The 72,089-nt window shown below is 26.4% G+C and overlaps 3 protein-coding genes across 3 annotated transcripts; all 3 read left to right on the top strand.

The window, feature by feature from the left end:
• Positions 1-26,532: 26,532 nt before the first annotated feature.
• Positions 26,533-27,683, top strand: LOC145845160 (torsin-1A-interacting protein 2-like). Its single transcript, XM_082952585.1, has one exon. It carries the CDS (start codon positions 26,568-26,570, stop codon positions 27,558-27,560), a length of 993 nt encoding a protein of 330 aa, XP_082808711.1. The 5' UTR covers positions 26,533-26,567; the 3' UTR covers positions 27,561-27,683.
• A 1,265-nt stretch (positions 27,684-28,948) lies between these two features.
• LOC145835543 (coiled-coil domain-containing protein 89-like) lies at positions 28,949-30,588 on the top strand. Its single transcript, XM_082943193.1, has 2 exons — positions 28,949-29,241; positions 29,820-30,588. Exons 1-2 carry the CDS (start codon positions 28,976-28,978, stop codon positions 30,586-30,588), a joined length of 1,035 nt encoding a protein of 344 aa, XP_082799319.1. The 5' UTR covers positions 28,949-28,975.
• Positions 30,589-31,138: 550 nt separating this feature from the next.
• Positions 31,139-47,672, top strand: LOC145832320 (nuclear pore complex protein Nup160-like). The gene is made up of 28 exons (XM_082939641.1): positions 31,139-31,245; positions 31,660-31,756; positions 31,990-32,185; positions 32,566-32,761; positions 33,074-33,264; positions 33,462-33,516; positions 33,836-33,939; positions 34,618-34,747; positions 34,994-35,118; positions 35,629-35,805; positions 36,140-36,298; positions 37,312-37,399; positions 38,113-38,266; positions 38,704-38,816; positions 39,262-39,407; positions 39,667-39,977; positions 40,427-40,598; positions 41,065-41,193; positions 41,477-41,572; positions 41,749-41,850; positions 42,279-42,480; positions 43,086-43,255; positions 44,341-44,457; positions 44,652-44,791; positions 45,676-45,907; positions 46,405-46,530; positions 47,151-47,258; positions 47,487-47,672. The coding sequence occupies exons 1-28, from the start codon at positions 31,146-31,148 to the stop codon at positions 47,559-47,561; spliced, it is 4,011 nt and encodes a 1,336-aa protein (XP_082795767.1). The 5' UTR covers positions 31,139-31,145; the 3' UTR covers positions 47,562-47,672.
• Positions 47,673-72,089: the final 24,417 nt, after the last annotated feature.

Below are 72,089 nucleotides of genomic sequence, written 5' to 3'. Positions count from 1 at the left end.
GGCCGTTTGGTAACCACGAGATACATCGCCACTGCGTCTAGCATCTGAAAGTTGAAAAATTAGAACGAAACCAAACACAGATATTCGAATACTATACAAGTGTTGTTATGTGATACTTTTACTTTAATACGTTTATGCTAGAATGCTAAATAAATGTTTGTTCTACTCTAAAAGTAGATTTATACTGTTTTACGATGTTTTACTTTTGTTTTGGAAACTTATCGTTCACCTTGATTAGCTGTCAGTAAACAAAAGTACTTGCTTGGTTTAAAAGTAGTTTAAAAAAAACTTAAACATTATAACTGTAAAATAGTTATCAATTCTAACATTATTTATAAATTAAAAACAGAAGCTTTGAAATTTTTCAAATTTCTTAAAAAACATATGTAACAAAATTGAAGGAAACAAACCTTTCATGAATTTATTATAAACAGTTTTTAGAGTTTCAGTACAAAAATTACCATTAAATAATATGATAATTGGCATAAAAATAATTGCTTTTAATTATTTTTCAAAAAAAACTTTTATAAAAGCAGTCAAAAGAAAAGTAAAGTAAATAAACCTTGCGCTGTGTGCTTGAAGATAACATCGTGCCGAACAGTTCCGTTCTGCTTGAATTCTTTCGACGCAATATCTGAGCTCTTCTTATCTGTTAAATATTTTAGTTTAATACTTTGCAGTATTTTATGTTATTTTCAATATTTAAAATGTTAAAATATAATTATCATGAAACTTTTTGCTTAAATAAAACGTTTGAAAATATATAAACGCTCTTATATAATAAGCTGTTTACAAACCTTGTAAACCGTTTCCAAAGTTCTCATTGGCTCTTTCAGCTGCATGGTGTTGAGAAACGCTTTCAATCTCTATAAAAAGTTTTTATAGCTGATTTTTTTGTTCTCAACGCAAAAGGTTGTTTATAAAAGTTTTTGAAAGCTGTAATATATTATTTATAAACACAAAACAAACCTATCAAGTGGCTAGCTGAGCTGTTTGCATGAACCGATCCGTTGCTGGAACTTTCAGTGGCTACTTTAAAAATAAATTAATAATGTAGTAATATAAAATTTAAACAAAACTTTTTCAGTTTCTTAACTCATTGTGTTATTTATGATTTATAATGAAAACTTTCAACTCAACATAAATAAAAAAACAAAAATTTAAAGACTGATGTTAGAAATAATTTAATTAGTCGTTTGGCAATTTTTTTTTGATCAGTGTTGTATTTTAATTATTACTTACTAGCAGTTGAAGTAGTTGAAGACATTATTTTTATCTCAAGTTTCAACTTAAGAAAGTCTATAGAAAAAATATTAGTTAGTAAAAATAACTTAATACATTATGAAATAAAATGTTTTTCATAAGTTATAATTTAATTTCAGGCATTTTTCAATTTATCCTAAAACTTAAGAACTTATAAAGTAACCTTTTTGAACTCAAAAAAAAAAAGTTACCTCACTGTTATGAGTTATCGTATCGTGTATTTGCTAAAAGTTAAGATTAAACACATTCACTTTCTCTTTCGTTATCTGTGCAAGCTCTCTGGTTTGCAGCTTGCTCAAGCAGTAATTTTTTCTCACTAATTTTTAACTTTGAGGGCTGTGTACATCTAAGCAAAAATAAAACACGTCAAACTCAAAATCCGACAATGCCAGTTACACTTATGAATAGCTACGACACTTTGCTTTCAATTTTTACTTTTTTAACCAGCTCGCTGACTGCGTTTTTTTATTTAAAGTTATTTTGTATCTGCTAATAGTTTTTAAAATATTTTTGTATTTTAGCTTTAAAAAATTACTTTATTATAATTAAAAAATATTTACACTTTCTTAGAAATTGGATCCTGTCGAAAAATTTTTTGAAACAAAAATGAAAAAAATTGAAAAAAAAAATTGTCATTTCTGAAAAGCGTCTTATCAAGAATGTAAAAAACTTAACTTATTCTACTTGTAATTCATTTTCGCTCGGTAAGCTACATAGTATCTTGATTTTTCTATACTGCAATCTATCCGAGCATAAATTAGCTGTTTGCTCCTATTTTCTCACCTCGCGCTTTATACCATCGACTTGAGTATCAGATCGCCGACTCTTGTACATCATGACTTTTTCTCAAGCTCTCTCAAAAGATTATCCCCCTCACGCTAATCCTCTCCAAAAAAAGAAAGTTGAAAAAAAACATCGAAACCGGTCAAAGCATCAAATTAAATTTCTTTCTCATTTCTGAAAAAAAATATCATAAAAAAAATCTCTATGCTACATCGAAAAAAACTTTTCTTTTACCTACCAATTTATATTTTACATACCAACAGTATATTACAATAAACAATATTTCAGTTCCAACTTATTGAAAAAACACAATGATAAAACAAATAAGAGTCTTTTACTTAAAATCTCATGCTATATAATTATGTAAAATCAATTTTTTAGCATGATAAAACAATTTTTTTTTAGGTAAATTTAAGCTAACGAATTACTTACTCTTTTACAATTTCTTGCAAATACTAACTAAATTTAAACATTTTAATTTTTAGACTTACTGCAATGTAAAAAAAAATCGTGGTTACGTCAGCTGAAATCAGTTTAAAAATTTTTAACTAATGTACAAATTTGAAAGAATGTATACGAAATGTTTTGTTTATTTTTATTTTTATTTAAACATCTTACAATTATAAAGTTGTGATAACTTGTTGAAATTTGATTAAGTATCTCGAAAACTCTTAACTCTAATGTAACATTAAAAAAGAACATTTGTCAGTTTAAGTTTTATGTGTGAAAAAAACTATTTGATATAAGTTTTACTATTGTTGAGTCTAAATTAAACTTTATACTTTGTAAAGTGCTTTTAAACTACAACTATAAATTATCTTACAAAAAATATTCGGAATGAAGCAGTTTAGTTTATGAAGCACTGTGAGTAAAAACGCCAATGAAACTTTGCATAAAGAGAGTTAGCTATTAAATTTTTCAAACAAAGTTTGAAAGCACAACTTTATGCCTGACACATCAACTTATTCTGTGTGCTTAACAACACAAAAACTTGTCTCCCTATTCAAGGAACACAAAGACTGTTTATGAATTTGAAACAACAAATACTTAACTTTTAGCTGCACTGACATATTTGATAAGCTTGATAATAACACTTAACTTAGGGTCCTTAATTACTTTAAGTAACTAAAAACTAATTAAGTAAAATAAAGCTCATTATAACCAAAGGTTTAATAAAAGGTAATATACAAAAAGAACGCAGCAATATAAAACTATAGAAAATTACATAAAAGCTTTATTAAATAAAGTTTTACAATAGAAAAAAACAACACTCTTAGTCAAACAAAAATTATTATCTTTGAAGAAAAAGATTAAATGCACACAAAACATTTAGCTTAGTATAAAACAGAAGTTAATGCACTTTTAAACATTTAACTTACAGAACAAACGCATGTACTTTATTTAATGCTCACAACTTTATAAAAGAAGGTGTGTTTAGTAGCTGCAATTTGTTTTTTTTTGTGTTAAAGGACACTATATTCTCATTTATTAAGTTTCGGCTTTTAGAAAGTTTTTCTAACCAAGAAACTATATTTAGTATTTGATTATTAGAATGATATTCGCTATAAAAAATTGCTTTATTTTTATCACAAATAGTTTTATCATTTTTGTAAGGTTTTATGAACACAGTTGTACACATTATCACTACAAAATATGAACAAACTTATAACTTGAAATTGTTTTAGACAAAAAATGTGTAAACCTTCCGAACAAGTAAAAAACTTTTTATCTTTAAAATTTATAAGATCGTCAAAACTCTTAAACATTAAGAAAGAATTTCATTAATAAATTCGTTTTTTTTTTAACTAATAATAAGTATAACTATTTTTATTAAGTAAAAATATTTAATTTATGTTATTCTTTAATATTTCATCTCTGTTTAGGCAATTCATGTATATTCGTATTTTAATTAATAACAATTTTGAAGTTTTTATAAGTTTTAGACATTAAGCTATGAGTATTGCTAATACAGATAAAGTTGTTCACTCAAATTACTTATTTATTACAGTATAATTCAAGCACTAAACTTTGATTTAGTTTTGTAGTAAAACACAGTTTAGGCATTTTAAAAATACGAAAACAGGCAGAATTGCACAAAATGTGCAAGTTTTGGTTGTTTAGCTGCTGTTTTATCTAGCATATTTTACGACTTTTTACTTGTTGTTAATAATACCATAAACTATCTAGTTCGCTTGTAATTAAAATTTAAAACACACCTTTAAAAAACACTGTATATATACTTTATCAAAACCATTCTAATTAAAAACGCTGGAAACCAAATATATAAAAATGTTTATCGAAATATTCGGCTTACAAATACAAAGAAAAAGTTTCGTTTAAATAATAAAAACTTTATAGATTTCAAATAGCTTAAAGTTTTTTTAAAAAACTAGCAAAAAGTGCGAGCCCAGCAAACTTTTTGTGCTGATTATTTTTTTGTTTTTTTTTTTTATTTATAGTTTATATGATTTAATTTTTATAAATACTTCATCTTTTAATATTTATTTTGAAGTAAAATAAATCTAAATTTAAAAAAATTTAGAACTCTAAAAACTAAACTTCTAGTGTTTAAATATGGTTTAAAATAGTAGATTACTATATATGTTAAAAAAATAAAATGTATAATTAAAATAAGTTTGATACACTTGCTACTTTTCGTACGATTTGAATACATATACATAAGTGTGTGATCAAATATCATACTTGTGTTAAAATAATTCTAAATATTTTTAAACGATATTGTTGTTTTAACTTTAAGACTACGGTAAAAAAAATTTTACAAAATCTGAAATAAACACATATTTTCCGACAAATATAAAAGTACAGGTTTTATTTACTTAAATCAGAACTTATTACAATTAAAACACATATAAACTAACTCTGAATAATAAATATTTGTGTTCTTAAGCTTAGTAGAACTTGTAAAACTATGCTTAAAAATTTAATTCGCCATTGGTTTAAGATTTAAACAATTAAGTACAGATCAAACTTTTGTGTTTCAAGATAATAATATTTGCATTGAAACCAGAAATGTTTCTTAGGTTCTTGCAGTATAACTTTGCTTTAATTAATTGAAATAATCATATGATTCCTATTTTAACTTAATTATTTTATACTCAGCGCTTTGATAATTGTTAAGTTAAAGAATTGATATATGAATGTTTTTAGTAAGAACAAAAAAGATTATATCTAAAAATATTAAACTTTTATGTACAAAGTTTATTAGATGATAAATAGTTGTATATTTTTTGCGAGAAAGTTACATATGTCAATTTAAAAAAAGAGCAAGAAAAAAAAACATGTATAAAACTTTGAATGAAAGTGAAATTGCTAATAGATTTACAGAAATTAAAACTTAGATCTTACATTTAATAATATTTTGAAAAGTAGAAAACAGTTTTAAAAACAATCATTGTATCTCAGACAACACTTAAAAACTTTGTAGAAACTGAAATATCATACGGGTCGTTTCCTTGTGATTCTGATTCAACTTCGTCATCTTTTGACGCTATGACGTTTTCGTAGAATTGAATTGCTTCAGGAGTCAATACGCAGACAACTTCTCTTTTGTTAAGTGAAACATTTAAACTTCTACTTGGTCTTCTAAAACTATCAGCAAGAATTTTTCTGAGCAACAATGCCCAAACTACAGCAGCAGTTATAATTATAAACGAAATTCCTACTATAACAAGCAAGCTGTTACCATTAAAATAAAGAACAATAACCACTGATGGCCAACTCACAACAAGTGAAAATATTAAAATAACAGATAAGTAACTGAATACAGCTTCCAAGAATCCCTTTTTGCACTTCAGAATTAATACTAGTTTGTCAAAGTAGCTCAGTCCTGTAATACTTCTTTCTTCTCTTTCTGACATTTTTACACTTTAATTGTAACAAAATTTTTGTTAATTAATAATTTAAATTTGACAACACCTAATGCTTTTATAAGTTAATGATAAAATCCAAATGTTCCAGGCGTTTATATACTGGAAATTGTTTTTGTGTTTCATATTTCGATTTACGCAAAAAGAATCATTTTAAAAACAAATTGTTTTTACCGTAAACAAAAACAATGTTTTTTGTGTAATTTTGTGACGCAACTAAGTTAAAAGTTTTAAGAAAACAACTTTAACTCGTTTATACTTCCTTGTTATACTAGAAATTGTAACTTTCGTTTCTTTTATTACAAGGTTAAAGAATTTATGTAGCAATTATTGCATTAAAACGTAATTAGTTTTGCTTAACATAAATTTACATAATAATAGTAAACATATAGAAAAACTAATATAATTTAGTTGGTAAACTTTTTATAAATCTTTAAAGTTTAGTAAAAAATTACATCTGTGTTAATTTCATCATTTTTATTGAATAATTTATGTTCAATTTTTACAGCTATAAACTAAGCAATTTTTAAAAGTTAATTAAAATTTCTAGCTGAACAGGTATTATTTGCAAATTGATTTTTTTAAAGTGTAATGTGTTTTAATAGTAAACTTAAATTATGATTCATTTTTAAACGTTTCTTGTAACTACTCAAGTTTTAATCAAATTAGTCCTTAATAACTTATTATTGGTGTTGTACAATTTTCAATGTTTTTTTAAACAACATTTTTTAGTATATTATTAGTTAAGCTTCTATGTAGTTTCGTTTTCTTAAATCATTTATTCTTTATAACATGTTCTTTATGTAACATTAAAAGTAAACACATCTAGTTTCCGAAGACTTTTGAAAAAGTACATGTCAAGTAACCAAATCAAATACTAAAACTAAGTAAAATGGATGCAAAACGGTTCACGTTAATATAAAAAACTTAAATTAAAACTTCATAAACAAGTAAGCTTTATATAAGTTAATAATGATATAGTTATGTTTCAATAGTTTTTAATTACGTCTAATAACTGCAGTACAAAAACTTTTACTTTTCTATAACGTTTTTTAAAATAATTTACTAAAATAAGTTTGTTCAGTTTTAAAACAAGTACATTAACTTTATGATCGAGCAAAAATTATTTCTTGAGTACGTGATTTAAAAATGTATTTAATTTAAACCTTAAAAAAAGTAATAGTGAAGACAAAAATTATAAACTAGAGTTAATTATCAGATTAAAGTACAATTAAAGTACATTTTCGATTTACTTGGCTAACTAATCGTGTTTAACACTCAAGATAGAAACTAACACGTCAACATTGAATACTCTACGATTAAAATTAATATACTAAAATTAAAAGCCCTAATTGAATTAGTGAGCGTTTAATACAAAATTTTGTGAAAAAATACTTAAGCATATTCTCACTTAAAAACAAGCACCAGTAGACTTTTTCTGGAGTGTGCGTTTTCCGAGTACGCATTGTTATTTTAAAGTTAACTAATTGAATTGTTTTGGTAAAAAAGCAATTATTAAGTTTTTAAAAAGCAATAATGAATCAAAAGCATATACTAGAATAATTTATCTAGTTGATCATATCAAACACCCAAGATAGAATAATAACACGTTTACATTGAATACCATATGATTAATCTAAAGATACTAAAAAATAAAAGCCATACTAGAAATTAGTTCAATTCGGAGCACAAAAGATGTTCAACAAACTACTTACTTACTAATTTCATATTTTAAACAAGTTTATTCTAATCTCAAAAGTAATTAGTTTATAAATTTTAAAAGTTACTTTTAATTTTTATAAAACCACTCTGAGATTTTGCTAAGCATCTTTACTTTATTACAAAACATATTAACTTTCTATAGTATATAAACACATAGTGTTTTAATTACTTAATAGTTTGAGTTACATTTCATCATTATCATTTTCTTTATCTTCTTGTTTCTTTTCCATATCTGAAAGATGCTTTAAGTTGAAATAATTATGGAAGAAACTATTTACTCCAATGAAGGTTGATTCATTCTCAAGACTTTTTATTTTCTTTATTCTAAATTCCTCATTATTTGATTCACTGCTTTTTCTTTTGCATGCAGCTGATACTTGCATGCATTGAGGTCTGTTTGCTTGCTTGTTGTTTTTATTACACTCCGTTGAAGTGAGTTTCGACATTTGATCAGTTTTGATTATTATCGGTTGGTGAAAAATTATGCTGTTCTTTGTTTTCTCACAAATATAGTACGGAGTTTTGCACCTCCGTTTTTCTTTCGCATTTTTTTCTGCTCCGAAAAGAGGTTTCGACAAATAATCAGACTGGCGTTTTGTTCCTCTCTTTTCGCTTGCTTCTTTCAAAATGTTCTTACTGTTATTTCCATCTTGACTTTTCAGAATATAATTTGAAAGAAGCTGAGCAGTTTTAGATGAGTTTATGTCGAGCAAAGACACATCTGAGCTTTCGCTTTCTTTTGAACACTTGTCATTTTCTTTTAGACTGTTCATGATTTTAGTCAAGCTGCTGACAATGTTCCTGGTGACATCAAGTTTTTTTGCATTTGCTTTTATCTTTCTGTTCAAAACTTTATCAAGTTGGTCGGCTCGCTTTGATCTTTTTAAACTTTCTTCTAAAAATTCTTGGAACAAGTTTTTTTTGGGATCGATCGGCATGTATCCGTCAATTTTCTGTAGGAAAAAGTTTCTCGAAAACTTTTCACACTTTTTAGTATCTATATTATTACGACTTTTATCATTAGTAGCATTTACGTTTTCGTTACTCTGCGTTTCTGTTTTACTTTTAACTGTATTTGTTGTAGGTTTTGGTTTTAACCAAACACTGTGTACGACTAAGTCAGATGGTGCATTATTTTTCTGTTTTGAACTTATTGCCTTCAGTTCGTTCAAGTCTGCTTTCAAGTCAGTGAACCATGAGCCCAAATCACTTAGAATACTGCTTTTTTGTGCTGTTTTCATTGCTGTTTCTTGTTTTATTTGAGCGTTTGATTGAGGAGGTGATTTTAAACTGTCAACATTATTTTTTTGAGGTTTTGTGGAGTTATCAATATTTAAAAGTCCACTATTTTCCGATTTAGAACTTGCTTTTGAACTATTCGATCTTCGGTATTAAGTGATAATGCTTTCGTTAATAGTCGTTTTTGAATTTTTTTTAGACTTATCTTCTGCATCACTCTGTAAGACCTGCTCTTTGTTTAAATTATTACTTACATAAGCTTCTTCTTTAAGAGTTTTACTGCATGTTAACTCAGAATTTTCACTGCTTCTTACTTCTAATACACACTTTGATTTCTTCAAAAAGTTCTCAGTAGCTAAATCAGCTGAATTTTTCCTAAAAACTTCTGTAGTTTCTTGGTTGCTAAAAACAGCTTCTGTAATATTTCCTGTTGCATTTTCAGTACTTTGTTCACTTGTAGTATTTTCAGATACAAGCTCTTCTTTATCTTCAGTATCTACTTCAGCAGTATCTGTTTTATAATCCACAAGCCCTTTGATCATTTTATCATCATTTTGGTCAGACTGGAAGTTTTTTTGAGAAACGCTCACAAGGTTTTCGTACAGCTGTCCAACTTCTGTTTCTGTCACTTCTATCTTCGAGTTTTCATCAAAATCATTGCCTTCAACGCTCTTTAAAGACAGGTCTGGTTTGTTATTTTCATAGGGCATAAGAGTTTCCGAAACATCATTTTGTTCTGTATTTGCTTCAAAATCGGCTTTCACATTGTTTGAGCTTTTATTGCAAACGTCACCTTTGTTTTTAACCGATTAACTCGAAACTAAAGGAGTTAACATTTTCAGTGTTATTTCAACTGACTTATGTTTTTCTAATTTATCTAGAGCTTTCATGTCTTTGATGGCTGTCTTTGATGCTCTTCCACTGTAAGCTGTTGAATTTAATTTGATGTTAACAGTTTCATCTTTGTCTTCTTTAGAACTTATTTGTTTTATGTTAATGTCAACATCTTGTTCGTCAGTTATACTGTTATCATTACTTATGCTTATTTCAGACTCAAAAATTTTTTCAATGCAAGAATTATTGTTAAACTTGTTAGAGAGAAGAAAAGTTGTTTTAATTTCTCTCAATTTAATATGCTGATGATCATCCATATATTTTGTTTCATTTACAAACATATTAGAGTTTTGAGAGCTTGCTGGAATAGATTCTGACTTTTTAAGCGTCTTCAAAAGGACTTTATTTGCCTTCTTTGCCATAATAATTTCACTTCTTCCACAAAATGAAACACTTTCACTGTTGTAATCAACAAGTGAACAATTTGATGATCCAACTTGAACTGATTCGTTCGAGCTTTTTACGTATGATTCGTTTAGTAGACAGTTTTTATTTTCTTCTGAAATGTTTTTGTTTTCTCCTGCAAACTTAACATCCTTATTAGTTTTATTTTTATCTAGAAGATCACATATTTCTACGTTTTCTTTGCTAATTGTTTCAACGGCTTCGTAGAACGCAGAGAACCTTTTTTGCTCTGAAGGACTTCTGCATATTACAGTATACTACCGCTTAAGTACGCACTTTTTTTGGTACGCATCACGCCTTAAGTACGCACTTATCCAGAAAGACAAAGTAAACGATATTATACTAGAACTTCAAGAAATTCCAGTTTTTTTGCCTAAATTTTCAATCATCAAGTTTTTCCATATTATTTTATGTTTCCAGGTGGAATGGGAAACCTGCTGAGTTAGCCTGATACTTTCACAACTTTTAAACTAGGGTGAGTAATCCTGAGTGGGCCAAGTGGCCTGAGATTGTGACAGTCCTGTTATTAAATGTTAACAAACTAAATACTTATGTAGTGGTTGCAGAAAAGTGAAAACAATAATGATAAATGAGCTGTTATGCTATAAAATAAACAAATATAGATGACAAAGTTAAAAAAACCTACATATACAAAATAGTTAAGTCATAACTTAAATGTACATATATTTATGTTTTAAAAATGTTTGGTAAACACAAGGTAGTTTGGTACTTTCCCTCTAACAAAACAAAATGTAGCTTAATATTTTTTTAAAATCATTGACTGACATTGACTTTCTATATTAAATGTATGTATTAATTATGTAGAAGCTTTTTATAGAAAAAAAAATCATTTTAAAATCTATTAAAAAAATTTGCAAATTAGAATTATGTTTTAAATGTTATTTGAAATAAATGACTTGTTTATTTGGCTTAATTATTTTGTGGCTTGTTGTAAGAAAGAAAACAAACAACTAAATTTCATATTATACTATATCGTCAAAAAGTACGCACTACCCGTGCTAAGTACGCTTTTTTTGGTCGGGTTCAATTTGCGTACTTAAGCGGTAGTGTACTGTATATTTTCATTCAAATTTTCTTGTTCTACTTCCATTTCTGAGCACTTTAAAGAAAGGACAGAGCCAACTTCACAATTATCAGTCATTGAATTCGTTTCAAGCAGCTGTCTTTGCTCATTTGAATTTTCAACTTCTTCTTCAATGTCAACTTCAATGTTGTTAAACATGCAGCAATTGCCATGATTTACTTCAACATCATTTTGAATTGCTTCTATTTCGTTTTGTCTTTTTGCCTTGTAACTTTGCAATTCACGATAGCTAGGTACGTCATACATTTTGGTCGGAAAAGCAGTAAAACTTCGAGATTCTTTCAAGCTCCTTCGAAAGCAACCCGATTGATAAGAACTAAACCTCAAATGAGAACTTCTGCCAGCTTTTTTAGTCATGAGGTTAGAATCAGTGCTTATCTCGATATCTTCTCTAAAGTAGTCCGATACTTTAGAGCATGTTTTGCTAATCTGACTGTTTTGTTCAGATACAATTTCATTTGCAATGATTTCTTCATCTTTATTATCATGTCTTCCTAGCATGTATGTCACAAATGACGGTAAAAAGCGCTTCATAATTTCACTCAAACTATTAATGCTACTTACTTTTTTTAATTAAATAAAATAATTAAAAGTGATTAACTCACGTGCTGTTTCTTTTTCACGGACAAATTTTTAATATCATTAAAAATTAAGTAAACTTTGCTTATAATTTTTTAATCACTATGGAAACTAAAATGACTAAACAATCGTATAAAATTTTTATGAAAAAAAATTATTGACATACATTGCAAAATATCTTCAACGTTTTGAGCAAGTGTAAGCCATGATTACTTTGAAAAAAAAAGAATTAGTTAACTTGAACAATATTATTTTATATTTTTTCAAAATTTGTTTTAAAAAACAATTGGACTAGGCTTTTTTTAGAAACTGTTTCAAAAAATTATTTGCAAAATATTTGAAATTATATTAAAGATTAAGAACATAAAATTCTTTTTTTTTTCAAACAATAAAACGCCCAGTTAGAGAAATAAAGTTTAAATTTTTAATAACATTAGCGTAGTTTGTAACTAATTTACATATTATAAGAGACATTTTCACAATTTTATGCTTTTAAGCACTAATAATGCAGTTTCATAGCATAGTAATTTTTCGATAAATCATTATTCTCCATCATATTTTAAGTAATTAAAAGCATGAATACGATATAACAAATTTCAAAATTATAAAACTTACTAGGCTCTATGTTACATAATGATGTAAACAGGAGGTTTTGTAGAAAAAATAATAAGCTTTCAACTGTAAATATTTAAGCATAGTTTTCATTTAAGGTAGTAATTAACAGCTTGTAGATTAATTCAATATGTATTAGTCGGTGCTATGAAGTACAACGCCAAAAATTGATTGATTAAAAAATGTTAATTATTTAAACGTTTTTAGGCAAAAACAATTGGAATATTTCCTAAAAAAAAGTCAATGTTTTTCTTTAAAAAGTTTCTTTGCATACAAATTTTAATTAATTTATAATAAAAACAAAGGTGTTTACAATTATTCCAAAACTAATATCTAAAACATGCTATATGGTTATAAAGTACATGTTTAGTTATAATTATATATACGACTTTTTGAAAGAAGAATAATTAACTCAAAGAAAAGTTTCAAATTTTCATCTAGTTGTAAACTATTAATAGATTTATTATTATGAAGTTTAGAATAATCAAATTAACTCTAGTTTTAATTGGACCAAGATTCATAAAAAATAAGATGAAAAGAAGGGAAACATATGCAACTTAATTTTCCAGTAGCAATATGATTCCTAATAGGACTGATCTACTCTTTAATTCAGCAAATGTTTCAGTTGGTAAGTAAAGGACCATTTAGTAACTTTTGGTAGAAAAAATTGTAAAACAAATAAAGTGCTTAGTGCTTGTTTATACATTCAATTTTTATAGTATTTAAATATAATTAAGTATTTATAAAATTAGAACTAAACGGTTGATAATATTTTTCAGTAAAAATATCAAAAAAGTGAAAGCTTTTAGAAATGTTAATGGCGTTTGCTTTTCATTTAGTTTTAAGTTTTCATTTTTATAGTTCGTTAAAAATTAATCATGTCATTTTAATTTTTACATGGTTACCACTCTTTGTAGCTTAAAACTTAGACTTAATTAAAGCAAATCAGGGTTGTATTAATTTAGAAATCTTAAATATAGAGTATTCATAACACAAGAACTAAATAAAAGGTTTGCTTGTTTTAATTCGAATTTGTCATGCTCAAGTAACTTTGTGCCGATATACTCGAAGCTAATATGACAACTACACACTTAATTAATTATAATTACCTGAGTTTATGATAAAACGAAAAAGATTATATCAAGAGCACACTATAATTTATATAATAATAGTGATGTAACATTTAGAAATAAAACTAACTATACTAAATTTTCATTAAAAATAACTAGTATTTTAGCTATTCTGTTTATTTTATTTAGGTTTTGGCTAATTCCGAATGTATTTGTCTTAAAGCTGCTTTAAAAAGTATTTTTAAATAATTGTAAGAAAAAAAACAACTTTTTATTGTTAGAAGTTTTTGCATTTCACTATTATTATATCAAATTTATAGAAACTGTTATGAAGTCTTTCTATTAAAAGTAATTTAAATATATATTTCCAAACGGTCTATGTCTGTTCATTAACTAGTTTTTATAAACGGGTGCATTTTTAAATATGTAAAACGCATTATAATTTGAGTATCTTGATTTTTTTTTTCAAAAATAAATTTAGCTAACTTTGAAAAAAATTGATAAATTAGAAATAATACTATTTCCGTTCCATTTTTAATATTAAAAATGCACCGAGAAATAAATAATTCAAGAAGATAAACAAAAATCAATTAAGATAATCATAAAATATGGAAAATATAAAGCGTTTTTTTTTTTGTAAAAAAACATCTTAAGACTCCTTTTTTTGTTTTATTATTAAATCGAAAAATAGAAATTTTAGTTCAAAGAATAAACTTCGAGGCAATAAATATATAAATTTAACGCAAAATCTTATGAGCAGTGACAGTTAAAAATTAAACAAACAAGTAAATTTACAATTTCAATTTGACAATAAATCTATAAGCTAAGGTGCCTGTAAGTTTTGATAGCAAAAAAGTTAAGTCATCTCAAAAAAAAAAGACTCGAACTTTTAAACTTATAACTTAAATATTATGTGAAATTGTAAAAAAAAATATTTATTAACTATCCTGTATCAGTGGGAACAAATCTGACCTTGACAAGTTTAATAAAACAATAAATAAATAAAAACAGTAGAATCATAATTAAAATAAAACAGTTATACTAGTGTAATCGCGTTTAATTGTTTTTGTTTAGTTTTATTTTCAGTTGTTTATTACCTACTGAGAAAAAATCATTTAAATTTTATAAAACGTTAATTAAAAATTATAATAATAAATTTAAAAAACTTATTGTACTTCCTAGAAAATAAAACTCTTATACTGGTTTATTGTTGCTGTAAAATAACTTAAACTTTAATACAAAACAATAATTTTAATATTTGTAACTAATATCAAGAAATTTAAGCTTAAAATGTATTAAACCTAAAGTAGCTTTAAAACTTTAACATTATTAAAATGTATTTGCTTAAGCTACACATGTAGAGGAAATGCTTAGGCAGAGTTTAGTTCAGTATCCAATAGTCTTAATGTAGTAAAGCAATATCTTTGAAAACTTATCATTAAGATTATTTTTAAAGGTATTTTTGCCACTTGATAAAAATTTTATTTTTGATGTTCTGAGTAATTTTATATAATTTTAGAATGAAGTGAAAAGACTTACTGATAAACTTGTGAACATTTACTTATAAAGTTCTAACTAAAAAAAAATTGACTGCTATATTTTTGACTCAATTTTTGTATTAAAATAGCCTCCCAAATATAGTATGTTCAAAAAACTAATGTTTAATTGTAAAGTTCTAATGATTAAATAATCAAACCTTATCAAAAATTTTTAAAAACGAGCAAAAAACCTAAATCTTTCTTTACTTTTCAGCATATACACCATGAAAAATTTCAGCAAAAAACACTAATGTTAATTGGTTAAATTTTCTGTTGAAAATCGCTGCTGCACATTTGCAATCGACAAAATGAAACGATAAAAATGAATCAGCCGTGGAATTTCGAGTAATGTTTTGTTTTTCACTTACAACAGTCAAAAATATACTTTTTACAACTACTACCAGTTGTTATCAAACGCGAACCTGATAGAAAAAGGTGCGTATCAACCAGAGAAACCAAGTTTGCAGGTTTATGAACTCGTGAGCTCGTGAAGAGTAGCAGAAGGGAGAAAGATGAAATCTAAGAAACCACTCTCGATTACAAGTGATTTGCAGCACTACTGGAAACACACAGTGTCTCTACACAACCGAAAACGAAAGAAAGAGAAAGAAAAAAGGTATGCTTTGAAGAAATTTCGCAAACTCAATAAGTTTGTTGGAAGCGGCGTATCCGACAAGCCTTAAACTAGAGGCGTACGAAGCACTTTCGCTCTGAAGTTACAACGACAAGCTGATTAAATGCAAATAAGCTTATAAAAAGTTCAGGCAACGATTGACGGAAAATTCAAAATCTTACCGCATATCACGATCTAAACCGATTTTGAAAAATCTGATGAAATTTTTTTTATAGTAAATACCAAACTAGCCTTTGCTTACAATCGGTTAGCCTTAGTATTTTGTCTGTTTCTAAATACTAGCATTTATTAAAACTAGTTTGTAATATTACAACAGTTTTTATAAGTAAACTTTAACTTCTATGTATGTGAGTTGTAGTTTGAGTAATAATTAAGCTTCTTGCTTTATTCTTTGATTATACTTTATAAAAAACTTTACAAAAACAAATTTTTTGGTCACTTTTATTATTTTTAATATATATGTTAATCATAAAACTTGTAGTATACTTCTTTATTCTGCAAATGAAGGTATTTTTTTGAACAAGTTACTTCTTAAGCGTTTACTTAAACTAAATTTTCATTTTACTTAAACAAACATACATAATTCAGATTTTAGAATTATTTAAAAATTAAATGAACCTGCTGGTTAAAATTTACCTCCAAGCAGAAGTCTCTAATTCCATTGCAAATTACTTTAAAAAAATAAGCTTGTGTTTCAAACCAACATTATTTTAATAATAAGATGTAACGTTATAAGGCGTTAAATCCTGGAGATCCTGATAAGCTAAGCTTATCGGAATGTATATCACAGATGTTCTTGTGCTAAAACTTTATTTCAACTAACGGCGTTTCACTGCTCTCAAATAAATTTAAGAACAGATCTACGGAGTCTCAAGACTACAAATTCTTAGAGCTTTTTGAGACTCCGTAGATCTGTTCTTAAATTTATTTGAGAGCAGTGAAACGCCGTTAGTTGAAATAAATTTTTAGCACAAGAACATCTGTGATATTATTTTAATAATATATTTTTTTTTAATTTTTAAGACTTCTTTTTATGTATTTTTAGTTGTGTAATCTCAAGATTCTTATTAAACAATTTTAATGATAGAAACCTTTAAAGTATTCGTTTTGTTTGTAAATTGTTAAACTTACAGTTGTATAAACCATCAGCTGTTGAAGTTTTTAAAAGCTTTACTGTTTTTGTTGTATAAAATATTTAAATATGAACACTTTTGTGCACATGGCATGTAATGTACGTTTACAATTGAACTATATAAGTATTTTAATAAAATTTAATTAAATTCTAAAATTAAGCATTGCTCAACAAAGCAACAAACCTTAAAAATTTTTTTTACATTTTAAAAACTAGTTTCGTTTCAACTCTGTATAAGAAATTCAACTCTATCAACTAAAATAAGATGTTTTTTTTGCGACGTATGATTTAAAACAAATTGATAAGAATAGATTTGGAAATAAACAAAACTTATACATTTAAAAAACTTTTTTTTTACTCATTCTTAAAGAAATTTATGTGATAAAATGTTTTTAAAACGAATTTTTTTTACTGATATCAATAAAAAAAATAACTAAAAACTGATTAGCAAAACTAATAAACAGAGGTCTAGCTAGGTCCTAGGATCTTGCTAATACTTTCTTTAAGTTCAGTTTTATTTGAGATTTAGTTAATGGAAAAGGCATTAAATGTATCTGTGGGTTCAACTCGATAACCGTTTGGTTCTTCGTGTACCAGGTCCTAGAAGAAAATGTTTGTCGTTTTTTTATCGTTTATAAGCAAAAGTTATTAATAAAGATATAACCTAAAACTAAAATGTTTCATAATTCAAGACTATTTAAAGTGTTTTACGTGCCAAACCACTAAAATTTAAATTTGTGTCACATGAATTTACAAATGAATTATTATCCTCAAGCTAAACCAAGTATCTTGGCAGCAGATTGAAAATCTAAATATTAATATTTGTTATTATTTTATTTTTATATTGGTTAAGTAGAATCTCTTAGCTCTGGGACATAAAGAATATTTATGAAAAGTACAATATACATTATAGTAAGATATAAAAAGTTTAGTAAGCCTAAAATTATGGTTAAGTAAGACATTGAATGTATTATATTTTCAGTTCGATATTGGTGCTCACCTAAAGTTAACCATAACCAAAGTGTTTCTTGTATTCTTGTATTCTTGTATGTCTTCATGTTAAGTGTGTTTGTTTTATTACAGAAGCTATTTAATTTTTTTGTTAAGCCAAATTTTCTAATTAAATTTAAAAATAGTGACTTAAGCTTAATACTTATAAAATAGCAAACTTTGAAACGTTTTCATTTAAGTTACATCATAACTAATGTGTTATAATAAAAAAAATATTTGTTGGTGTGATGCAGAGGTATTAATTACTGCTTTGAAAACTTTTTTAGTTGTATTGAAAATTAATTTAAGAATTAAAAAATTTCTTAGTTGATCAGAAAATCAAAACCAATTGGTCAACACATACAAAAAAACAATAATTCACTCTGTTGTGTAGTATTAAATTGTAATTTTTTTGTTCAAAAATATCAAAAAACATGTTTACAGTTAACATTAAACTTATCAATGTCTTGATCAAACTTTTTTTACAACAATCAATTAAAAATCTTTTATTAAAATTTTTGTATCAAACTTAAAACTTTTATTTTAAAATATAGTTATTATCTTGAAAAAATACCAAAAACTGGTTAATATAAATTAATTAATTTAAGTTTTATATATTTAACTTTTCAAGTAAACACATATTAAAATTGTATAAGTATAATAACAAAATTTTATGATACTTAAAACTTAAACTAAAAAATAATATATTAACAACATTTTAGAACTAAACTAGTTTTTGACTTCATTAGTCTGAATCATAGGGTGGTTACATTATGTGCAGGAATATAACGACTAATAGAGTTGAAAACTTATAAATTTCTGAAACAAGTTGCATATCTAATTAAAAAGTTTTGTTGTATTTGTTTTCTAGGGCTCTTATTTTATTCAGTTATTTTTTCAGTTTAGTTTTACCCAAAAACTAGAGTTTTGAATTTTAGTTAATACTTGTCTAATGCATAGTTTCTTTAGCAGCAAGTGAAATAACACATCTATCGACAGTATTTTATCACTTTAAAATAGTTTTTTAGTTATTTTACACAAAATGTATTTTCTTTTGTGAAATGCTTTAATTTAATTCAATCATTTAAGGGTATGGGGGTCCAATATTTTTTTTACCAAAAAATAATATTGGCTCTCATATGTAATGCTTCAAGTACAAACTACAAGTTGGTTTTTATTGAATTGAGAATTCTTATTTAACTTATTAGATAATTTGTTTATGGTAAAGCAATTCCAATATAAAAATATGGACAGCAAATATTTCAGGGTCTATTTTCTAAGAAATTTTAAAAATCTTTAAAAATTTATATTATCCTTCATTTTTTGAGCTAGAGACCTCAATCTTTCAGGAAATGTTCCTTTTATAGTTTAAAAGACTTTTAATGTTGAGTTTTAAAAAATATTGAAAAACAAAAATTTTGATTAAAAAAATAATGGTTTTAAAATTAAATTTATATTTTCTGACATTTAATTAAATTTCTGCATCTAATCTATTTAAAATTTAAAGATAGACTTTCTGTGAAAGTTTGAAGAAGATTAATTTAAAAGTGAAGATGAAGATAGATTTTAATGAAATTTTTTTTTTTTGCGTTTTTGGTTTGCACCTACTGTAAGGAATTGCTGAGAACACCAACTTTGATACCTCAAGTAATACTTTGAATTTTGTAGCAGTTAAAAATATCTGATAGCTCATAAAAAATTCTACAAAATAAAACTTAAATATCTTGTGTAAAATTAAGTAGGACTCCTATGCCCTTAATTTAACCTGGAACTTGAAAATTTAGGCTAGTACTAACCTTGAATCTGGTAATTTTTTGAAAAAAGCTTGAGTTTTAAACATAAATCTTGAAAGCTGTCAAAATTTGAACTATGTTTTGAAAAATTTGATTGAAAATACCAAAGTATTTGACTCAATTAACTTGACATGCCGAGTAATTAAAGAAATATGGGGTGGTACCAAATTTTCTTCACAAAAGTTAAAATTGACCTTAGTTTGAAAGCAAAAGATATGTTTTATAAATTTTTTTTATAGAGAACAAAAGTATTCAATTAATATAAGGTTGTCAAAAAGTCTGGAATACTTGAAAAACCTAGAACTTTAGAAATAAAAAAAAAAGCTGAAATTTTGAACAAAAATTACTGGAAAAACTCAAAAAACCTGGAATTTTAAATTATTATTACATTGAAGCAACAAAATTTCAATTAGATACAAAGGCTGTATAAAAAAGATAATAATTTTTTGTATCAATAGTTTGTTTTTCATTAATATATGCATTTAAAGTAGCTTTACAGTGTCTTTTCAATTTTGTTATACTATTTTAGACAGTTTTTTAACTTTGTTAAATTTTGTAATAAAGATGGACCAAAAAACTTTTTTTTAAAAACCTTGAAAAAAAACAGAAAACTTGGAAGAAATTTACGAAAAACATTTGGTGACCCTATAACTTTAACATGAGAGTTATAAATTATTCTGTTAAAAGTCTATGATATAAATGTATAGACAAAACATTTTCATGGCCTTTCTTATAGGTTAAAAATGTTGCAAAAATTCTGTCTCATCTCACATATGAAAAAAAGTTGTATCAAAATTAAAAAAAAATTAATACCACAACTTACAAAACGTGGATAAAAGAAAGTCTAATTTATGACCAAATAAAAAAGTTATAAAAAGTTATGATTGTTTCCTACACATTTCCTTAATTTTTTTAAAGTTAGATTTGAATAATTAAAAACTATTACTCATAAACTTTAGGAGATTGGTAATTAGTCTTTTGTTGAGTTGTAGTCTTTCACATTGAAACTTACAAAGCCTCTAACGTTGATCACTTATATCTCAAAATTTATAAGAATTAAAAAAATAGCCATAGTATATATACTGCTAGCTTAGTTCTTTATGCAACAAGCAATAATATTTACAAAAAGTGATTTAGCTCCACATGTCATTAACTATTGAAGTCAGAATTTTAAATTTTAAGTTCAATGAGCTAAAAATTAGTTTATTCATATTTTTTGGATAATCAATAAGTTTTTACTTATATATAACAGAATAACTTTTGAACTCAGCTGTTATTGATCATTCAGATTAATTCTTTTTGTTATGAATTTATTGAATATTTAAGCCATGTCAAAATACTAACAAAACAAATATTTTTATATATCAACAATTTACTTAAAAATAATCATATGGTTACTATTTTTGAATATTATAAAAAACATATTATGTAAACTATATATTCTTAGATAAATTCATATTTTAATATTAGTGTAGCTTGATAGATTATTACTTTATAAGATAAATAAATACAAAAATAGAAATAAATACTTTTCATAAAATTTCTTAAAATGAATTAAGTGTTCAAAACAATTTGAATAAAGTGAGTTAATTTCAAGTTAATAATGACTTACTAATATAAGAAAAAATAGAAAACAAAATAATAAAGCTCACTCATACACAAAATTAAAAAAAAGTTAAAACAATTAATAGAAAATTAAGACACAAATAAAATCCTGAATATGGCCTGAATAGCATTAAAATAGAAGACTTGTGGTAAAAAATAGTTGAAAATTGATAAACTCTGTAGTCTCAGTATAAAAATTGACTATAATAAGTATCAAAATCTAAATAATAACAACTAAATAAATATGTTAATTAATATCTATGATAACTACGCTTTTTGATCTAAAACTTTACTTTATAATATTTTTAATATTTTGAATTGAAAGTCTTAAACTTTATAAATAATATTTCCTAAAAATTTGACAACACTAACTCAAAAATTCATGAAGAAATAGACTTTTAGTGAATTTGAAAATATTGTGAATAGTGAATCAAATTGCAGCTTATAATGGAAACTTTTAACAAAAATGTCTACATCCAAAAGTTAATTAATTTTTTTCATAATCTATAAAGCTAACTTATAGTTAATACTTGAAGCTTTCATACAATAACCAATGTTAAGATTTGTAAGTAAAATATTCTTACCTTCCTTACCATTAATGCATCTTTATTATAAAAACTTACACAAGTATTTTAAAAATCTTAATTTTCAAGTTAACTGAACATAATTAATTAAACTTCAATTAACTATTATAAAACTTAATTATTTTGATTAAATTTTATTTTGATCACCTTATATATACTTTATAACAGATTTTTTTTTGTTGCTTTAAAACAAGTAGTATAAAGTGAGCATTAGGACTAATTTACCATCAACATCACCCTTATAAACTTTTTGAAAAATTTAGGCTTTTTTGATTATTTTGCAAGCTCAGGCTAGTAACTAGAATTTTAAATCCTTAAGTTTTTTTGTATCTTTAGATATTCAACTTGAAGTTTGAAGCATTTACTGAAGTCACTATACTATAGTCCAGTAAAAAGTCTTAATCAAGGTTGCCACTCGGTCAGGAAAAGTCAGGAAAATTTTTAAAAAATGACAAAAGTCAGGAAAAGTCAGGTAAAAATGGGGGGTTTTGAAAAAAAATCAGGAAAAGTCAGGAAAATTTATAAATTAAAAGAAATTTAGGTTTTGTCAGTTTAAATTTACAAAATTCCTTGTTTTCCAAATCCTTCAAATAGAAAAAAAATGATTAAAAGTCCTTTAAAGTCAGAAAAAAATCCAAAATTTTCCTGGAAATTTACAAAAATATTTAATTTAATTTCTAATGCCTTCACCTGGTATAAATTAGTTAAATATCCGTAATAAAACTGCAAAAATTTCTATTAACATATTGAACAAGTACCCTACTTGAACAAGCAGATTTTGTAAGCTTTTTAGTATTGATGGTCTGTAGCAAGGACACTTCCATAGTGAAACTGTAATATATACACAAAAATTGTAAAAGTTCCTTATATGTCATTTGTTTATATAGATACATTTATGCAAAGAAATGCTAAAAATTTGTGTCTTTTTTCAGACAAGCTGTGTTTATAGGGTGATAATAAAAGTATTTTGCTGATAGAGCTGTTTATTACAAACATGAATCATACACAGATGCTTTAAGTAATGTACTGGAAGTTTGATAGAATTCAACAAAAAACTGTAGTTTTTAACCTTTATTAAAATTAGATTGAAAGCTTTATATAGTTTCAAGTGTTAGATTATGTATTTTACAATAAGTTAAATTTAAGAGTATGATTTAGAAAAGTCAGGAAAATTTTGGTAAAAAGTCAGGAAAAAGTCAAGAAAAGTCAGGAAATTTTTCTCAGCTTGATCAGTGGCAACCATGCTTAAGTATACTTGACTACTGTACAGTGGTACATATTACTTTAAGTTGAGTGTTTAGTTCTATACCGTAACATTTTGAACTTAATCTGAAATTTTTATTCTTCTAAAACGGGTGGCAACCAGAGTTGGTAAAATGCTAATAGTTGCTATGGTAATTCAGCACTGAAGCATATAAATTTGATTTGTTTTAAGTTGGTAATTACAAGTTCGAGTAAATAAGCAGTGTCTTTTATCATGTTAGGTGAAAACTGTTTTTTAAATTTTAATTTTTTTTATTGGGAATAGTAATCAGGGTTGCCACAAAACCTGGAATTTGACAATTTAAGCTAAAAAACCTGGAATTTGAGAAATTAAAAAAAAAAAAACTGAAAAAACCAGGAATTGAAAACTTTTTTTACATGTTTAGTAGTAAAATTCAGGTCTAATACAAAAATTCTATCATAAAGATAAAATTTTATGTTGTAATCAGATTTTTTTTAATTAAAAACACATTTAAAATAGCTTTACATTATATTTTTAATGTTAATATACTATTTTTACCCCATTCAATACCCAATTGTATACCATTGTTCAATTGTATTTGTTTATGAACTATAGTTTAATAGTTTTTAAATTAAAGGTTGTTTAGCATCAATATAATTCTTAATTTATATTATTTTTTTATTTTGTGAAAAAACTTAATTCAAACCAATTTTTTATTATTTGTCATTTTTACCATTATTATTTTACTACAGATTTACAATTTGAAAATCCGCTCTGTGGTGAAACTTAGCAATTGTTTTTCTCTAAAGTAATAAATTATTAATATACTCTTTATCACATTTTTTACCTTAAACTTAATTTTAAAGTAAATATAGACCCAAAAGCGTGTAATTTTAAAAACCTAGAGAAAATTTGCCAAAAACAATTGGCTATTGTGTTAGTAATTTTTTAATGGGAAAATGTTTGTGAAAAAAGCCTTTAACTTTATAGGGGGGTCCACCTTGATTTTTACAAGTTGATCTTAACTTATTCAATTTTATCCAAGCTATCAGACATTTTTAAGCACCTAATAACAAATTGAAGTAATTTTTGAGATGTAAACTATCAAAGTCAGGTACCTCAATAGGTTCCTAATAAAAGGCAAAAACCAAAAATACAAAAAAGGACTATTTATATAAAAAATCTATGTTCTCCTTTATTTTTTAGCCAATCTTCTTCAAAATTTCTTAGAAAGTCCATTATTAAATTTAATAAAGATTTATTGCTGGATTTTTTTTTTTTTAATATAATTTTTATTAAATAAAAACTGCCTATTTTTTTTTTTAATCAAAGATTTTTATTTTCAAAATTGCAGCATTCAAAATCTTTTAAACTATAAAAGGACTATTTGTGAAAGTTTGAGGTCTCTAGCTCAAAAAACAAAAGAGAAGATAGATTTTTAGTGATTTTTAAAATTTTCAAGAAAATTGACCCCAAACGATTTTTAATCCACACGTTTGTATAGGAAACTTTTTACAAAAGTAAGTATATCTTAAAAATTAAGTAAGTATATGAAATTTTTTAATGTTACAAAAACTGGCATGTATTTTTTATTTTAAGCTTTCATATAAGAGCCAGTGTTATTTTCAGTAAAAAAAGTATTGGACCCCCCTATGCCCTTAACAATCTTGAAAACTTCGGGTCATTTTAGAAAAGTTCTTAATTCTTGTAGTTTCTCAAGTTTTTAAGTTGATAAAAAAACAATTGTAAAATGTTTAATAATTTTTAAAGTTATTCATTTTTTTAAAATTTTTCTATATTTCTTTAACAGTAAACTACATAAATAACAGCTACCTATAAGCCAAATAAGTACTCCAATTCAATTTATTTTAATTGATAATTTTTTAGTGTCTTAGAGAACTTGGTTTAAAAATAAAGCTTGATTTAATGGCATATGGAGAGGTTTATTAGTTTTTTACATGTTAGTCTTATTTTATAGAGCATTTTCTTAGGTTTTTTTAATTTAAAAATGCTTGATGAAATAACTTCTGAGGTACAAGTAGTAAAGTCAAAGAATTCTTTAGGTTCCCCATGGAATGCAGATATTAAGAAAGAAAAAAAAAAACTTATTTACTAGAAATATATTTTCTCCCTTATTATGGTTTAATGACAATTCAAATTTGGACAACTCAAATTATGACAGTTCAAATTCTTAAATAAATATCTAAAAGACTATATCTCAATAAGTAATATAAATTTGAAAAAAATAAAAATACATATGTAGATCTTGATAATATCTACAAGCCATTTTTTTCTTTTTTTTCAAAATCTAAAATACTTTTTAAGAAATTTCTAATTACTAAAAATAACTATTTTTTTTACTTTATTTAAGCCATATCATAAAAATATTTAATGTCTTGTTAAAAGAAAAAAATGGCTTGTAGGTATCAATATGACCAACGTATGTTTTTTTTATATTTGACAAATATACATTACTTTTTTGTTTGTGACTGTTTCAATTTTTAAAGAGAATTTGAATAGTCCGAGTTTAAATAGTCGTGCACCCTATATTTATAAAACTTCATAGATTATATATTTATATTAAAATATGTTCAGTTCTTATTTTTTCTATTTTTCTTTCATAGATTTTTTAGACTTTTATTTTTCAATGCTCTTGAAATTATTATACTAGCCATAATTTTAGTCATTTTAAGAATGTTTTTCAAAAATTTGAGGTATTTAGCTCAAAAAAAAAAAAAAACTTTTTAGCACTTGAGAAAATTTACCATGAATATTCTGGTTTATACATTTGTAACAAAAATTTTTAGCAAGACTAACTTTAAATCAAAAGCTTATATAAAGTTTATATTATATAATTATTGCCTTTTAATTTGTTAGTTTTTGTAAAAAAAATAATTCTTACCTTCATAAAATTATTTTCTTTTAAACATTGCTGTATATAGTGTTTTAACTTTAAATAATTAGAGAGTATAACATGTATCTTTAAAACTAATTTTAACAATAAGTAGTAAATAAGTTTCATTAAAAAAAGTGGTTGTTACCAACAAAATATAGTTTTTGTGTTACTTTGTTTAGTCAGTTGTTCATTATATTTTTATATATTATAATTGTTTTTGTATAAAACTATTTTGAATCCTATGTTGGTTTTACATGAAATGGATAATCTAGTTTAATTGTGTGCTTACAAATATTTTGAAATGAAAATTATAAAAAAAAAAACACTAAAAAGTCTCAGTCTAAATGTTATTTGTTTTCACTAGATTGGCATTGTGTTTGTAAATTTTTTACATTTTATTTTTGAAAAAGCTTAAAAATAGTCCTAAGGTTTTTTAGAATATCTTAAGTTAGATAAATTTATTTTATGAAAACTATTTTTGATAGAAATACTAAACCTGCTTTGGTTTTTTACAGTTAAGGTGGTTAAAAGAATTATTAAATTCATTTACTACTTTTTATAGACTTTCTTTTGTAAATGGCAAAGTCCGTTCTGATTTACAGCGCAAACACATGTCTAAAAAGAAATTCACAGATAACAGCACTAAAAGTTTTTCAATTAAAAATAGTGCACCAGGAAACAAAAACAAAAGAATTGACACTGAAAGTGCGATAAACATAACACTGAAAAACTACAACTCTGACTCTGATTCTGATTATTTACCTGATTTAGATGAAGATAGTGATTTAAGTTACACTTCAAGTGAAGATACAAGTGATGAAGAGTTAGATGAAGAAGAGGTAGATGAAGAAGAAATTAAAAATGTGAAATTCAAACCAAAAGATAACAGTTGTACAAATAAAACTGTCTTGTTTGTTTTTATTACCATTGCTATTTCCTTTCTGTTGAAGAGTTACATCATGCGTGCAGAAAATATTTCTCCTCCATCAAGAAAAGTTTCTTATGAAAGTGTTTTACAAATTAAACAAAACTTCTCAAGCCAGAACTCTCGCTTGTGGAAAGTGATAAATGGTCCGTTTTTAGAACACCTAACTCAAACTGATAACAAAAAACCTGCTGTTATTTTTCTTGGCCACAAAAATCAAAAAGAGACTGTTGACTGTTTTTCTGCTAAACTTTCCAAGCTGTATGCCTCCAAATGTAGAAATAATTTTGTTGAAATTGATGGCTTTCAATTAATGAAACCAGGTGGTAGTTTAAGGGAAACTATAGAAAATGCAACAGATAACGGAGCGTGCACGATTTTGATAAAAGATTTTGACGAGATTCATCCGAGTTCTTTGATGGCATTCCACCATTTCGCAGACAGTGAGTTGTTTACCAATGTGGCTTTTATTCTTACTGCAAATTTTGAAAGCAGTTTCAATGACGACGATGTTTTAGACCATTATAAATGGCAGCAAAATATAAGCAATTATTTGACCAACTTATGGAAAACAGTAGATCCTAAAGTTATGACTATTGATAGGATAAAGGCGCTGCTATCAAGAGTAACTGATTTAGTAGCAATAATTGCAAAAGAAAACGACTTAAGTCATTGCTAAAATAGTTTGATAAATTAAATTTTTTTTTAGTCTTTATACAATTATAAAGACGTTTTATGATATCACCTTATAAGTATTGTGTGTCATAATCTTAGATAATATTTTTTTTTAGTTCAATTAATAATTGAATTAAGTATTCTTCATGTTGCTATAAATTGAGTTTAGCTAAGTTGCCAAGATGCAGACATTACTTATTTTTCTTCAATAGAAATATGTAGATACCTTTTTTTAAACAACATTCTTGCTTCTTTTATTTTGAACTGCCATATTACTTTAATGAGTATTGAAATATGGCCAGGGTTTTTTTATGAAAGTTATGTTATATTTTTATGTATGATGTAGTTTTAAAAATATAGATACCACTAAAAAATAAAAATTTTTTGATATATGTATTATTTTTAGTTTTTATTATTTAAAGTTTTACAGTATAAGATATTTTCGTTAATTCTTTGTTATTTTAATTTTCAAAATAACTACTTTTTAGTTAATTTGAAAATGATAATAATTATTTTTAATGCTAGTTAGCATGTATGCTAGCCTAAAGGTTTATGATTATGTTTTATTATGTACAAAACTTTGGTATTTTAAGACTTAACGTTTATATACTCTTTATCTTAACATTAATTAAAAAACATTATTTACAATGCCTCAATGTATGTAAAAATTATAAATGTTTTCTGAATTTTTTTTTTTAATTTTTGTTTACTAGCTATAATTAATATTAGTATTCCTAAAAGAATACAAGACTAAGGTTTGTAATATATAATGGTTCTTTTCTTATAAATATTCATTTTTTTGATACTTATTGCTTGTAAAATTTCATTACTTGCTGTAGAATTTAGATGGGATTTTGAAAAAAATAGTATTGCTTTTTGACAAAAACATTTATATTAAGTTTATAACAAATATGTTTAGAAAATTAGTATACTGCTGTAAAATTTTATATTGTGTGTTTTTATTATGTTTATATTAATTACTGAAATTTTTATATAAATTTTAATAAACTAATATAACTTAAACTTATCTTGTAATGATCATTGTCAACAATTTACTTTGATTTAGTTTAGTTTTGTTTAACTTGAGTGGTTTTTAAAAAAAAGTTCAGTTGTAAAATAGTAACATTATAAAGTTAAAAAAAATGACAATCTAGTTTTATTTTAAGTTAAACTTTCAAAAAAAGTACTTAATTTTTTTAAATGTTTAAATAATGCAGAATCTCTTAAAATTATGTACTACAATTTACAAAAAAGTAAAACTGATCAATATATATTTTCTCTTGTAAAAGCTTGTTTGTTATTACTAAGCTTCATCCTAGTGTTTATTCTGAAAAAAAACAGTTGTTAATTTTTAGAACAACTAAAAATAAAAAATTTTCACAGCTTGTAAATATTAAAACCATAAAACAAATGTAAAAGATGAGCAACGAACCCAGCAACAAAGATCATCAGGACATCGAAACCGAAGTATTCGGAGACCAGATGGCTTCGGGTGAGCTCGACCTCCTCAAGTCTCGCGTTGAGGAGCAGGGCAAGCTGATCTGCTTCCTCAAGCGCAGAACCGACGACCAGTTGAGAGACAACCAGGGTCTCAGCGCCCAGTTCGAAGACCTCAGGCTGCTGAAGGAGGAGACGGACGAGGACTTGGAGAACCTGAGAACTCACTGCGCCATGCTGGAAAACAGGTCAGATCAAAATTTGAATTAATTAAATAAAACAAAGTGATATAAATAGTTGAGCGAGTTTTTCCAGTACTTGCTTATATCCATTTGATAATAAAAATGTTTAAAGTCATCTAATCTAAACTTAATTGTCTTATTGAACTCATTCGAAAGGTTTTTTTTGCTAAATATTTTTAACAAACGAATTACCATCAGTTGATTTGCATCATTTAAAACACTTCAAAATGTTAACGTTCCAACTTGTGACTGATTCAATCTAATTAACTTTTATATATAACAATATTAATTAACATGTTAATATTTAAAGTTAACAATCTTAATTTTAAATAATCAATCAATTGGCAACTACTAATATACTTAAAAAAGTTAGTACTTAAAGTTGTTGTGAATAAACATAGGTTTGACAAATATAGTTGTTATTGTTATACTAATTATATAATTATTCAGTTATTTTTTGTTTCAATATCCAATTAACCCTATAACAGGTTAACAAATTGGTAGATAACTTAAATTAAACTAGTTGAAATATTTATATATTTTAAGTTCTTATTATTTTAGACACTCAATAATTTCTGCAACAGGTTCGACGAACTGGCGGAGAACCACGACGAGATGATCAAGATAAAGGACGAGTACAAGAGCCGGTGCAAGGATCTGCAGGCGCAGAACAAGCGGTTGGCGCAGGAGAACAAGGAGCTCTTCTCCGCCGAGATATGCAGGAAGGAGAACGAGCTGGTCGACGTCAAGAAGCAGCTTGACCTCGAAAAGGAAAAAGTGGCCAAGCTGACTTCTAATCAAATGACTAAAATAAGCGAGTACCAAACGTTGAACGGGTCATTGAAAGTTTCCAACACTCAGCTGTTGAAGGAATTGAGCGAGCTGCAAGTGGACCTGAGAAACACCAAAGAGAAACTGAACAGCATGTCCAACACTCAGCTCAACAAGCTGTCCAGCGAAACCAAAAAGTACTCGGTTCTGCTGAAAGAAAAGGAGGAGCTGGTCAGGGAGGTGATGAGCAGGGGTCACTTGGTGCAGGAGAAGCAGTCGTGCATCGAGAAGCTGCAGACGAGCTTGTCGGAGCAGCACGCCGAGATGGCCAAGCTGAGGGCGAGCATCTCGCAGAAGGAGCACAACCTGAGCGTCAACAAGAAGATATCGGCGCTGACCAGGGAGAAGGAGCAGGTTGCGGCGGACCTGAAGTCGCTGCAGGCGACGTTCAAGGCGCTGCAGGACCACAGCAGCAGCTTGCTGCAGAGGGAGAGGAGTCTGAACAAGCTGCTGAGCTGCGGGGCGACGTCGAAGAAGAAGCTGGCGCAGTCGGATGAACCCGTTGCAAAAGCAGATGACTGAATTAACAACAATTATTTTCAATGTTTTATTTTGATACCTAATACAGTAATTCTTTTTTTTTATAATATACTAACAATTTTTTAGTGCTCTGTCATAATCTTAATTGACTAACTACTTTTTATTAATCTATTTTAGTATATTACCATAAGCTAAAATTACTAACTATTTTTTATTTTTTATTAATTTTTGTATGATACATTTGATATGTGCATTATTGTGTTTTAAGCATCAAAGCTGTGAAAAAATTGATAATATACTGTGTGTGTTAGACTGCTAATAACTGTGAAAAATGATTTTCATTGTGAATGTTTTACTTCTACCTTATTTTTTTCATATAACTCTGTTTAGTTTTCCTGCTGTACTCCTAATGTATTTGTTTGATTTTCCTGTTTAACCCAAAAGTATAACTACTTTCATAAACATTTTCTTGTTAAAAACATTTTTAAGTAGATTTTCCCTGAAGTTTGTAGAACGACATGTATGCATTTTTGTCTTCAAATATATTTAAATTAGCATATTTAACTTTTAACTACCTTTTTTCATAGAATATTTTAAACATGAATGATAATCCAAACAAAAATTTACTCTTCCGTGGAACGTCAGTTTATTCAAATTTTTCCACTTCTGTCAGTCCAAAAGATATTGTAGTGAACTTGGGTTAGTTTATTAATGTAAAAATATTTCTATTAAAATATTGTATTATTATTTCTGTGTTGTTTTTATTATTTTGGTAAAAAATATTCCTTACTTAAATTAATTTGTTTCATAAAACTTATAATTTAAGATTTTTTAAACTTCAGTTTAGTTTTCTTTTAGAACGTTACTATATAGAACGAAGAACATAATTTTGTAATTACTATTATATATATGTATGTTGATTAATATATATTAAAGATTGATATAACATATATTTTTACAAGTTTTATTCTAACTCCTTACTTATATTAAAATTTAAAATTGATTGTTCTGTTTTAAAATAAATCTCTTGCTATTCTCACTTAAGCTCTTAATTATAGTTTTTTAGAGTTTCTAGTTATTGAATATTTTCTAATGAATAATATTATTACAAAGGTGACGCAACATTCATCAACAGCGATGATTTCAGTTATCCGGATAATGGAGGTGGTATCACCTTCTTTGTAGAAAACAATGAAAAAAGCCTCATCTGGTCAGTTGTGTGTTATCTACTTGCATATTTTGCTACAAGTTTTATAAAACTATTGTTTTTTTAAAAAATCCACCAATGAATTACTGTTAGCATTTGCTTTAAAAAATATCAATTTTCAACTTAAATTTCCGTCTATGATTGTTTTTTCTTTAATTTGAAAAAACAAAACTAATTTGCAGAAAACTATACGCATAAGCAAAACAACAATTATTTAACTCTATTATATTTTGCAGGCGCACCCGCGGCAACGTGCTGGAGTTGGAAGAACGCTCTCTCAGCTCACCAAACCTTCCGGTGTACAGGATAACTTTCAGGGGATCCAAGGTGCTTCCCCACGTTCACATCAGTCACACCAACAACGAATACTTGCAGATACTTTGCGGCACCCTGCACGGATTGCACAGAATCATCATCACCCTCAATGCAAAAGTAAGCGTGGGTGTTGTATGTGTTAGATATAACAGTGGTTATATAAGTAGATTTTGAAATTGTTATTTTTACAATTATTGAAAGTTTAAAAAAGAACAAATTTAATATTTGTTTTTATTACAGGTAAACTTAAATTTTTATACAGTAAGGTTTTGCACTGAAAACTTAGTAAAAGTGAGTATTAATATCACTAAAAAGATACTTGCTATGCAAAAACAGTAATTTTTGATACAAAATGAAAATTAAACTTACATGTTTTAATCGTTTTTATATTAACTACATTTAAAATGATGAGTTCAAAAAATTTTAATGAAATTTTAATATTTAAACATTCAGTTAATTGTAATATTAATAAGCCTCTTAACAAACAAACAAAACAGAAAACATCGGTACTGAGCGAGTTGACAGCGAGGAGCTTCAAAGACACGTCAAACAACATGATGTTCACTCAGAACCACAATATCGCCACCATGAACGCAACAGTGCTCGATCCCAGCTCTGGCGTGGAGGCCACTTCCATGTTTGCGTTGATTTCAAACAGTGGAAAATTGTCTGTTTACACCATGATGTCCAACGGTTTGATTTGTTATTACATTATATATATCAAACACAGCTTTTACTGTGTAATAAATTAACCTTTTTTTATTTAAAGAGTGATTAAATAGTATATTAAAATATGTACTCAAAAGTTTTAAAAACAATATGAATTAAAAAATTCAAGGGCAATCAGCTTTGTAACATTTTCGAAAATTAATGCTTATTTTATTGAAACTGAAATTAAGTATTTTTTAAAAAACTTGAAACTTACTTTTTACTGAGTGGTACAGCTATATAGTTATGAAAATATTTATTAAGTTTGAATATTACCCATGTCAATTTTCCGCTCAGGAGTGTGCAGCCCAGCCAACTTGGAACCGTCGTCTGGTGTTGGCAGAATTCTTTCGAGCATCAACCCGTGGCACCAGGACTCGCCTCACATTCAAAACGTGGCGTTCGCTTGCGTCGGTTGCGCCGAACCGGTGATTGTTGCAGTCACCTCGCAGAACAAACTGTACGTGTGGTCGTGCAGGGATCACAGGGTAAATGTTGTATTTTGATTTTTTAGTTGAAGTTTGTTTTACCGAAAATTTAAGAAACTGTGATTGTATTGTTTATTAACTTAAAGTTGAGTTTTTTAATGGGTTATCTGAGGATATGTTATCTAATTAGTTTGGTAGTATTACAAATAAGTTTGGTTTTTACATTCACAATTTTAACCTAAAACACTTTTACGTAGGTTTTGGTTGACAAGTCATTGAATGATTACACTGGAAACCAACAAGTTAAACCAGGTAACTTACTTTTAAATTGTTTGCTTGTTTATCAATATTCTAGTTTACTAGTTAGGATTTAAGTATGACTGTTATCTTTTAACTATGAAAAGTTTATAAGTAGCCAAAATTTATAAAAAAGTGTTTGAAGTGATATCGTTCAGAAACTGCATTATAATTAAGTTGTAAGTTTTACAAAAGCAATTTGTTTAAGTAGCTTTATAGCCGTAATTATGATTTTAATTTATAAATATCTCTTTTATACTCCTACAAACTAAATTGCATTTAATATTCAAAAATCTTTATCTTGCAAGCATTAACTACCATGTATATTTCGCAGGCAGCAAACACAGGATAGTAGCAAGTCAAGATGATGAGAACGACAAGGATCTCATTTGTGTTTTCCTCGATCTTGAAAACAGCTCCATATTTGTTGTGTTTGACGTAAGTTGCGTTGTTTTAGTTCGTTGAAAAGACAATAGTTGTCCGAGCTGAAACAAGTTAAATTGTTTTATTAAAAATATGGTTTGTTAAAATAATTTTTTTAGTTTACAGTCGTTAAATCAAAATAAATATGTAGTTTTATAGTTTGATGAGTGTATTAAAACTACACTATCAAAAACTCATATTACTTTTTAAGTTTACTAAAAACAAATGAGACATTTTGTGCTTGTGTTTTTTCCAGGCTGATTTAGTTTTACTGGCATTACAAAATTGTGAGGACAAAACAACTAAATTTTATAAATAAAATACATTTAATTAATACAGATAATGGAAGTCGTTTACTAATTTAAAAAAAAATCTGATTTTCTACTATGGTTAAAAAATTAGAAATATTAAAAAAATATTTTTTTTGCTTAGCTATAAGCAAAATATTTTATGCTTAAATTGTGTTTTAAACTTAATAAATAAAGTGTTAATCAGTTATTTCAAGAACCCAAAAAACTCTGTTTTTATTAAGAACAGATAACGGAAGGCAAGTTAAAACTTGTTACTTGTATTTTTTAAACTCATTATTTTTTCATAACTTGAAAGAAGAATTTTCCGCTTTATAATTCATAATAGCTAAATTTTAGTAATAAAACACGTCAAGATTATTCAACATCATTATTTTGTTATCAGATAATGGAAGACAAGTTGAACGAACTGACGCACGCGTCCACTATCCACCTTCCCAGCAGCTCGATAACCACCACCGAAGACGGCGTGCAAATATGCAAGCAGCTGGTCGATTACAAGGTGCAGACTTCAGGTGAGTACAAGTATCTGCAACAATTGCAGATTTATGTTAATAGTTAAACTCATTATGTTTCATTCAAGATTTGAGCATTATTGCAGTTTGTTCATCAAGTTAACCCAAAAAGATATTTTTATTAAGATCATTTGCTTAGCTACAATTGTAGTTTTATGCTAACATTTAAATTTATTACGTTTCGTTTCATTTCGGGTTTGGTAGTTCCTGTAATTTGAGTTAACGAAAAGTTATATTTATCCACAGGCGACAAGGACTCGTTGTGGTTGCTGATGCGTGGCGTTGAAGACGAGACGTTGCTTTCTGTTTGTGATGTTGAGGTTAAAGACAGCTGGCACGATGTTGTGGTCGATGCCGCAATAAACCAGAAGGTAGTTTCTGGTTTTATAAATTATACTGTCATTTTGTTTAAGTTTAGCTTTGCTGCAACCAAATCATCTTATACCTGCCCAAATAATATTTTGTTAAATATAGAAAAATAAACGAAAAAAGTTTACACGTTAGTGAGTAATTTTTATTTTTATTTTAATTATAGTCACTGCAACAAAATAGAAGGTAGTTTGCTTTTAATTTTATTGTGATTCTTATATTTCAACTTAATCATGTTGTAACTATCCAAATAGTAATTTGTTTGGTGTTATTTAAAGAAAAACATAGTATAAAAATCAAATATAGTTTTTAGTTAATGTTTTTTAAGCACTAGTATGAATAAAAATGAATCTGATATAGTAAACTGTTATCATTTCTACATGCTTAAGTGCGAAATAACAGTAAAACGGTAACATAAACTCTAGTCAAAAGAAAATAGTTACAGCAGTTAGTTTTAAGCCTCATTAACAAGTTAACTAAAGTGAATATTTGCATTAATACAATATTTGCAGCTTGAAGCTGATCAGAACGGAAGTTTGGAAGACTCGTTCGCGAAAGAAGTGTTTCTATCGGGAAACTTCAGCAAGAAAGCGATCGGGAAAGCCTTGTCGATTGCCACCCGTTCCAACGTGTTCATTGACAACATCAACGATTTGAGAGATGAATTTTATTCGTACGCCAAGTCACAGGTTTTAATTTTTTTAAATTAAATTGGTATGATAGTATTGTTACTTGTTAGTTTTTTAGCATAAATTTCTTTTGGCAAACTATTTTAAGATAATTGTTTTATGCACGATTATCAGAAAAAAAGATGCTTGTTTGTATTACAAAGTTTTAAAATTGTTTTCAGTTTTACATTTTTTTTTATTTATTTTGTTTATATTTTTATGTTATATTTCGAAAAAAATTATATAATATCAATGGATACCTCACAATCAATTGTTTGAATTCAAAATGCACTTATTTGATATAGTTTAATATTTCGCTTTATGAACAAATATACCACTTATCATTAAAAATTAGGTGGAAGCAGCGTTGGAAACAAGCGAGTTGGATGAAAACGAAGCTCTTGTTGAAATTTACACTTCGTTTTACGACAATTGCGTTCAGTACCAGCAGCACGTCTCGCTGCCATTAGCACTGACAATACCGTACAACAACCCGCCCCATCTCGTGAAAAATGTTCGTTCTATTTTGTATTAAAGTAGTTTAAAGGTCGAATCAATTGTAATGAGGATATACAAAAAAATAATTAGTTGATGTGTAATGTGGCTAATATTTTATTTAAATAAGCATGTACATAAATTTGTCCTATCTTATTTATTCACCTATTTAGTCATTGTTTATAAAATTGAAAATGATTTATTTAACTGAAATATTTGATTGTACTTTTAAATGTGTTACTTATTTTGGCTTTATCTATTTAAATAAATAAAATTGCGAATTTAAGTAACAAAACAAAAGAAAAAAACTTAAGCATATATGAGTTATATATAGTTATATTAATTTTTTAAGAAATATATTCATTTTTTCACTATAGAAAGCTTATGTAGAGTTTTAAAGTTAATCATTTGCAGTCTATTATGAACTAGTTTTTGGTTGAAAATAGTTGTGTAGCATTGTTTTATTTACTAGTTTTTAATTTTTAGAATTTGTTTGAGTTACTGTTAGTTTGAAATTAAAACTATTATAATCAAAAGTTATTATTAACAAAAATTTATTTTTTTACCTTTTAAGTTTTCAAAACTGTAAAGTGTTTAAATTCTTTTTCTGTGAACACATTTGCTAAACAAGTTGAACATCATCTAAGCAAACAAGTTTCTGTCTGGCCTGCTTTTTAAGTGTTTTTTATATACTAAAGTTTGGTTTTAAAAGAAAATTTTTACTAACTCCTAATTGCTATTTTGAAAATTTTTAAAAATGAAGATTTTTTTAGCCACTTATGTTGTTCATGCTTGTTACTTGTATGAATAAATTTATTTATATTCAATATAAATATTTTATATTTAAGATGTTTAAAGTAAACTCGGAATAACATAACCTAATAGCTTTATTTTAAATAAATTAAACGTATTGTCATCTGAGATATTGTCTAATGTTTTATAACTTGAAAATAAGTAGACGTGCAATAACAAGTATTTCCAACACTGAAATTTATGTTTTCAATTGTAATTTACATGTGTTCATTCGTACAGGAACACACAACTTACTTGGTCAGCTGCGACAACTTGGAAAGTCTGTTTTATGGAGCTGCTCCCGAGGAACTATCTACCCTACTTGGAAGTTAGTTTCTATAGTTTTAGTTTTTATATGAAGAAAGGTAATTTAAAAGTGTACTAAGTACTTGTAATAAATGGTTGTTTTTACCTAACTGCTGCCTTTGTACTGATTTAAGTTTTGAAACTTACTGTTTGTGGTTACTCTTACTCATTCATTTTGAAAAAAAGTTGTTGCGATATTACTTCTAATTTCATTGCAATTCTAATTCCATCAACATTTGTTTAGTTTTTTTCATAGCTATGTAACACTATGCCTTTAGAACATATAAACGAACTAAATGTTATAAAATATATTCATCACTATATGTAACAAGATAAACACAAGTTTTATACACTACACATTTGTAACGTGCAGTTTTTAAAACATAGAAACAAACCATGTATACTAAAACATTTTTTATTTACCTAACTACAGCTTCTGTACTGTTTTTACATTTGTTTGGTATCACTCTAGTTTATTCGTTTTGATAAAAAGTTTAGTTTCATTGCAATTCTAATGCCATCAACTTAATATGTTTCTTTCATCGCTATGTAACACGCTGCCTTTAAATGAAAAAAACAAATCAAACCGTATATAGTTTATACAGTATTTTCCATGGAGAAAAATCCTATTTAACGTACATTTGAAATTTGTTCATCACTGTATGTAGCATTATAGTTTTATACATCTCACACTTAAAATTTTCAAAACATAGAAACAAATGATATATTTCACAGCATCGTCCATGGAGCAAGTAGGTAAACTGGTGACTTGCTTGAACAACTTGTCGATAATACTGGAAGAAGCTGAGTTGCTGCAATCGTTATCGAGCGACAAATCTCCGCTCGATCAAGTGCAGTCTTGCATGTACGACGTTCGCAACGCTATACGGTTATTTTTGTTTAATAATTTATATTAAAATGCCTAGTGTTTGTTGCGTTATAAATTAACATTTGATGCTGATTGATTAGTTAAGAAGAAAATGGCTAAATCAAGTAGTGACAATAGTTTATGCTAATATACATATGACAGTGCAGTCTATGTTTTTAGAAGCAGTGCTTATAATATAATATCATATCTTAAATTAAATGTATATACTAATATAAGTATTAAATTATCTTTTTAAGAAAGCAGTTTTTTTAGTAAACATTCTGTGTTCATGCACCTTAAGCTATTTACTTTAAGTATATGTATATATTTTTTATACTAAACTTATAACTGTACTCAAATATCTATTCTTTTTTATATTTTTCTAAATTTTTAGTTTATTTTAATAAACTTTTATGTGTACTTAAATGTATCAAAATTGTCAATAATTTATTTTAAAGCTACGCACAATCTGAAGAGTCATTGGAATCTCTTTCTGCAATTGAACATCTTCATGAAACAATGGAAATTTTGTTGAGTTTGCTCGATCCAACAAACATTCCTCTTGCCAATGGTAAATTTTACAGTTAAAATATAATTTTCGACTTTAAAGTTACATAGAAGTATAAATTAAAAACATTACGTTCAATTGTTAAAATAGTGTTTTAAATATCACTTATATAAGTAGTCTTCAACCTTGAGAATAAAAATTATAATTTTTTTTTTGTTTTTAGTTTGTTTATATTTGAACAAAAAGAGAAAATAAACATTATGTACAGAAAATAAAAAATATTTTTCACATTACTAATTTTTTGTGTAAATACATTTAAAATACACTTATACACTAATGTGATAAGGTGCACAGCATACCATGAAGGCCACTTACAAAAGTAAATTGGCTCAACTTTAAAATTTTAATTAAATTTTTTAATTATTTTGTTAAGTTTTTATTAGTCTTCAAAAAAAAAACTGGTACCAATTTATTAAATCAGAAATATTGCACACAGTTGATTATATAGGTACTGCGGCAAACACTGGTGAAATGACTGATGAGTCGGTTGAGCTGTTGGTTCGCGCCATAAATAATCACGTGACTGTGAGGTTGCGTTTCTCCCTACTGCTGCTAGTGTTGAGTGTTTACAGTGACGAAGACAAACAGAGCACGGTTGGTTTAGTTGCATTGGTTTTTGTATTTAGTAGTACTAAATAAAACACAACTAACTATTTTATTTATTTTAATTAGAGTTTAACTAAAAAACTTTAACTACATTTTAGTTCCAAATAATATTATAATCAATTTCAAAAAGTACTTAAAAAAACCTAAATATACTTGTTTATAAATACATTTAACTAGTACTCCTTTGTAATTATTAGAGTTTTAAGAAATTAAAACAATGTAACAGTAATACATTTTCCCACATCAGATATCAATGAAATCTTCGTTGTTGGTGCAAGGTTACACCGCCCTCCAGTGGACTTGCACCGCGGAAACCCAGCTGGTGCGCAGGGACTCGTTGGAAACCTCCCTTCAGAACCTGTCGGTCCACGACACCTTGCTGTCCACCACGCGTGTGAACGGTGGGTTCACCAACGTCATGGTGCCCAGGACCCTGTTGCTAGGCTACTACCTGAAGTTGCATGGCAACGCGACGCTGGGCGGTTTCAGCGAGAGTTTTCAGCAGGGCTTGCTGCAGTCGAACGTCGAAGAGGCCGCTTCAACAATTGTGAAAGTTCTGTGAGTTGAAAATTAATATACTGTATATTGTTTTACTTTACAAGTTATTTGCCTTTAGTAAAAAAAAGAGTGCTCAATTTACTGGGATGAAAGAGCTTATTTAAATATATTTGTTTTACTTTATAAAGTTTTATCTTTTGATAAAAACTACAACTGTATTTAGTATTATACTATGAAAAGAGAGAGGTAACGTTTTTTTTTGCAATTTAGCAGTTGATGCAGGCTTTAAAAGTTTAATAACTCTGTTTTTGATTTTTTTTTTTACACTAAACCATCATTTAACACTCATCATTACAGTTAGTGTTTTCAACGCACAGTTATTTGAATAAAACAAATTTAAATTTCAAGATGGCCCGTTTCAAACCCTTTCATTTTTACCAAACAAGTTTTGATTTTATAAATGTATTTTAAATAGTTTTGTTTAAAAACAACCAAATACATTTTTCAAGTTGGCCTGTCGGACCCACATACGAGTTTCCACAGTTTTTGTTCGAGCACGGCCAGTTCGCAAACTTGCAGGAGTACCTTGGTGAATACGTGCTTCCCTGGTGCAAATATCAAGACTCGTTTTCAACCTATCTCATCGCTCAGTGCTGCATCAACAACAAGGATTACGATGATGTTTGTTTTATTTGTTTTTGTGTGTAAAGTTTTTTGTAATGTATTACTACATATACGTTGTTTTTAGCCAATGTAAGAAAGAAATGATGATGAAATAAGTTGAGTAGTTCAATTGTTTCGTTCTTATAGTTACAATTATTTTTTTACTAAAATCTTTATAAAATTATTTAGTTAAACTTTTTTTTTTGCAATTTGCATTTAACTATTCCGATTATAAAAGTGTTAAATACTCCTCTAATTTATGTTTGAGGTTTTAATTCTAATTATATTCTATTTAAATGAGATTTATTAATTCTAATTGTAATCTTTGTATCTGAAGATCCCTTAAAGGGTGAAACTTAGTTTTGCAAATAAAAATCTTGAATACTTAATCTTGTATACTTCTCTAATACTAAATACATTTTTTATGAAAGAGCATAAGCAATTCTTTCTATATTAAAAACAAATATTTAAAATTATCTTTTAGGCAGTGGACAAATTTGTGAAGGCAGTTGAATTGATTCATGAAAATGAACATTTCACAACAACTGTGCTTAAAATTGACCCGAATACACCAACATCAGTGGAAAATATCAAAAACCTCTACTTCAACAAAGTGTGTTTTACTGTTAAAATGTTTAAAATAAATATTCAATTGTAACTGATTGCTTTCAAAAATTACATTGAGAAAATAAATATTTGTTTAAAACGTTTATAGTTTTTCTACAATAATTTCTAACAATTTAGTTTAAATTTAGCTTTAATTTTTTTATTAACAGTTTACTAAGTTTTATTTCCTAGAAAGATTGAATTATTTTTAAAACTTTACATATTTTACGTTATTTTACAGATCATTTTAAAGCATATTATAAAGTATTAATTGTAAATTTTAATCTCAGGTCATAGCCATGTTTGAAGAATTAGACTTGAGTGAACATGTTATCAAATTGTGCGAGTATGCAATTCAACATTCTTTGAATGATCAAGATAATTTGGTTTGTTTTTTCAATAGTTGATATTTATGTTGTTTAGTTTATTAAATTGAAGTATTGTAAACTACATATAATTAATAAAGTGTAATAAAATCATGACATTTAAACCTAGCTTTAATTTATGAAATAAATATTTATCAGATACAACTACTACTTACTCAACATTATGTATTATGCAGGCACTGAGATACTCTACAATATTCAGACAAAATCTCAACTTGTTGAAATATGAAGAAGCTTTGTGGGCCATTAACACAAACCCCTGCTACGATCAGCGCAAGGTATTTGTTTGTTTACTACACGAGTGTAAAACTTGTAACTATTTTTAAAGTTTTTATGTCTTTTTATTGTCTACTACAAAAATAGTATATTATAATTTAAAATTATTCTAAATTCTGTAAAAATATTCAAACTTAGTTGAACAAAATCTTAAAACCAAGCGTTATAACCTCAAACAAAAACAAGTATTGTAAATGAAACTGTTCTTAATTATAACTTTACTTTGTTTCTTTTAAAGACTAAACAATTAAAGTTTAATTATAAAGCTTATTGGTTGAGAACACTTGTGTAAAAACTGTTTAAAGTCAGTTTTATACATCTTTTAGTAGTGCAAACTTTTTGATGAACATGACTCATGACAAGAAGAACACTCTAGTTTCAAAACACGTATTAATTTACTTTACACGGTAAAAGTATTAATTTTTTACAGAACTGTCTGCGCGCACTGGTGATCAAGTTGTTCGAGAAGAAGGAACGGAGGAAGCTGGTCCAGTTCGCCTACGGAGACATGCAGCAGGATTTCGTTGAAATACTGGAGGAAAGAGCCAGGAGCTGCGAGGTACCATTGGTGCAACCCACGCAGTACGACCTGCTGTACGCGTTCCACGTTTACAGGAACAACTACAGGAAAGGTAATTTGATAATGAAAGTTTATTTTGATAAAAAAAAAAAGCTTTGTGTTTAGAGTTTTCAAAACTACAAATATAAAGTTAATTCGTACAGCTGATAGTTTTTCTTTAATTATTTTTTAAGTGTAACTTTGAATTTCTTTGTTTATTTTCAATATCTTCAAGTTTTTAATTTATAAAATACAACTCTTGCAAAGCTATGCATGTTCAACCCGGTTCAAAAGTATGTAGCTATTAGTAGCTTTTGCTTTAAAACAGTTAGAAATGGATGCAGTTAATGTTGACAATCTACCTGAAAAAAATCAGGATTTAGTCAGATCCGGATTTTTTTTGCTAGAATCCTGATCTAAAATTAAAAAAAAAAACAAGTTTTATTGTTTAGTAATTAATTTCCAGAATAAACTTATTGCATTGAGAAAAATAATTTATTCCATTTTTTTTTTAATTTCTTGTAGCTATACAGAAGATCAATGGACTAATGGTAAATTTATTTATTTTTTTATTTTTGAATTAAACAGCTGCAAGTATAATGTACGAACAATACTGGAGGCTGATAACCAACACATCTCTTAATAAATATTTTGAATTTATAAATAAAAAACTTCTAGCTGCAAGTATGATGTACGAGCAGTACTGGAGACTGATGACGGATACATCGCTGAACAACAACATGCCACTACCCTCGCTTATCCGACAACACGAGTGTCTGGTTACCACATTATCTGCACTACAGCTGGTTCAAAAGGATAACCAGTATGTCGTTCACAAGTGCCATTATGTGGGTTGTTTAGATTTTTCTGTGGTTTTATAGTGTCAATGGTTATTTTATAAAAAAAATACATTCCACATACTTTTTTCATTAAGTATTATGTTACCAGTGATGAACAGTTTTTATTGTTAATATATGTTTAGATTTTTGTACTTAGAGTTTCAAATTCATATAGACTTGGATACTACCGGGGTATAAAAATAAGACTCCTAAGTACTTTCTTAAACTTTTATAAACCTGTAAGTAACTTAGTATATCTATATATACCACAGATGTTTTTGTGTCAAAACTTTATTCCGACTATCGGCGTTTCACTACTCTCAAATAAATTTAAGAACAGATCTACGGAGTCTCAAAAAAGCTCTAAGAATTTTTGAAACTCCGTAGATCTGTTCTTAAGTTTATTTGAGAGCAGTGAAACGCCGTTAGTCTGAATAAAGTTTTGACACAAAAACTTCTGTGGTATATATTCCGATAAGCTTAGCTTATCAGGATCTCTAGGATTTAACGCCTTTTATCGTTACATCTTATATATCTATATATATATATTTTTTTGTTTTTCCAAAGCCTAAAAAAGTATTTTACTTTGGCTAAATTTTTATAAAAAGAATTTTAAAGGCATAGGGAGGGGTTAAAAGGCTTTTTTCTAGTTTTTATTTTTTGCAAAATTAACTTAACTACCTTTTTACTTTTTACCGTTTGTTTATATTTTATATTTTTTTATAAGTTAAACTAACGCTATACAAATTAAGATCGAGTTGTGAAAAAAAAGATTTACAACCCTATGCAATACAAATTGATATCAAAAGATATTATTTTTATGTTCACTACTTTGAACTGTAATGCATTGTGACCTTAACACTTTTAAATTATATAAAAACTACTTTTAATACAAAGTTCTGATTCGTTTAATAAGTATTCGTTGTGTTAAAAATAACTAGAGTTTTAATAAAATGTTTATTAAGTTATGTTATTTGGCTACAATATAGTTTTAAACGTTTTGCTTATTTTTTATATTTAATTTAAATTAATCTTAAACATAAGAAGAATATTTTTGAATTAAGACATCTGTAATGCATTTTATATTTTTACAGTTGAACAATCCAAACAAATCGGAAAAGGAAGGATCTATTTTGATCAGAGACACAAACGATATCCAGAAAGAAGTGACTTTGATGCAGGCTAAAATGAAGCTTGCTGAAAAAAGCCAAGTTAAAATTTTTTTATTAATTTTAATTACACAATAAGGGATATGATTTTTTTTTTCTTATTTGATTGTACTACAAAGAATTAGTTAGTAAACAATCGTTTTTACTATTTATTATATTTACATATGATAAGAGACATAAAAGTTTTGCTCGATTTGAGTAAATAAGAATAAAACTAGAAATATATTATTTTTAAGGACTTACTTCCAATATGCAAGCACCAACCCGAAGAAGTTGTGTCGTTGTTGTGTCACAATGGTTACTATGACGAAGCTATGATGCTTAGCAACAAGTTCAATCTCAAACTGAAGCCAGTATTTCAATCTATAGCTACTAGGTAAGTCTGTGTGATGTTTTTATATTCAAGTACTTGGTTATATTATGTTTAACTGTTTGGTTAATTTAAGAGTCAATAATTTTTTCAATAAAATTTTGTTTGTACTTTTATTAGCTCATAACAAAATTAACATATTGATATATAGCATAGTTTTCCAAACTTTTTTTCATAAGACCCCTTTAATGAAAAAAAAAGCTGTGGCCCCCTCCGACAAAATTTCTCAGAAAAACTTCGCTTGAATACACCTAAGACCTTTTTTGCTCTCTACCATCAACACCAGAAAATCTAGTGTAATTTCCAAATAATGGCGCCCTTTACTACTCAATTCCCCCTCCCTTTGACCCTTTTGCGACTTTTGGCGCCAAGGGGGCCATATGGCTCACTTTAGGAAACCCTGATGTATAGCCTTTCAAAGAGTGTTTAGAGTAAAATTTAATAGTATTCGATGTTTTTAAAAGTTCTAGTGTTTATGTTTGCCCAGCAAATAAGTTGTTTTGTTATTAGCTGATTTGATTGAGTTTCAACATCTTTTAAACATAAAAGTTTGTCAGTAAATATATAAGCCTATTTTTATTTAGATAGTGTTTGTACTCTAGGTTTGGTTGTTAGAAAATAGTTTTAAGATATCTACTTTGTAGAAGGAGAACAAATATATTTAATTTTTTTGTAAAGTTAAAATCACTTACAAGTTCTCTGAGCAAAACTTAGTTTATTCAATAAAATATTTGAAAAAGTTTAAATAAATTGTTATACTCATCATACTTTAGTAATATAATATCATCCTACTTTTATATAATAAATATGATAAATTATCAGTACATCGAAAGTGCCAATACAAACTTAAGCATTTTTCTACTAAATTTTAACACAAAATACATCAACAGATGCGTGTACTCGTCATACTTGGGTAGCGATGAGGTCATGGAATGGGTTGGTAAGAACAAGTCCATCACCATGACAACCAAGCTGAAGCACAACTACCTGAAACCCCATCAACAAGCGTGGATGCTGTTGAAGCACTATATACAAACATACAAGTGCGATTTGAGAGCAATATTGGACGTATTATTGGGTTTCAGGTGCTCACTTCCGTCCTGGTTCATTGCTATATACAATGTTAGTTTGCTTTTTTTGTATCTGTTTGTATTTTATAGAAACAATTTAGAAATGTGTTTTATTACCTAAATTTTGAGTTTTTATAAGAGTATTTAATGTTTATGTTTATTTAAATAAAAAAATTTAAATATAGTTTTTTTTTATGCACCTTTATTTTCTATATAAACAGTATTTATTCAACTGTCTTATTGAGGTATATTTTAAAGTTTTAGTTAGTTAAAAAAAAAAGAAAAAGAGCAAGCTTTAATCCTCCTTTTTTTTCAACTTTATACAGTCTTATAATTTTGAAACTTGTAATATATTTTTGCAAATTTAAGTCAACACAAAAAGCTTTATTTAAAATCTCGCAATGTTTTAGCCCGTAGAAAAAGTTATTACTATGTTGTATAAACGAATAAATTTTTATTGACTCTCATGTTGAATTTTTATATAGAAACAAAAAAATATTACTATGTTTTATCAACTTCAAACAACTCTCATATATTGAATTTATACAGAAACACAACAGCGCAGAGTTGATAAGGATGCTTATTTGTCACGACTACCTTCAACTGGCCACTACAACTTGCTGCCATTACATTGATGCAGTGTTAGGTGTAAGACCCCACGATTTCAATATTAAAGTTTGTTACATTACTTTTCCTAACACTTAATTATATATATATATATATACATATTACTACTTTTGCTTTAAAACTAACGCTATAAACTGTTTATTTATATCTTATTTTGAAATTATATTTATATATATAAGTTTATTTCCTTAGGTTCAACGAACTAGTTTTCATACTTTATTCTGGTATTTATAACTATAGTTTTTTATTGTGTTTAATGATCAATAATGCTTTATTAAAGTTAGTAATAAAATATTGGTACTTAACATACGAAACTATTCTCTCAATTTTGTAATAAAACTTGTTAATTGGTTTTACATTAAATATATGCTTTGATTATGATTTAAAATACTACATCATGTATTTTGAAATCCGTTTGTACAATAAAGCTGTAGTTTTTTGTATAGCCTTTTTAATATTAACTTATATTTTCAAGTATAAATATCAAATTTATAGTAGTTTTTAAATGTTTGTTTAATAGAAATTTTGTTTAATTCATTTTATTTTGCAACCTTATTAACACTTAATGATCAACGAAGCTTAGTTGTGATACTTATTGTATTAAACAAAACCAATTAAATTACCAAACCAATTATGATTAACATTACAAATATTATTTTGAATTTCAGGACACCCTCCTCAATTACAAGTATCCTGTTTGGATACCAAGGAATGAAGTGGAAATGTTGATAGAAGTATTGGAAGATAAACAATTAGAAAGCGATGAGTATTTTCACGTATGTTGTATATTATGTACTATTAAAAATTAACTTCAGTAATGTTCATAATTTTTTATATAAACTTCGAAACCAAAAACAGAAGGCTAATAACTTTCAAGTTTTAGCATCTTTAGATTCAGTACAAAAGCTATTCATTATTTACAAGGATTTTAACTAAAATATTTCAAGTGAAACCGCACTACTTGGTATTTTCTTAAACAAAAAACTTTTAATTATTTTCTTTAGATGTACGAAGTATTATCCGAAAAAATGGATGAATACACGGAAAAAGTAAGAAGCACCCAAGAAGCTATTATGTGACATTTTTATGAACTTTTATGTGTTTATTAGATTTTTACGTGTTAATTGATTTAACAAAATAACTTTTTTATCGTATTTAGGTAATTAGTAAAACGTTTTTTTAAAGATTAAAGTGTGTGTTTAAAGATTTTTTAAATGTTAGATCAAGTTCTTTTGTGTTTTCAAATAAATGTAAGTTTTAACAAACAATTTTGAAATCTGTCTTATTAGTTTCCAAATGAATATTTTTAAGTTTTATTGTGTTAGAAATGTTAAAAAACTTAGTTAAAAACTAATGACAATTGTTTTGTGAAAACTCTAGATACACCTACTTTATGGTGAAATTTATACGGATTTTGTTTAAACATTTGTAAATAATTAAATAGTACCCTTAAGATTTTACCAACTAATGCAGGGATCGTCAGGTATGTTGTAGTCGTAAGGCAAGTTTAAAAAACAATCATTTGGCGGGCTGCATTTGTAGTTTTTTACGGGCCACAAGTTTTACCTTTCGTGGACGTTAAATCCCACTAAAATAAAAATATGCTCGCGGTACACAGTTTGCCTACCCTTGTACCATTTCAATGTTACATGTTTTTGTGCAATTACTATTTCAAAAGTGATTTTTCTGGATTGGGTTGTTTTAACATAGCCAGCGACAGATAATGTGTAAAGACAAGGTGACTTGTCAGGTATAAAAAATCATTAAAAGTTTCTGTTATCGATTATTTATGCAACCTTTAAAAAGTCTTGTAAATCTTTACATTTAAGATTAGATCTACCTAAGGGGGTTTTGTGGACAAATTTTTATTTCAAGCTTGCCAAGTATTTTTTGAATTTATCTGAACCTATAACTACGCTCTTTAAAGTGTTTATTTGATTAGGTCAGCTGAATTATGACTATAATTTCTATTTTTATGCAAGTAGCTGTTAAAAGTTAAATAGTAATTACCTGATTGGTGATATATGCAGCGAGTTCATTTACTGCTACTTGCAATTCATTGCTCTATAACTTCATATGTCTACTAAGCAAACAGTATTCTTTACAAAGTAGAACTTAAACACCAAAGCATCCGTTTACAACTGGCTTAATAATTTGAACAAAACTATTATTTTTTCTTTTTCGTTCTAGTGCAAATTTTTGCTAAGAGTAGAGGTGAAATTATCTAATTAATATTTTCGTTGTTCTATTTCCTCTGTAACGTTAGAGTATTTTTCCTAAAAGAACAAAATATTTGTAATACTAGGTACGCTTATAAATATGTCTTCAGTTTTGTGTTTTCGAGTAAATATTTGTTGATCTGAAAAAAAGGAGCTGTAACTAAAAAGCAACTGTGAGTCTATATTTGTTCTCTTACATTTTATTATTTGCAATCTTTTAGTTAATTTGTTTGATATTAAATTTAGTAGTTTTATATAATTCATTAATGATTTTTAGTAGTATGTAAGTGATAATTAAAGTTTAGTTTTGTGTATTTAAAATTATTTACATTTATTAAAAATAATTGGTCTAGAAGTTGTTATTGATACTCATCCTCATATTGAAATGTAAATCATCATATTGAAAAGTAAATCCCCATAATGGTATTCACGTTGTTATACTTATACTTGTTATTTTCTTACGATAAAATAGTTCAATATCAAACAAATTAACTAAAAGGTTGCAAATAATAAAATGTAAGAGAACAAATAAAGACTTACAGTTGCTTTTCTAGTAACAGCTCCTTTTTTCCGATCAACAAGCTTAATAATTTAAACAAAGCTCTTTTTTCGTATTCGCTATAGTGAAAAGTTATACTAAAGGTGAGGGATGAAATCATCTATTTATGATATTCGTCATTTTATTTCTTTTATAACGGGAGGCTATTTTTCCTAAAAGGATAAAATAGTCAAAATACTATGTTCGCTTATAGATATGTCTTCAGTTTTGTGTTTAAAAGTAAATTTGGGTTGATCTGAAAAAAAGGAGCTGTAACTAATAAAGCAACTGTGAGTCTAATTTGTTCTCTCTTTACATTTTATTATTTGCAACCTTGTAGTTAATTTGTTTAATATAAATTTAGTAATTTTAGGTAACATATAATTTATTAGTGACTTTTAGTAGTACTTTAGTAATACATTTTGAGTTTTCTGAATTTATTAATTACTATTAAGAACTATTTCAAATAACTTGATTAGTAATTGTTATTGTTGTTCATACTGATATTCATATTTTTATTCTCTTAAGTAAAGTTTTATATTAAGATAACTGAGAGACGCACAAGCAAGCGCAACGCAGAGAAGGAAACTATTCAGAGAGTTGTGACTATTAGGGTCGCAAGTTACTCCGAGGCTGTTTCGCCGGTTCTACCAGGCCCTCCGAGCGGACACCTCAAAACACTTGGTTACAAGGTTGTTGATAACCTAAACTTTGTATGTAATTGAGAGAAAGTTAATCCAATACACCTTTTACACAATTAATTACTACTTTAAAGTTTACGTCTCTTCGACATGGTCAAGCTCTTACAAGGTATGTTAAAAAACTAAGCCCTTATTCAATTAAATACCAAGAGCTTTTTTTACTTGTGTTTAAACTGTTCTATTTTTGTAACATTTCAGACGGTAAAATAAATACATAGTTTGATCAAAAATAATTTTTGAAACGTACAAGGACTCTGAAAGAACTTATTTAATTTTTTTCTTTATTATTCGATTTATATATTCAGTTCAAAAAAAGTTTTATTGCTTAGAAATTTTTATTGCTTAGTAGATCTTAAAGTTAGTACAGATCAAAATTCAAGGTACAAGTAAATAATAAGTAATTAGAAATCACCATTTTAACAAAATAAAAAAATTAAAGTTATAGTAAAAGTATACATGTAAAGTGCTTATACTCAAATGAAGATCTATAAAATATCAAACAATTTGTACTACTTTTAAACTCAATTAAAAGTAAGTTATTAAAAAATAAGTTTATTAGAAATTCATGTGGGTAGAAAAATAGTTTCTGCAACAAAGTTGTTTTCTCTGTTTGCTCTAGAAATCTCTTAATTTTTTTTTTCTGTAAATAATATACCACAGTATTTGAAAACAAATACCAGTTACCTTGATAATGACTTTTTTATATTAAGTATTGTGATTTACTTACTAGTTGTACTATAATATTAAAGCTTATATTGATTTTTGTTTGGTTAAAGTACCTTTAAAAGTGTCCAAGGGAAACACCTTAAAAAGGCTATTATTAAAATTGCAGGATTAGATGTTATTACGTTTTAATTTTTACTTGTAATTGTAAAAATCAGTTACTTTCTTATAAAACGTAGACACTTAAACGTAATTTTAGTTTAATAAATCAAAAATATTGAAACGGACTTTTTTATTTGTTTATCTGCTGTCAAAAAATCTCATATAAATAATTATTAAATATTTTTACAAGAAAGTTTGTATGTTTTTGTTATCAATACTTTAAAATGATAAAATTTAAAGTGCTGAAATAAATGATGTTCTAATATTTGTTTTTTAAGACAGTAGAAGACGTAATCTTAGTTAAATTAAGGTTAAAAAATGAACTCATCGCTAGTCCAATGGAAAATCATAGTTAGCTATTACAAGACTAATAAGTAGTGAGCTTTTAAAAACGGCGACCTTTGAGTTTTCAAAAAATTTATTTTTTAAATTTTGTTAATATGACAAAAACAACCTTTGCAAAATTTTTAAGAATTAAAGAAATTCTCATGCTAGCACTTTTTGATTTCCTGAAAACCGTCCCAATTCAAACTTTAAGGGACTAAAAAATGCGACCTTATAGTCTTTAGCTCGATTTTATTTACGTGGGCAACTTTCATAAAAACTTATTGTGCACAATATTAAAGACAATAAAAAAAAAGTTTAATAAAGGAACATTTAGTTACTGAATTACTATTGCCGTAAAACAATTGCAAAAATTTTAGGGTTTATAATAATTTTATTGCTTTCTTTACTGTAGTTGCTAAAAAAACTGGAATAATGTATTTTAAAGTATACACTAGCTTCTTTAAAGTATTGAAAACAAATTTCAACTGTAAAAGAAATTATTGAAATTATATATCTAAAAAGTGCTATACACTTACGCTAAAAAAATTTTTAGGTTCTTTTAATTTGTTGTTAACAAAGCTTACTTTTAGAAAAATTGTATCAAGTGTAAAAGTACAAAGCTTTTGAAACAATTTATTTATTGATTATATTCATTATTTAAAATATTTATGTGTTTTGTACATGTTCATCTTCTTTGGCTAGTAAAATCTATTTAAAACTACTTTTTATTTATCAATAAAATTTTCAAAAAACTATAGTGTGTTTTTCATAATAAAAACATGTATTAGGTCAATTTAAAACTAACTTTTGTTTACTATAAAAAGCATAGAACTCATAACCAGGAAAATTTTATTATTTAAAGAAATAAAAGGCTAACAATACAAACAAAATATCTAAATTAGTTCTTAACAAAATCAGGATTGTCCAAGCTGTCTTATTTTCTCGTATTAAATCTCCGAAGACTTCTGCACATTTGGAAAATAAAAACACAAGTAACATTGTGAAGAACTTTAGTAGAATTTTAGTTTTCATCTTGAAATGAACTTTATTAGTCCTGTCTAATTTTTACATTAGGTAGTGGAAATTTTTAGCATTAACAACAAGTAATATAAACAAACATACTTTTATGTGCATTATGTTGTAAAGTATTTTGTCTGTTGTTTCATTTTAGTTAAGTTTTTAATAAAACTAGCGTTGATAAGTTTTTTTTTCTAAAAAATAAGCTATAAAACAAAGAAAATTGATGAAAAATTTTAATTATTATAATTAAAAACGACTATTGTTAGATCTTTTTTTATGAAGAATAGTTTATGAAATCTGCATTTAAATTAAAGATTCTAAGTTTTATAAAAATAATAACATACAAAAATATAAAAGAATACAACTTACGTGGAAACTATAATACTAAAATACTCCAATTTTAATAAAAGCTCTTTGTTTACACGTCTACTTCGTTCGATTTTAGATATTTTGTTATAGAATATTTAATTTAAAAAAAAAATCAAATTTCTAAACGAACTAAACTAATGCTTTATGATTTTCGGTAAAATTTTGTTTTCTAAAAGCTATTATGAGGAAAAAAGTTGCAGTTAAAATTTAGTTTCTTTGTTTTTTGTTCTTTGTGAGTGTTTTAAGAAAGTTTAATTTTATTTTGAATAATTAAATTTTTAAAGACGTATGTTGAGCATTTTAAAAAGTATAACAAAAAAAACTTGCTTAAATTTTCAGGTTTTTTAATTAAATATCATACAAATGAAATTTAATAAAAATATCGACTTAGTTTTTTGCACCTTTTTAAAACATTTAGAATAGTCAATATTTTTTTATTTATCTCTTATATAGAAGTAATTGAAAGTTTTATGCTTCAAAAAATTGTTTTAATTCCTTATCTTTAAAAAAAGAAAAAAATAGAAGCAATTAAATTTAATAGCTTAATTTATACAGTTTGTTTAAAAAGACCTACAACATTCGATAAAATTATTATAGTTAATAATTTTAGACCAGAGTTTGGAAATCATTTATAAAATTTTATAACTTTTAAAAAGTTTGTTGTACTAATAGTGTTAATAGTTTGTACTACTAAGAACCACAATACTAAGCTTTGGTTTTTATTTTATAAACAAACTGGTTGTTAATAGGAAGCACTAAGTTTAGACAAAGTAATATTACCATTAGTTTATTAACCTAAATAAAAACAATTCAAAGTTCAACTAAAATTTTCCAACAAAATTACATTACATTGTTAAATCTAATTAATGTAAGTAATTTGTTTGATATGTTAATTCTGTAAGCTTACAGATAATAATACTTATCTTGTCATAATTAATTGGTATGCAACTTATAAAATTATATTGACTTAAACTATTTGTATAAAATCTTGAGGTAAAATCATCTTGCATAAGGAACAAAAATAAAGAGATGATCGAACTGGTGTCAAAAATAATAAAACTTTACTTAAAATACTTCTAAGTTGAACTACTCGATTTGTATTTTAAAAACTAGTTGAAAAAACCTTTCTATAGTAAAATAAAGTTGGTTGAGCGACATATAAAATAATTCGTTTTTGGATTACTTTGTTTTTATTTTTTAACAACTTCTGCAACTTTACACTTAAATTAGTCAATTAAAAAGTATCTAACAATTTGACTTAAAAGTATTTTACCAGTTTATATACTAAAATATGAATAACATTAGCTTTAAAATCTTGGACAAGACACTATACTGTATCCGTGGTGTATGACTTGATAACCAAAAGATTGTTTATTACACCAGGTCCTTAGACTAAACTTTTCAAGTGATTCTTGTCTTTAATAAACAAAATATATGTAGTTATTGTTAGCTCTTTTGTATAAATTTTTTGAATAACTTTTTTTGTTTAACTTTTATATAATTTTTTTTTTCATTTGAATACAAAATTTTACAAAATTTTAAAATTTATTATGTTTTGATTAAAAAGGCTTCGTAATATCATTTATTTTTTGTCTAAATAACTTTGTTTTATTTTTTATCATCACACTTTCAAACAAATATACGCTTTATGTTTATAACGTGTGCAATTGCAATTAATCACGTAAATATATAAAAACAGCTACACATTTTGTATTTTGCTGTTTTTTTAATAAAAATATTTTACTATTTTAAAAAAAAAGCTAGGATCTACTTTAAAATTGATAAAGAATCTTTTTAGATAGGAAGATTAAAATTCTACAAAATAAGTTACATTATTTTTTTAATTTTTATTTATACTCGCTAAACGATTATTTGTTAAAAATTTTTCGGAGAAGTAACACTACATAAATGTATATACCTAACCTTTACATTTTTTGCGTAAATTAAAAAGCGTTTATTTTCTTTAAATTGTAAAATATTTATACACTTTTAACAACTAAAAAACATCAATTGTTAAAAAATGACTATTAAAGTTTAGTTTAGACATGCATATTTTATCAAAAGACATAAAAAAACTCTAATACCTTTTGATGACTTTAAAACTTTTTAGATTTTTCGTTCAAGATAACTTTTGCCCATAAAAACTTTAAAAGTTGCATTAAGTTTAAAAAATAAAAATTTATTTATCTTAATTTAAATCTAAAACTTTAGAATTTTTAATTTTTAACGTTATTGTTAAATTAAATTATTAAGTGAAAAAATGCTGACTAATATAGCTTCTAACTTGATAATCCAAACGAAAATTACTTAAACTTTTCCTTGTTCAAATGTTGTACAAAGAAGTATGTTTTACTAGGTATTTTTAATTAAAAAATAGTTAGTGTTTTAAAATGACACATTAGTTTACAATTAAATGAAAAGAAGACAAAATAAATTTAAAAAACTTTCCAATAGAAATAAACAACAACTCTATTTAAAGAATTTATATTAAAGAATTTATAAGTAGCACAAAAGTTTTTTAAAAATTTTAATCAAAACTAAATAGCAAATCATTTAAGTTGAACTAGAAGTAAAACTTACTAACTTATTTTTCATTATAATCATTGTGTCAGATACTTTATTTAAAATTAATAAGTATTTTGTTTAATAAAAGGTATATTAAATATTTATTTTTTAAAAGAACTGTTCAGATACTTTCAAAAACTCACACAAATTTTACTCAAACAATTCAAAGCACAACAGTTTATTTTTTCTGAATCTAGCTTTTGACAACTTTTTCTGCTTTTCTCCAGACTTTCCACATAACACGTCTTCGTTATTCAGTTTTATATCGAAGCTTTCACGGATTTCAGCTTCAATATAACTCTGCGAGTTTCTTAAACTATATTGTTTGCGCATCAACAACCTATAAGTTGTTTTTAAGCTTGATTAAAATTAGGTGACGAACTTAATGAGCAAGTAATATTGTACAATATAGTTTTATTAATAAGTACTTGTTTTAATTAGGTAAATTTATTACTTATTTTATTCATTCATCTAAATAACATTCACTTGTAAAATTTCTTGGTGTTTTGAAACTTGAACTTTTTCTGATAATCATTATCAATTGTAGAAATATTCATTTTTGTCCATAGTTGTTCGGTTGTCAAACTCATAGCTATAAAATTTCTGTAAAGTTTTCTGTTTTAAAAACATTGTTAAAATCTGTTTATATAAAGTTGCTAAAATTTTTATACGAGTTAACCTAGTAGACTGTATGAACTAAAATATCCTGTACTTAAGTAAATTTAGAAATCAAATAAACATTGTAAACTGTGGTAAAAAATCAAGCTAAACAAAATTTTAATTTTCAAAGATGTTTCGAAAGAAAGCTGTCCTATCCTTTCAAACTTTTCAACTAACCGTTCAAAATATACTGAACTAACATTTTTATTCACTACAATAGCTATATTAATCTTAGCATTTATTGAAAAAAAAAAACAAACTAAAAATCTGAATTTTTTTTCTAAAAACTAAGTTTTGAAAAGCATTCGACATCTAAACGACTATTTTAAATAAATCACTTTAGCTTAAGAAAAAAATGAATAACGGACAAGAAAAAATTTACTACTGTCTCAAATGATGCAATAATAAGCAAGCTGCTTTTTTTAAACAATTCTGAAATATTTTAAGAAAAGGCGACTCGTATAAACGAAATAAAAATGTTTGTGGTAAAAGTGAAATATTATAATAGCACTTTGATTGACAAGTAATGATATGAATGCTAAATTCTTTTATTATTTATTTTAAGTTGAAGACGATGCAGTACCATTCACACTGTTTTGTTTAAAGCAGTTATACAGAGAAACACTTGTGTAAACAAAAGGTAAAAATTTTGTGGTTTGCATGAAATAATTAATAAGCTCATATCGATGAGAAAATAGTGTTAACAAAACTAAGTCGGACAATGCAAAATATACAAGCTGCTTCGTGAAATAGTTTATTACAAAAATACTTATAACTAAAAATAAATCAAGTATTTTGAGGTAAACGAGAAAAAAAAGACTGAAGTAATTTTCGATCAGACACAGTTTTTTCATTTATCAAAAACTAAAAGCTTGTGACCTTTAAAAGTTATAAGTTTAACAAATGGTATAAAATATTAAGAAGAAATGAGTTTTCTAGAAATATCATTTGTTGACAGGTTTTGTTTAAAATATTTTAACTTAGTAGCAGTTTAATTTTCCATGAAATAGTTTTTGCACAGGATTATTGTTTTTTTATTTATTCTACTTGGCATCAGTTTTTTTGAAAGAAAATTATTTTAGAATTAATACTTATCTTGTTGATAATTATTTTCGATTTACTTGTAAGTATATGTACAGTTATATTAAAACAGTTTTAAAGAGTTAATTTTTTAAGATAAAAAATGAAAAGGAAATACAAAGCATATACAAAGTTGTTCTACTAAAATACTTAACCGATTACACTTTTAACAAGTATATGAGATTTTTTATAATGTTACCAAAATAAGAAGCTTAGCAATATTTTTTGGAAAAAAAGTTTATAAAACCACTATAAGCGTAAATATAGTTTTACGTTGTTTTTCTTTCTGTTATATTTGAATCGAAGAAAAAAGAACAATTTTATAAAAGATACACGCAGTAAAAATTTAATAATTGAATAAAAAAAGACTATATAGCTCTCTGTTTAAACTGTGCTTTAATTTTTTCTTAGTTTTAGATTTGTCATATCAGAATCAATATTTTGCGTATTAAAGGTTGTTAAACCGAAATAACTTCGCTAAGCGTTTTAACATGCATTTTTTCTTTTGTCTGCAAAAATAAATTTTAAACATAACTCTTGTCATAAAGAATAAGCTTTGTTAAAACATAAGTTTCTTTTTAAGCATAAGTTTTTCACTAACAAAAATAATATTTAATTCGTTTATTGTTTATGAAATTTTTAGCCTTTATCTTTTAAGACTTTGCTTATGTGATTTAGTTAAAAAAGTTTATTACACTTTTATAAACAACTATAAAAAAAGTAAGGTATACTAAAGAATTGTTTAAGTCAGTTTTTCTTTTTTATTTTGTAGTTTCTTAGCTAGGCAAACTACTTAACTGATACAAATAGAAATGTTGCGTTTAAATATTTTGCTATAATGATATACTTTTTGTTGAATTTTTTTATGTTTATCTTTTAACTATTACCGTAGGTTTAGATTTTAATAAACGTATAAAAGTTTTGTTTTGGTCAAAATCGTCATTATGTTTTGTTGTTTTTTTATTACAAATTTTATCGTTTAAAGACGATTCAGATCTTGAGAAATAAATCTTTAAATTGAAAAAAGTCAGATCTAATTTTTTTTTTTTCATTCATTTTAATGTACTTTAGTATTTTAATCTAAAGAAAATTTTAAAGTTTTTTAAGTAGTGTTATAAACAATAGGTAAAGAAAATTTAAATATAAAATAGCTTATTTACTGCATTAAGTAAAAATAGTCAATTTTACTCAGATTTGTTTTCTAAATAGAATAAACATGAACAGTTGTTCAAAAAAGAACAAAAAAACTAAGTTACTCGGTAAGCCAGTGGCAAACAAGAACAAAAATGCGAAACAAGTAATTTACCGTTCTTCATTGAAAATCAACGAACAACGAAAAAATATTAAGTTACGAATAACTAGCCAAACTGAAAATGTTGTTCAAAAAGACCGAGATATCCGCAAAAAGACCAATAAAAAACATCATAAAGTAGTAAGTTTAAATCATCGAGTTCATCGAACTATCGAAGAGCAATATTACTCATTATCACTGAGCATCAGGCAAACAATGCCAAAAGCCGATATTGTCACCATATTGAAAGAAATCGCGCGAAACAAAAAGAACAAACTCACAAAGAGCAAACGTACTGGCCAATCAGAAGCGCCGAAAATGAACGTTTTGGTTGATTTGCGAGGTGTGACGCTTGAATCTGTTCCTCGATTGGTGCAAAAGTTTGAAAAATTCGGGAAGATAGTTGATTACCAGTTTAAAAAGAACGAATGTTTTTACAAGGCAATAATTGGTTGTATACGATACGAAAATGATCTAGCTGCCGAGATTGCATATCACACGATGAAAAACATTATTTTTGAAAACTCTGTTGTTTTGGTGCAACGATTTTGATGAAGAAAAAAAAACTGAATTTTGGATTTGTACTAAACTATGCTGTAAAACAATCAGTTATCTTATATTTCCTGTTTTGAAAGTAAAACATTTTAACTATTTAACTACTTTTTAGCACTAAAATTAAAGATTTAATAAATTAAAAAGAATTACTAAATGCAAATGCGTTAAACGTTAATACTTAAAAAATTTTAAGCAATATAGCTTTAATAAAACATTTTAATAACGATTTTTTTAATATTAGTATTTTTATTTTAACTAAACTTTAAAAAAATTGTTTTTAATAAAACATTTATATAAAAGTTTTTATTGTTTTCAATTTAAAATTTTTAAAACATTTAAATAGAAAAAAAAACACTTATGTAACAATAACATTTAAGATACAAAATGAACATTTCAAACGTTAAATGACTAATTAAAATAAAGCTTTAAAGTTTTTTATAACTTTTAAATTTAAACATAAAGTATTTAAAAGTCTGTTTAGTTAAGTTATTCTATTTCATAACTCAGCAAACTTTTTGTCTATGTTTCAAACAAATGCTTTAATAAAACATTAACTTGTGTAATAGAAAATATAATGTTAAAGCTTAAACCTAATAACTTTTTTTTACTGTAAGTAAAACTAGTACAATGTTTCCTAAAGTTAAGATATCTAAATTATTTTTATAAGTTTAATTCGTATTACAATCTAAATTGGTATCATTGTTTGACTAGTACAGTTAAATTGACTTTATTAGTATCAAATAAATAAAATAGGATATTACTGGGGGTAGAGAAAAGAGTTTAAAAAGCAATTTTTTAGTTATAAAACTTTCTGTGCCAAGCAAAAAATTTACAAATTTAAGCAATTAAAAAAACATATTTCTCAGTTAGAATTGAACAAAACAAATTATGATGTTTGTAGAATGGTATCAAAAAGTTTTGAAATCATTATAAGAAAGTTTTTTATTAAAACCAGCATTTTGTTAAAGTGTCATGGTGTTTAACATTTCGGCTCATTAACAAATATCTTCAAATAAAGTATTAAATTTTTGATTTTACAGAGTAACAAATCAACTTGTTAATATTATAAAGGTATTTTAGTCATTATCATTACAATAAACAAGCGGTTTAGCAAAGAAAAAAAGTTTTATGATATTTCAAAACTGTTAGAATTATTACTTTTTAGTATACTTATGCTTAGAAATAGTTTTATGTATTTTTATACTAGCAAAATAGTTTTAACAGTATCAAATCAAGGTTTTTTTAGATTCTTGTAAATTTTTCCCACGCCGTAATGATAATAATACGCCTTTCCACTTTTACTTACCAAATTCTTCAGAAAATACATGCTACTTAACAACAACTTTTACTTACTATAAACTTTGATTACAAAAGTTGAACGTGAGTAAAATGTTAGTAAAAGTATTAAACATATTTAGTAGTACAAGCATTTTTTGTAGAAAAGTTTAGTGTAAACTTTGTTCTTAATTTTTGATTGTAGCAAAAAGTTACTAATAAAAAGGACAGTACAGTTATATTATGAACAAAAGTATAGTAAAAAGTAAATATACCAAATTCTAATTATTAATTTTATATAGCTAATAAAAGTTAGGTTTAGTACTTGTTTTTAAAGTATAACTCTATAAACAACTATTTTTAAGACTTTTATAGACATAAGTTAAGGCTTTAGGCTAAACCACATTTGAAATAACTAAGTTTTATTTAAAATTATGTTAACTTTTATCAAGCTATTGCTAGTGTAAACGTGTTAACATATTATATTTTGAATTAAAAAATTATTGTTTACGATAGTTCTAAAGTATTTGGTCATACGTACTATTTTTTTTCATTAAGCAAAACTTTTAAACTGCTTGTAAATAAAGAATTAAGTGTATAATGTATTTTATAAGATTAAAATTTATCAAATTTGTTGTATTTCTGCCCTAAACGAGTTTTATAAAACATTTAAAAAATATTAAAAAATTAAAATAATTACCACGAGTTGTTTTAAAAACGCATACAATTGTTTTCAAATTCTTTAAAAAAATTCTTTAAATTGGTTTTTTTTTTTTTAACTATTTAGGAACACTAGCAAATCTAAAATAGAAAAAGTTGAGTGGTTTGATACAATAATAACTTGGTATTGTAAAATGCTTACTTATAAACTAAAAACTGTCTTAGATTGTTTTTTAGCCAAATGAATTTGTTTTTTTATTGACTAATTCTAGCTGTGTTTTTTTAGAAATATTCTAAAAACTTATTTATTTTATTCGATAATTTTTTTGAATTTTAGAATAAGCAAAAATTAAAAGTTCTTCAAAATCATTTTATACCGTCGACTGATAAAGATTGTCGTAATTAAAAGCAATTTGACCTACTTTAGTTAAAACTGTAAATTAAGCAGTTACGCCAAAAAAAATTTTGCTTCCATGATTTTAAAATAAAGGGTGAAATCTAATTAGTTTTAGACTAAATACACTTAATTCAAACCAGGAACGGGTAAAATGTGCACAAAGAGACTTTTACACGAAGGGTCAAATAAACACGAGAATTAAAAAAAACTTGGAAAAAACCCAAAAGAACGAAAAATCGTGCAAAAAAGTTACCGACTAAGGGTAAGGTTTAGGAGTAACAAGGATAATGAAAAAAAATAATAAAAAATAACAAAAAAAAACTAGAAAAAAATAATTAATAAACTTATAAGAAAAAAATAGTTACCAACTGAGGGTAAGGGTTAGGGGTAAAGTGATTAAAAAAATACAAAAATAACCTAATAAACATAGTAAATTTAAAAAAACCAAGAAAATAAAAAAACAAATAAAATAAGTTATGAAAGACAAAAAAAAAACAAAAAAATAAAGTAGTTACCGACGGAGAGTAAGGGTTAGGGGTAATAGTGATAGTAAATAAAAATAATTGAAAAATTAGAGTGTTTTTTTTTTCAACCGGTGCAAAAGTGTCTTAGTGCAAAAATGTCCCTTCAAGCAAAAGTTTCTTTGTGCAAAAACTATCTCTCGTGCAAAATTGACGCCGTGCAAAAGTGCCCCTTCGTACATATTAGACTCGTATCTTTTAAACCCAGTTACTACAAGTTACTTAAAAAATGTTACGTAAAATCATCATTTATTGTAAAACTACTATTTGATGAAGCTACCATACCAAACTTAGTTCTAATAAACATACATATTGTGAAATGTGTCTTATAGTACGTATATTTAGTTACAAATTTAGCTTAAGTTATTTTTATAGTTATTTTTAAACCAAGTGTTTTATTATTACAACAAAACAGACTTTATACCTCTGAATGTAAAAATTATTTTATAGTAAATTGCAAACATACTTTTAGAACAGTTTTTCAAAAAATTACTTACTCTATTCGTCATTATAAATATACTTCCTATAAAAAATAAATATTATTGTTCAAGTTAAACCAATCTTAATATTTTCAAAACAAACATGGCTTATAACTCATAAACTTACTCAAAATTTTACAAAAACAAAATTGCAACTATCTTGTTTTTACAAATTTTATAACTCTATAAGTGATAATAGTTGTTATAGTGATTAAAAGATCATAAGCAAAGTTTACTAAAATTTTGTATAAAATTTAAAAAGTTGTCCGTGAAAAAAGTAACAGCACGTGAGTTGTTCACTATTAATTATTTTATTTCATTTAAACAAAGTAAGTAGCATTAATAGTTTGGTTGAAAATATGAAACGCTTTTGACCGTCATTTGTGACATACATGCTAGGAAGACATGATAATAAAGATGAAGAAATCATAATAAATGAAACTGTATCTGAACAAAACAGTCAAACATGCCCAAAAGTCTTCGACTACTTCAGAGAAAATATCGAGATAAGCACTGATTTTAACCTCATGACTAAAAAAGCTGGCAGAAATTCTCATTTGGGGTTCAGTTCTTATCAATCGAGTTGCTTTCGAAGGAGCTTGAAAGAATCTCGAAGTTTTACTGCTTTTCCGACCAAAATGTACGACATACCTAGCTATCGTGAATTGCAAATTTACAAGGCGAAAAGAGAAAACGATACAGAAACAATTCAAAACAATGTAAATCATTGTAATTCTTGCATGTTTAACAACATTGAAGTTGACATTGAAGAGGAAATTGAAAATTCAAATGAGCAAAGACAGCTGCTTTAAACGAATTCAATGAATTATAAATGTGAAGTTGGCTCTGCTCTATCTGGAAAGTGCTCAGAAATGGAAGTAGACCAAGAAAATTTGACTGAAAATATAATAAGCAGAAGTCCTTCAGAGAAAAAAAGGTTCTCTGCTTTTTACGAAGCCGTTGAAACAATTAGCAATGAAAACTTAGAAATATGTGATCTTTTAGATAAAAGTGAGATTAAAATGGAGGTTGAGTTAGCTGAAGAAAAAGAAAACATTTCAGAAGAGAACAAAAATTGTCCATTAAACGAATCATGCGCAAAAAGCTCGAGCGAATCAGTTTAAGTTGGATCAACAAATTGTTCACTTGTTGATTATAAGAGTGAAAGTGTTTCATTTTGTGGGAGAAATGAAATTATTATGTCAAAAAAGGTAAATAAAGTGCTTCCGAAGGCGTTAAGAATGTCAGAATCAAAAGAAGTAAAGTTTCAAAGCTCCAATCTGTTTTTGAATGAAACGTATGATATGGTTGAACATCATCACATGAAATTAAGAGAAATGAAAACAAATGCGCTTTATTTCAACATGTATTACAAGAATACATGCAGTGAAAAAATGTCTGACGGCAACATAAGTATAGATAATGTTGACATGAATAATAGTGTTTATGAAGTTGAAGAACAAGAGTTTGAAATCAAAAACGAACAAGACAGCTCTGAAGCAGAAGCTGATAGTAACAGAATAATTTCAACTGCTTCCCGTAACAGAGCATCCAAGACAGTCATCAAAGACATAAAAGCTCAGCTTGAAAAAACAGAGAAACACAAGAAGTCAATTGAAATGTCATTGAGAATGCTAACTCCTTTAGTTTCTAGCAAATCGGTTAAAAACAAAGGAGACGTTTGCAATAAAAGCTCAAACAATGTGAAAGCCGACTTTGAAGCGAATGCAGAACAAAATGATGCAGTTGATAGTACAAGCACTAAAGAAAGGGTATCTGAAGACAACATCCGCGGAAATGAAAAGTCAGATACATCTTTCAAGAATGATCTAAAAATTGCTGAAGGAAACGATCTTAGAGAGCACTCCGCTATAGAAGTGACAAACACCGAAATAATGAAACTGTATGAAAACCTCACAAGTGTTTCTCAGAATAAACTGAAAATTGACCAAAACGATGATAAAGCAGTCCAGGCGCTTGCACGTAATGAAAGCGATAGGGCTGAAGAAGATACTAATAGAGGAGATAATGCATCTAAAGATAGAGAAGAGCTTGTATCTGAAGATGCTACAAATGAAGAAAATACTGACAATGCAACAGAAAATATAACAGAAGCTGTTTTTACCGACCAAGAAACTACAGAAGATTTTAGCAAAAAATCTTCTGATTTATCTACTGAGAACCGTTCGAAGAAATCAACTTGCGTACCAGAAGTAAGAAGCAGCAAACAATTAAACTTACCACTTAGTGATACTTATAAAGAAAAAGCTTCTAACAAAGACAGTTTACACAAAGAGCAAAACTCACAAAGTGATATAAATGAGATAATTGAAGAAAATTCGGAAGCATATGAAAATGAAAGCATAGTTACTCTATATCGAAGACAGAATAGCTCAAAAGCAAGTTCTAAGTCTAATACAAGTAAACTACTAAATGCTGCCACAAAAACTACAAACAATATTGTTGATAGTGAGAAATTGACTACTCAGAAGTATGATAAACAACAAAGTGCTCAAAATGCTAAAGAAACAGCAATAAAAACAGCACAAAAAAGCAGTATTCTTAGTGATTTGGGCTCAGGGTTCACTGACTTGAAGGCAGATTTGAACGAACTGAAGGCAATAAGTCAAAACAGAACATCAAAGCACCATCTGAATTGGTCGTACACAGTGTTTGGTTGAAGCCGAAACAAAAAACAGATACAAATAAAAGTAAAGTAAAAACGCAGAATAAAGAAAAAAAAAAGTGCCACTGAAGACAAAAGTCGTAATAATATAATTGATAAAAAGTCTGAAAAGTTTTCAAGAAATTTTTTCCTAGAAAAGGTTGATGACTTTAAGGCAATCGATCTCAATAAAAACTTGTTTCGAGAATTTTTGGAAGAAAGTTCAAAAAGGTCAAAGCGAGCCGACCAACTTGATAAAGTCTTGACTGGTAGTTTTAAACCACATGCAAGCAAAAATGTAATTAACAAAAACATTGTCAGCAGCTTGACTAAAATCATGAACAGCATGAAAGAAAATAACAAAACTTCAAAAGAAAGTGAAAGCTCTGAAGTCTCTTTGCTCGACATAAACTCATCTAAAACTGCTCAGCTTCTCTCAAACTACATTTTAAAAAGTCAAGTAGGTCATGACTACAAAAACAATTTGAAAGAAGAAGCAAGCGAAAATAAAGGAACAAAACGCCAGTCTGGTTACTTGTCGAAACCTCTTTTAGAAGTAGAAAATATTGTTAAAGAAGAAAAAAGGAGATGCAAAAATCCTTATCATATTTGTGAAAAAACAAAGAACAGCATAATTTTTCACCAACAGATCATAATTAAGTCAAATCAATTGAGCTATTGAGCTTGTGTTTTTTTTTAATCTTTGTTCTCAGCTTCTGATTTTACCAAATATAATCTTTTTTCCTCGCTAAAATTTACTAAATTTAAGTTTTTTAGCTTATGTTATTTTAAAAATTTAGGTTGTCAGCTTTTGATTTAACAAAATTTAGTTTTTGTCGCTGCTTATTTTTGCCAAATTTGAGCTGTTGAGTCTGTGTTATTTTTAAATCTATGTTGACAGCTTTTGAATTTACCAAATTAATCTCTTTTCCTCGTAAAATTTACCAAATTTGAGCTTTTTAGCTCGTGTTTTATTAAATCTATGGTCTTAGCTTTTGATTTTTCATAATTTAATATTTTTTCCTTGCTAAAATATACCAAAATTGAGCCTTTAGGCTTATGTTATTTTCAAAATTTAGGTTCTCAGCTTTTGATTTAACTAGATTAACAAATTAAGTTTTTTGTCGCTTTTAAATTTACCAATTCTGTGCTTTTTAGCTTGTTTTATTGAAAAATCTATACTCTTAGCTTTTGATTTAACAAATTTAGTTTATGTCGCTGCTTGTTTTTTCCAAATTTAAGCTGTTGAGCTTGTGTTTTTTTTAATTTATGTTTTCAACTTTTGATTTTATCAATTTAATCTTTTTACCTTGCAAAATGTTTTTTAATTTAGGCCTTTTAGCTTGTTTCATTTTCAAAATTTAGGTTCTCTACTTCTGATTTAGTTAAATTAACTAAATTTAGTATTTGTTGCTGCTTAATTTTACCAAATTTAAGCTGTTAAGCTTGTTTTTTTTTAATCTATGTTCTCACCTTTAAATTTTACCAATTTAATCTTTTTTCCTTGCTGAAATTTACCAAATTTTAGCTTTTTAGCTTGTGTTATTTTTAAAATTTAGATCTCAGCCTTTGATTTAACAAAATTTAGTTTTTGTCGCTGCTTTTTTGTACCAAATTTGAGCAGTTAATCTTGTATTTTTTTAAATTTTTTTGTTCTCAGCTTTTGATTTTACCAAGTTTAATCTTTTTTTCTTGCTAAAATTTACCAAATTTAAGATTTTTAGCTAGTATTGTTTTCGAAATTTAGGTTCTCAGCTTTTGATTTTACAAAATTTAGTTTTTCTCGCTGCTTTTTTTGATCAAATTTTAGCTGTTGAGCTTGTTTTTTTTTAAATATATGTTCTAAGCTTTTAATTTTACCAAGTTTAATGTATTTTCCTTGCTACAATTTATTAAATTTGAACTTTTTAGTTTGTGTTGTTTTTAAAAACTAGGTTCTAAGCTTTGAATTTAACAAAATTTAGTTTTTGTTGCTGCTTAGTTTTACTAAATTTAAGCTTTTTAGCTTGTGTTTTTTAAAATCTATATGCTCAGATTTTAATTTTATCAAATTTAATCTTTTTTCCTTTCTAAAACTTGCCAAACTTGAGTTTTTAGCTTGTATTATTTTCAAAATTTAAGTTCTCACCTTCTGATTTTACATTATTTAGTTTATGTCGCTGCTTATTTTAGCCAAATTTAAGCTGTTGAGCTTGTGTTTGTTTTAAATCTTTGTTCTCAGCTTTTTATTTTATCAAATTTTATTTTTTTTCCTTGCTAAAATTTACCAAATTTGAGCTTTTTAGCTTGTTTATTTTACAAAATTTAGATCTCAGCTTTTGATTTAACAAAATTAATTTTTGATACTGCTCAGTTTTACCAAATTTTAGCTGTTTAACTTGTGTTTTTTTTTAAATTTGTGTTCTCAGCTATTGATTTTACTAAATTTGATGTTTTTACTTGCTAAAATTTATTAAATTTGAACTTTTTAGTTTGAGTTTTTTTAAAATCTATATTCTCAGCTTTTGATTTTACCAATTTAATATTTTTCTTTTCTTAAATTTACCAAATTTAAGCTTTTTAGCTTGTGTTTTTTAAAATCTATATGCTTAACTTTTAATTTTATCAGATTTAATCTTTTTCCTTTCTAAAATTTGCCAAATTTGAGTTTTTAGCTTGTATTATTTTCAAAATTAAAGTTCTCACCTTCTGATTTGACATTATTTAGTTTATGTCGCTGCTTATTTTAGCCAAATTTAAGCTGTTGAGTTTTTTTTTTTTTTAATCTTTGATCTCAGCTTCTGGTATTACCAAATATAATCTTTTTCCCTTGCTAAAATTTACCAAATTTTAGCTTTTTAGCTTGTGTTATTTTAAAAATTTAGGTTGTCAGCTTTTCATTTAACAAAATTTAGTTTTTGTCTCTGCTTATTTTTACCAAATTTGAGCTGTTGAGCTTGTGTTTGTTTTAATTTATGTTCTCAGCTTTTGATTTTACTAATTTAATCTTTTTTTTCTTGCTAAAATTTACAAAATTTAAGCTTCTTAGCTTGTGTTATTTTCAAAATATAGATCTCAGCTTTAATTTAACAAAATTTAGTTTTTGTCCCTGCTGATTTTTACTAAATTTTAGCTGTTGAGCTTATGTTTTTTTTAAATCTATGTCAAATTTAATGTTTTTTCCTTGCTAAAATTTATTAAATTTAAACTTTTTAGTTTGTGTTGTTTTTAAAATTTAGGTTCTAAGCTTTTGATTTAACAAAATTTAGTTTTTGTTGCTGCTTAGTTTTACTAAATTTGAGCTGTTGAGCTTGTGTTTGTTTTGAATCTTTGTTCCCAGCTTTTGATTTTATCAAATTTAATCTTTTTTCCTTGCTAAAATTTACCAAATTTAATCTTTTTAGCTTGTGTTTTTTTTTTTAAGTCTGTGTTCTTAGCTTTTGATATTACCGAATTTAATCTTTTTTCCCTGCTAAAACTTTCCAAATTTGAACATTTTAGCTTGTGTTATTTATAAAATTTAGGTTATAATCTTTTGATTAAACAAAATTTAGTTTTTGTCTCTGCTTATTTTTATTAAATTTGAGCTGTTGAGCTTGTGTTTTTTCAAATCTATATTCTCAACTTTTGATTTTACCAAATTTAATGTTTTTTCCTTGCTTAAATTTATTAAATTTGAGCTTTTTAGCTTGTGTTATTATCAAAATTCAGGTTTTCAGCTTTTCATAAAATAAAATTAAGTTTTTGTCACTGCTTATTTTTACTAAATTTGAGCTGTTGAGCTTATATTTTTTTTAAAATCTTAGTTCTTAGCTTTTAATTTTACAAAATTTTTTTTTTTACTTGCTAAAGTTTACCAAATTTTAGCTTTTTAGCTGGTGTTATGTTCAAAATTTAGGTTCTCAGTTTCTGATTTAAAATAATTTAGTTTTTGTCGCTGCTTATTTTTACCAAATTTGAGCAGTTGAGCTTTTGTTTTTGTTAAATCTATGTTCTCAGCTTTTAATTTTACTAAATTTATTGTTTTTCTTGCTAAAATTTACCAAATTTGAGATTTTTAGATTTTGTTTTTTTCAAAATTAAGGTTCTAAGCTTTTAATTTATCAAAATATAGTTTTTGTCACTGATTTATTTACTAAATTTCTGCTGTTGAGCTTGTTAATTTTTATTAATCTATGTTCTTAACTTTTGATTTTACCAAATTGAATCCTTTTTCCTTGCTAAAATATACCAAATTTCAGCTTTTTAGCTTGTGTTATTTTACAAAGATTTCAGCTTTTGATTTAACAAAGTTTAGTTTTCGTGGCTGCTCATTTTTACCAAATTTTAGCTGTTTAGCTTGTGTTTTTTTAAATCTATGTTCTCAGCTTTTGATTTTACCAAATTTAATCTGTTTTTTTTTTGCTAAAATTTACCAAATTTGAGCTTTTTTGCCTTTATTATTTTAAAGAATTTAGATCTCAGCTTTTGATTTAAAATAATTTAGTTTTTTTCTCTTATATTTTTTCCAACTTTCAGCTGTTAAGCTTGTGTTTTTTTAAATGTATGTTCTTAGCTTTTACTTTTATCAAATTTGAATTTTTTTCTTTCTAAAATTTACTAAATTTGAGCTTTTTAGCTTGTGTTATTTTCAAAATTTAGATCTCAGCTTTTCATTTAACAAAATATAGTTTTTGTCACTGCTTTATTTACCAAATTTCTGCTGTTGAGCTTGTGTTTTTTTATTAATCTCTGTTCTAAGCTTTTGACTTTACCAAATTTAATCTTTTTTCCTTGCTAAAATTTACGAATTTTGAGCTTTTTAGCTTGTGTTATTTTAAAAATTTAGGTTCTAAGATTTTGATTATACCAAATTTAGTTTTTGTAGCTGCTTCTTTTTTCGAAATTTAAGCTGTTGAGCTTGTGTTTTTTTAAATTTATGCTCTCAGCTTTTGATTTTACCAATTTACTCATTTTTCTTGCTCATAATTACCAAATTTTAGCTTTTTAGTTTGTGTTATTTTCAAAATTTAGATCTCAGCTTTTGGTTTAATAAAATTTAGTTTTTGTCCCTGCTGATTTGTACCAAATTTGAACTGTTGAGCTTGTGTTGTTTTTAAATATCTGTTCTCAGCTTTTGATTTTACCAAATATAATATTTTTTCCTAGCTAAACTTTACCAAATTTGAGATTTTAGCTTGTGTTATTTTCAAAATTTAGATATAATCTTTTGTTTAACAAAATATAGTTTTTGTCCCCGCTAATCTTAATAAATTTGAATTGTTGAGCTCGTGTTTTATTTTAGATCTATGTCTTGGCTTGTAATTTTACCAATTTTAACCTTTTTTTCTTGCTAAAATTTTCCAAATTTCATCCTTTAGCTTGTGTTATTTTCAAAACTTAATTTCTCAGCTTTTGATTTAACAAAATTCAATCTTTTTTCCTTGCCAAAATTTACCAATTTTGAGCTTTTTAGCTTGTTTTGTTTTAACAATTTAGTTTCTCAGCTTTTAATTTAACAAAATTTAGTTTATGACCCTGCTGATTTAAAAAAAATTTTTGCTGTTGGGCTTGTGTTATTTTGAATCGCTGTTCTCAGCTTTTAATTTAACCAAATATAATAATTTTTCTAAGGTAAAATTTACCAAATTTGAGCATTTAAGCTTGTGTTGTTTACAAAATTTAGATCTCAGCTTTTGTTTTAACAAAACATAGTTTTTGTCGCTGCTTATTTTAACCAAATTTGAGCTATTGAGCTTGTTATTTTGAAAATACTATGTTCTTTGCTTTTGATCTTACCAAAATCAATCTTTTTTCCTTGCTGAAATTTACTAAATTTGAGCTTTTTACCTTGTGTTATTTTCAAAATTTAGATATTAGCTTTTGATTTTACAAAATGTTGTTTTTGTCCCCGGTTATCTTTATAAACTTGAATTATTGAGCTTGTGTTTTATTTTAGATCTATGTTCTTGGTTTATAATTTTACCAAATTTAATGTTTTTTTTCGTGCTAAAATTTTCAAATTTTAAGCTTTAAGCTTGTGTTATTTTCAAAATTTATTTTTACAGCTTTTGATTTAACTAAATTAACAAAATTTAGTTTTTGTTGCTGCTTGTTTTTACTGAATCTGAGCTGTTGAGGTTTTTTTTTTTAAATCTATGTTATCAGCTTTTGATTTTACCAAAATTAATCTTTTTTTCTTGCTAAAATATACCAAATATGAGCCTTTTAGCTTGTGTCATTTTCAAAATTTAAGTTCTCAGCTTTTGATTTAACTAATTTAGTTTTTGACACTGCTTATCTTATTAAATTTTAGCTGTTGATCTTGTGTTTTTTTTTAACTAATTTCTCAGCTTTTTTTTTTAACTAATTAATTTGTCTTAAATAAATAAATAATTAAATAAAATATTTGTAATCTTAAATAATTTAAAACATACAATGTTAGATTCATTAGTTTAATCAGAATTTTACTCAAAAAAGTTATATTTAAGTGTAGATATACAGTACATTATAAATTGTTAGCCAAACTAGGTTAGTATTTAGTAAAATAAAAAAAAAAATCAAAAATTAATTTTATATATTGTAATTTTTTAACTGATTACATATTAATATATTATAAATTTGTTCATCTGAATAAATGTAGACCGAAGAATCTATTTAAAAATTATTATCAAACCTACTTTTGATTTTTTTAATTTCCTTAAAATATTGCTCGTTAATTAATTAGTAAAAGTATTTATATTAAGTAAGTTTAAAAACGAATAGTTTTTCTGGACCAATTTTTACAAATATTCTAATCAAAAAATATTATTTTGTTTTTATAAAGATTTTTTTGTTTAGGAATATTTTGATTTAAAAGTCATCTTTTAGTAAACTTTATGACGTGTGTCTGTATTAGACTTAATGTAGGTCTTTAAAAATTCCTAGGTACATACTTTTGCGCTGTGTTCAAAGTTCGTACTTAAGTGACAGGTTTTTGTACTTAGTTAAAAAGTGAAGGAATGTCAGTTTGTACTAATGTTTTTTTTTGAAAATCAGGCACGACCATGTACGAGAAAAGCTCGGATAGGGTAGCGGAATGTTTTTGATTGTAGCTAGTAGCACTCTCTCAGACTAATCAACTCGCCTTTTACTCGTTGTTTACCAGCAGACAAAGAGTATTTATAGCAAAATTAGAGTCTTATGAGCATGGATGTAGTGACTGCACCAGCTGCAATGAGCAATTTGATTCAAAATGGGACATTAAGAGACACACCCGGCGGAGTGGAAATTTTGGAGGCGGACGACGATTGGGTAAACCCAGAGACAGGCGATATGCATATTGGCCCGTTGCCGTCATTTAACCAGTCGAACATTGTCGAGACAAGTGATAGGAGTGCGGAGCGATCGGTACTGGAGGAAGACTACGATAACTTCTGGAGACGAATCGGTAGCGATAGCGTCAGGCCTCCAAAGAGAAGACGCTGCAGAGGCGCTGCGTCGACAGACACAAACTGGAGACA

This window comes from Thalia democratica, chromosome 1 (assembly GCF_965202585.1).
Source record: "Thalia democratica chromosome 1, ktThaDemo2.hap1.1, whole genome shotgun sequence".
Taxonomy (NCBI): Eukaryota; Metazoa; Chordata; class Thaliacea; order Salpida; family Salpidae; genus Thalia; species Thalia democratica.
The sequence above is the reverse complement of the archived record's forward strand: the minus strand, read 5'-3'. Positions and strand labels throughout refer to the sequence as shown.

What these genes read in the sequence shown, in the direction of transcription:
- LOC145845160 (XM_082952585.1), top strand. Translation starts at nt 26,568, where the DNA reads ATGTCTAAAAAGAAATTCACAGATAACAGCACTAAAAGTTTTTCAATT.
- LOC145835543 (XM_082943193.1), top strand. Translation starts at nt 28,976, where the DNA reads ATGAGCAACGAACCCAGCAACAAAGATCATCAGGACATCGAAACCGAA. An exon ending in TGCGCCATGCTGGAAAACAG is followed by an intron (nt 29,242 to 29,819) that starts GTCAGATCAAAA and finishes TTTCTGCAACAG; the next exon opens with GTTCGACGAACTGGCGGAGA.
- LOC145832320 (XM_082939641.1), top strand. Translation starts at nt 31,146, where the DNA reads ATGAATGATAATCCAAACAAAAATTTACTCTTCCGTGGAACGTCAGTT. An exon ending in ACGAAGACAAACAGAGCACG is followed by an intron (nt 39,408 to 39,666) that starts GTTGGTTTAGTT and finishes TTCCCACATCAG; the next exon opens with ATATCAATGAAATCTTCGTT. An exon ending in CAGGAACAACTACAGGAAAG is followed by an intron (nt 42,481 to 43,085) that starts GTAATTTGATAA and finishes AAAAACTTCTAG; the next exon opens with CTGCAAGTATGATGTACGAG.